Here is a 70,705-nt window from a genome sequence, read left to right as displayed (position 1 = left end):
CTTTTGGGGATAATGTAACAGGGGTATCTGTGGCCAAATCCAAAGCTGCACGTCCTTCCATAGCATGTGTAAGAGCAGAAATACTTGGGTTTGATTTTCTTGCCTGCAGAATGCTGCCTCCCTGACCAAAGGAAGACAGCTCATGTTGTTTGCTGCGGGTCCTCCAGCTGACAGGTCCCTCTGTTCATTTCCCGATGGCAACAGGTTACCTCATATGTCTCTCTTGGATTGACAATCCTTGGACCAATGTTTGTCCTTTCCACAGTGGCTACAAAACCCTGGAAGCCCTTTTGGATCACTGCAGTCAAAACCTGCTTGTTCTCTACAGTAAATGCCGCTTCTCCAGGCAAGGTGCCTGCAGCTTTCTTTTAAACTATATGAGTCATTATAATTAACAGCAAAATGCTGCTGTGCTTTGGTTTGGCAACAGTACGCTAATAGGCATTCTTGGATTCTAATAACTATGAGAAATCTAGACCATTGAAAGGGCGCACAGCTCAAGTTCGCTCTTAAGTACTACAATAAACTTAAAATTTATGAGACTTCATCCTTAAACCACAAGGGTAAAAAAACAACTCTTAGGCTAAACTGTAAATTGGTATTGAGTACCTGATTTTTCTATAGGCTAACATCCTTTAACTATCCAAAGAACATAAAAAATGTATATATCATGCTAAATAGAATTCCAGTAAGATCATGGTTTAATTCTTATAAAATTCCACTGGAGATATGTATTCTCAACTAAGAGACACCTGCCCTCAAGAAATGGTGGCTCGCTGTCTCACGTCACCGAGCTGCTAAGGCCAGGCACTTGGAACACTTATGAATCCTGGTACTTCCGACATGGAGAATGGATTTTCTTGCTGTCTGACAGCCCTGAAGAGTACCGTGCACAACATTGATGCTTCTGTGACTTACAGAGAGTGTGCCATGTGGCTCAGAGCCTACGGTCCTTATATACCTCCTGCTTGGATAGTGGTCTTTCTAAGAAAATTTTATTTATTTATTTTTATTGGATATATTTCTTTATTTACATTTTGAATGTTATTCCCTTTCTTGGTTTCCTGTCCATAAACCTCCTATCTCCTCCCCCTCCCCCATAAGGGTGTCCGACCCCCCCCTTTCCACCCCCCCCATTCCCATGTACTGGGGGTCCAACCTTGGCAGGACCAAGGGCTTCCCCTTCCACTGGTGCACCAACAAGGCTATTCTCTGCTACATATGCAGTTGGAGCCCTGGGTCAGTCCATGTATAGTCTTTAGATAGTGGTTTAGTCCCTGGAAGTTCTGGCTGGTTGGCATTGTTGTTCTTATGAGGTTGCAAGCCCCTTTAGCTCTTTCAATCCTTCCTCTAATTCCCCCAAATAAGGTCCCATTCTTAGTTCAGTGGTTTACTGCTTAGCATTCACCTCTGTATTGGACATGCTCTGGTTGTGTCTCTCAGAAGAGATCTATATCTGGTCCCTTTCAGCATGCACTTCTTAGCTTCATCAATCTTATCTAGTTATGGTGGCTGTATATATATGGGCAGCATGTGGGGCAGGCTCTGAATGGCTATTTCTTCAGTCTCTGCTCTAAACTTTGCTTCGATATCCCCTCCTATGGATATTTTTGTTCCTCCTTTTAAGCATCTGCATTTTGGTCATCCTTCTTCTTGAGCTTCCTGCGGTCTGTGAATTGCATCTTGGTAATTCGAGCTTTTGGGCTAACATCCACTTATCAATGAGTGCATACCATGTGTGTTTTTCTGTGATTGGGATCAGGATCATATTTTCTAGTTCATTCCATTTGTCTATGAATTTCATGAAGTCATTGTTTTTGATAGCTGAGTAGTACGACATTGTGTAGATGTACCACATTTTTTGAATCCATTCCTCTGTTGAAGGGCATCTGGGTTCTTTTCAGCTTCTGGCTATTATAAATAAGGCTGCTATGAACATAGTGGAGCATGTGTCTTTGTTGTATGTTAGAGCATCTTTTGGGTATATGCCCAGGAGAGGTATAGCTGGGTCCTCAAGTAGTGGAATGTCCAATTTTCTTTTTTCTTTTTTTTTTAATCTTTATTAACAAGTATTTCTTATTTACATTTCGATTGTTATTCCCTTTCCTGGTTTCTGGGCCAACATCCCCCTAACCCTTATATTGGTGTTTCCCTCCCCATCCTCCCCCCATTACCACCCTCCCCAGAACAATCAGGTTCACTGGGGGTTCAGTCTTGGCAGGACCAAGGGCTTCCCCTTCCACTGGTGCTCTTACTAGGCTATTCATTGCTACCTACGCAGTTGGAGCCCAGGGTCAGTCCTTTGGGTAGTGGCTCTGTGCCTGTTTCAATGTCTTCTCTCACCAAGAGCTAATCACATTGTAGAATATGGCCATCAAGAGTACCTGCATTCATGTGTGGCTATTCAGTCCTACTTTAGTAAAGTAACTCATTTTTCTCTCAGCCCCAAACCTAAGAGCCAGCTTAGTGATAGAAAATACAGTACCCTGAGATGTTGGCCAGTGGCGGCAAGTAGTAGAAGCTTTTAGGCAGCCTACCATCATGAGGGAAAGAAAAATCATTACCCTGTAGTGTACTGTGCTGTGAAGCTATGCTGTTCAGAAAGTTCTGTGTGCCCACTCCTTTTTCTGCCTAGATTACTTGCAGTTTACAGTGGGATAAAGGTAGTGACCTTACCATAACAGGGTGGCATCTGTGCACAAGGACTTAAAGCAATAGTAGACACTATTTCATCTTTCTGAGGAGAAGCCAGGGGAAAGCCACAGTGTTTCTTGTGACTTAGTCTAGAAGGCACACGCTTCTGCTTTGCCTTAACTAAGTACAGCGCACATTTAAGGTTCAGAGCCATCTTTCTACGGAAGGATCAAAATATTTCTGCATAGATTTAAATTTTTAAACTTATTCATGTGTGTATGTTTACTTGCTTGTCTGTACGTGTACCATGTACATGCAGGTACCTGTGGAGGCCAGGAAGTGTCAGAACCCCTGGAACTAGAGTTACAGATGTCATGAGCCCCTTGTGTGGAAATCAAACCTGGGTCCTTTGCCAGATCACCAAGTGTTCTTGGCCACCAAGTCATCTCTCCAGAAGTACCTACTTATGGGAGATGTTAAAGGCACTACTAGGCCGGGTGGTGGTCACCCACACTTTTAGTCCTTAGAACTTGGGAGGCAGAAGTAGGTGAATCTCTGTAGGCCAGTCTGGTCTACAGAGTAAGTTCCAGGACAGCCAGGACTGCACAGAGAAATTCTGTCTTGAAATTCACCTCCCTCCAAAAAGAGACTCATTATAAGAAACAAGAGTATGTGGCACTTATTGGATTCTGAGTTTTCTAAAGGTAGAAGAACTGCAAAGACAATTGACTTAGGAGTAAAATGTCATAACATCTACAATTTACATTCAAAAAGGTCAAGAAAAAAGGAAAAAAAAAAAAGGAAAGAGGAAAACTGCTAGCACTTCTGAAATTCCAACAGAGAATATACAAGTAAGGGAACAGTATCTGCTCAAGACCAAGTTCTCCACACAAAGATTTATTTGTCCCAGGGGGACAAAGATCAGAGAATAAGAATCAGAAATAGAAGATAAAGGATGAGGGAGAAGGGGAAGAGAGAGGGGGAGGCATTTGTCCTGTAGGGTACAAGGGACTGCCTCTTGATAGAGAGGAGATTGTAGTGCCGCCAATTTTAAGCTTATCCCCAACTAGCTTGTGGTTTTTTTATTTGGCTTTGATGACTACTGAGGGGTAACCTCTAATCTTCTCTTCTAACTGCTGGCCTGGCTAGCCCCACCCCCACCCCAGGCAGTGTACACCCCAGACACTTGCTGTTTCTCCTGGCCATGCACTCATTGTCCATCTCCCCTCATGGCATCTTCTTCTATTACCTTCTCCTCCTGGTGGTTCTCCTCTGATCCCAAACCCAGGATACTAAACCCTACCTATGCCTCTTCTTCTTAGCTATTGGCTGTCAGCATCTTTATTCACCAATCAGAAATAACTTGGGGACAAGGTGACATAGTTACTGGGCAACCAGGTGCTGAGGAGCCAGTATTAGCATTAAAATACAAGCAGCATTAGGGCAACCCATTACAGGAGACAGACATGGTCCAGAGGAAAATGGCTGTTTAGAAAGGTGAAAGAGGAAACTCTGTTAGGATGGGGTATCTAATTTTAATTGGGCATATTAATTAGGTGAGTCAAAGGGGACTTTTGATTGCTGGACTTCAATACATTGGTAGCTGGGCTCTCAGGAGGAAGAAGTGGCCAAATAAGGCAATAGACCTTGGGGGCTAGCTTTAGGAATGCAGTCTAATTGTTTTTAACTAGGCAGAGGGAATCAGAGAGAAGGGCAGGGCCTACCAGAACTGTGTCTGCTATGCTCGGGCTGACTAGAGACCCTTCAATACAGTTATTTATCATCCTAATTTTTGATTTTTTATATTTTTTAAGGTTTTCAAACCTAAGGGTAGTCAAATATAGGAAAATTTGGACTCACATTTGTGGTAGGCCTCTCAAATTCAAGGGTGAAGACTCAGGTAGCTGTCCTTGGATTGGCCATAACAGAGAGTGGTTTTTAAGATACTGCCCTGCTTCATCCACCACTCCTGACAAGTGCTCCTTGTGAACCTCTGGGAACTCCACTCCTGAAGAGAAATATGACTGGGTAACAAGGGCTTCTGTAGGGTGATGTCGTCTCATCCAGGTGGAAAAGACACTCACTGTAGACGTTGAAGACATTTGGGAAAAGCAGAACAAATCTGAAGTTGGTGTCAAGGGGAAAGACAAGCATCCCTTACAAAACCCATAAATTCCAGAACTTTCTAGCCTCCCTATCAACATTCCAAAGAAAACCCCACTGAGGTTCCTAGAAGGAAAGGAGGGAAGATTGTGTACAAGAGCAGCCATCATTTAAGACCTCAGTAGGGCTCCTCAGATATAATCCTGTTCTGCTTTATAGAACACTACAAGAGTCGTTGGGATTCCGAAGGAGGCTACATTGAACATATAGATTGCTTTTGGTAATACAGGCATTTTCATAATATTAATTCTTCTACTCCACTACAGTGTAACAGTTTCCCCCAAGATTAAGGAGCAGCAAAGTTCCTTAAACAAAAAGGAAATCCCAAAACTTGAGACTGGCAGGAGTGGGACTAGCTCTCACATTTCCCTGCCTGCCTGGGACATCTCCATGCTAATGAGGCATCTCAGTACCTTAGCTTTCAGCCAATGACCCTTTCCCACCCTGGATATTCTCACTCCATAACTCTTTGGTTCACCCTGAAAAAAGAGTATATGTTCAAACCCACCCCAAATAAAGAAATATGAACAAGGCTAAGATTGTCTCAGAGCTATTTCATTAAAGATTGTCAGAGAAAGCTTTTGCCTAAAAGAGCCAAAGTATTAAGATTCTTTGACAAGGTCTTCTCTTTCCCCACCTCCCCCGGCACTGGCTCCCAACCTGACCAGCTGGCAGCATCGACTGAGGGAGAGAGCAGAAGACTGAGAACCACAATATTCGTCCCTCCCCTTCACTCCATCCAAGCACGCAGTGTCCCTGGATGCCCTGGAGGGAAAAGGCAGACAGCAGAGCCCACCCATTCCAGACTTGACTTGTCCACGTACCAGACACCCTGGGAGACAGGTGGAACCCAGAACTACATTCAGGAAGTTCCTAAAACTGATCAGAATCTAGGCCCCTTTCTGCCAAAGTAAACAATAACAAGAGCTCAGCTGCCAAAAAGACTAACCCCAGAACAGCTGCAAAAAAAAAAAAAAAAAAAAAACCAGAAAGAAAAGTAAAAAGAAAAAGAAAGAAAGAATAGTCCAAGAGCTGCCTAAAAAATGATTAGATCAGAATCACTTGAAAAGGACACTCTCCAGATGTTGACCTGCCTGCAGGTTTTGAATGTTTCAGGTTCTCAGTTTTTGTGAGCTACCATTCATGCTGTGGTGGGCTTTAAGGATGCCACTGGCTTTGAGTCATTGCTGCTCCTTTAAGTAACAGGTCACTCATTCCTGTAAGTAACTCAGATAAAAGTCATTGGCTTACCAACTTAAACTTTTGTGGTAACCATACTTGTAGGAGGTTGGTCTGGTGCTGCCTGTGTTCAAATGCTACATTCTGTACCCCAAGATCTATTCTCTCCAAGATGAGCAGATCCTCACATATAGCAGCTTTGTGTGTGCGTGTGTGTGTGTGTGTGTGTGTGTGTGTGTGTGTGTGTGTGTGTGTAAACCTTGCTCCCCAAGTTCTCCATGATTGGTTAATAAAGATGCCTACAGTCTATAGCTGCTCAGAAGAGAGGTAGACGGAGCTGAAGTTTCCGGGGCTTGGGGTCTCTAAGAAGGGAAGAAGTTACCATGGCATAGGTGGATCATGAGTGAATGTCCGTGAGGGCCTGGCCTATTGGAGTAGGAGTGCCCCAGGTGGAAGTGGCAAGTGATATCTAGGGGTTATTGACAGGGAAGTAGACAAAATAGCATAGAGGGTTGATATCTGCCAATCTCTAGTGCTTTAAGGCTTATTATAATCTAGTAAGTTTGTGTCTTTTAACTGGAAACTAGATGATCTAAAGTGGGGTAGAAAAATAAATAGTACTTACCACAACACGTACTACTAACATGTACTTCGGTCTATGAAGGGCACCCTATGTCTGAGATGAATGATTATGTGTGTAGAAGCTCCTTTAAAAAGTTTTGTCACACAACACCCATGAACATGGAGGTATTTTCATCTCCTAGGATTTTCTTTGATTTCTTTCTTCAGTGTTTCCATTCTTCCACTGTAAAGATTGTTCATTTCCTGATTTAGGTGTATTTTGAAGTAGTTTTATTGTTATTTCTGAAATGATTGTGAATGGGGATGTTTTAATGATTTTACTGACTCATTTATTTTGAAGTTATACTTGACTATGTGTGTGCATGCACATGTGCGGGGATAACTCTCTAGAGTCAGTTCCATTCTCTTGTAACATTCGTCCTGGGGATTGAACTCAGACTTTCCGGCTTGGCAGTAACTGTGTTCACCTGCTGAACCATATCACTGGCCCTGATCCACTGACTATTTTCTTGGTATGTTTGCTACTGGTTGTGATGGTTTGAATATATTTGGCCCATGGAGTGGCACTATTAGCAGGTGTGGCCTTGTTGGAATAAGTATGTCACTGTGGGTGTGGGCTTTAAGACTCTCATCCTAGCTGCCCGGAAGTCAGTATTCAGTATTCAGAAGTCAGTATTCTGCTAGCAGCCTTCAGATGAAGCCTTTAGCTTCTGCACCATGCCTGCCTGTATGCTGCCATGTTCTTTCTTTGATGATAATGGACTGAACCTCTGAACCTGTAAGCCTCCGCCAATTAAATGTTGTCATTGTAAGATTTGCTTTGGTCATGGTACCTTCACAGCAGTAAAACCCTAACCAAGGCACTGGTATAGAGGAAGGCTACTGATTTTTGTGTCGTTTTTGTGTGCTTTGCTCAAAGTATTAGCCAGATCTAAGAATTTTCTATTGGGTCTTTAGTCTCTTACATCTCTCTCCTCTGCTCATAAAGATGTTTCCTTTCCATTTTGTCTTTGTCTCCCTTATGTTCCTTTCCAGTATTGTTGCTCTAGCAAAGACTTTCAAGAACTGTGTTGCATATGAGTGGAGAAGTGAACACATTGTCTGTTCCTGATTTTGGTGAAATCCTTTGATTTTTTTTCTATTTATATAATTGGGGTGTACGTTCATCATAATAAGCCACTATTATGTTGAGACATAGTCCTGTTCCTAGTTTTTTTTCTTTTTTTCGAGACTTTAGGTTAAGAGATTTTTGTTTTGTATTTTTTTTCCAAAAGTCCTTTTTGCATCATTGAGATAGTAGTGTGATTTGTGTCTTGAGCTTATCCAGAAATTTGTGCATTTTAAAGGCCTTTCCAATTTAGTAGAATCAGTTTATCTCACTGATTTCCTGAATATCCTTATCAAATAGAATGCCTCTTGTGAAAGCCTTTCTTGTACTTTCCACGGGAAGAAGAGGGCAAGGCAGGGTGGGATTGGACACTCAGGATAATGTCTGATAGTCCAGGAGAAAGGGCTATCTCTGGGTGTCTCACACCTGACCCTAGAGTGAAAAGTTGGTGCCAGTAGCCTGAGTGTGAGAGCCCAGAACCCTGAGCTCTGATTCAGGACTGGCTCATTTGCAGATGAAAGGAACATTATCTGTAGGAATCAGCCAGCACTGAAGGGGCACGTCCAGGTCAGAGCAGGCAGAAAGCATCAGAAACACCCAGACAAACACTGAGTGACTCAGAACACAGCCCACAGCCAGGTGTGATGTTCATGACTGTGCACAGCCCTCAGGACAATGCTGCAGGAAGGCTGCAGGTCTAACATCAGCATGGGCTGCTTAGAGACAGAGCTTGCTCTCAACAAACCCATGCTACTCACGCAACATTTAGAAATTCAGATACCTTCTGAGTGTTAGGCCTCTGAGCTTAGTGGCTCAGCAGCTCTTACTCGAGTCTCTGAGGAAGTTAATGTCAATACACATCCAGGGTCACAATCATCTGGCGCTTTACTGGGGTTCCAGCATCTGTGTCCCAAATGGACAACCATGTGGCCAACTGGAGAGAGCCCTTAATTCTGTGCTAGCGTTTTGCTAAGAGCCTCAGTTCTTCATGAGGCTTTTTGGTACTGGCCTCTCCTGGAGCCTCTGTGGATTGACAGAGGAGGGAAATTATGATGAAGGGAGGGAAAATGGGCAGCTTAGCATCAAGGTAGAAGCCATGTTTAGACAAATGAGTGATTGTTAGGAGTGCTGCCCACCTGCCTCACACATTTGGGTTGCAATTCTGGAGACAGTTTGTGTGCTAATCATCAGCCCTGAGAGCATGGTGAGGAGTTCCCTACCAAGGGCAAACTGCTTGGTCTGTGAGGTGTGTACTGTTAATCTTTGAAGGGCCACTTGTTTGAATAAGGTGGTCTGAGGTAACACCTGTGTTTCTGAAGTGTGTGTATCCTGTGCACATGTATGTACAGGTGTGCATGTAGGTATGTGCATATGCATGTGGAGGCTCAGAGTCAATGTTGGGTATCTTTCCTTGATCACTCTCCACCTTTATCTTTTGAGATAGGGTCTGTGGTGATTTGAATAAAAACGACCCCCATAGATCCATAGGGAGTGAGTGGCACTATTAGGAGGGTGTGGCCTCATTGGAGTGAGTGTGGCTTGGTTGGAAGAAGAGTGTCACTAGTGGGTGGACTTTGAGGACTCAGTATGTTTCGGTTCTCTTCCGGCTACCTCTCCGGCACCATGGCTGCCTGCATGCCAGGCTTCCCAGCATTATGATTTAAGTGTTGCCTTGGTCATGGTGTCCCTTCACAACAATAAAACCCTAACTAAGACAGGCCTTTCACAGAATCTGAAACCCATCAGTTCAGCTCTGCTGGCTCTGCCTGACTTTCCATAAGCCTGGAGTTACAGTCTGTCTCTTATGCCTAGATCTCTCTCTATGTGGGGTTTGCACATCCCGTCCTTGGTTTGCACAGCAGGCACTTTACTTACAGAGCTATCTCCCCTGCTCCTGAAATCTTAAAACTGCCTGTTTTCTGGTCATGCCTACAGATGTCTGGATGACAGCTTGCTTGGACTTCACACATGTACAGACTAGCTTGCTTCTGAGAAGGATGACAATTTCCACAGCCACCCAGCCCCAGCTCCTGATATGTAGCAGATTCCTTCGTTAAGACCCACCTGAGAACTTCTAAAGAAGGCTCTTTAGACTCTGAAGTAAACAATTCAAAACTGCAGGAAATCCCTGAAATGACCATATCACAAGACCCCTGACCCCAAGGTCAGATAAGCAGTAAGGACTGTTGAAGAGATTCAGATAAGATTAACTGCCTGTCAGAGACTTTCCAGCCAGTTGAGCTGTCTACAGTGAGCTCCGGAGTTCAGCTTTTATGAGCTGTTTGTTACTCATGGCTGGGTGGGCTTCGATGACACAGCTGCTTCGGGGTTATTTCCGACCCTATAAATAACCTCACCCAATAAACTCATTGCCAGAGGACTTTGGTGACATCCTATTTTGCTCTGTCATTGATTCTCTATCGTGAAGAGACACTTGTTCATGTCTCACCCAGGTATTGTGCCAGTGTCCCCACCAGCATTTTGGAGCAACGGGAGGAAATTGTCAAACCCCAACATTTTTATTTGAATGTGTCCTCACTAAGAACCTGGTACATCTGCTTTTCTCTCTGGGGCTGCAGCAGACAACACTACGTAGTGTCCTGGCAGACTTGAGAAGATCTGTGTTTTGCATTTCTAACAGCTTTGCCTTGGTTTCCAGCAAGCACCAGAAACCTGTTGAGGCTGTCCAAGGCTTTAAGCCACTCTCAACACAGTCTTTTTTCCGGTTCCAAAGCCTCTTCCACATGTGAGGTTTTGTAAAAGCAACACCTACTTCAGGTACCAATAGTCACAAAAATGTAGCCAAAAAAGATACACTTAGTTTATTGTTGCATAGTTTGTGAAACTGTCAGGTCTCGGGGAATGGCTTGGCTGGGTGATACTGACTCAGCATCTCTCCTGAAGGTGAGAGCTTGGGTTGCGGTTAGACACATTCCGTGTCGTATAAGGCCTTCCATGGGGCCACTCAGAGCATGGCAGCTACTTTCCTAGAGTAGATATGTGACCAATGGAGGTAGGGAGAAAAGAAGAGAGGTTGTCGGGTGGGCGCAATAAATGCCCACCTCCATGCCTGTCCTGCAGGCTGCAGGGCTTCCTGGTTGCCTCCCTGAAGCTTCTCCCTGTAAGTGGAAACAGAGGAGATGGGGATGCTTCCCTTCAGGCACTTTCCTGGGATACCCTGAAGCACTAAAGTGCGGCTTCTGATTTTGTTCCAGTTTCTCTGAAGAGGTCGTTCAGAGAAAATTTTTTTGCTAACCTTTGGATCAAGGGCGACGTTCTTCACAGCAGCCCGCAGTCAGCAGTTTGATTTAACTTTGCCCTCCCTCGTTTGTTAACTCAGCTTGGACTCATTGGCCCTTGGAATTTGGTTCCTTATTTCCTAGTGAAAAATCAAAACATCTTTGCAAGAGCAACTTGCAGCAGCTGCTGACTTGGTGCTCACCCGGCTGGGAGAGCGAGCTCATCAGGATGAAACTGGCATCTACTTTAAACAGTCTTTGTTAAATATTCCCTGTGGGATGGGTTTCCAGTGGAGTCTGAAGTGAAGTAGCTGATGCTGGGAAGTTGTTCTCCCATCTCCCTCTGTCTCTGTCTGTCTCTGTCTCTCTCTCTGTATCTGTCTGCCTGTCTGTATGTCTCTCCCTCTGGAAAGATTTTGTGACTATGGCTGGTCTTCAGTTCATTCTAGGTGGTAATACACTGGCGGCTTGTCCTTACTATTCAGATGTTTAAAAATAAGACATTGGGTCTATTTAGTAAGTTCCAGGACAGCCAGGTCTACACAGTGTCTCAAAAACACAAACACACAAGGCCCTGGGTTCAGTCCCCAGCTCCGAAAAACAAAAAAAACAAAAAAAACAAAACAAAAAGAAAACAAAAAACAAAATAAAAAACCACACACACAAACAACAAACCAACAAAACAAAGCAAACAACAACAACCAAAACAAAACCTAAAACATGCCTATTCTCTATTTGAGGCAAGTCTCAAGGCAGTATGTAACTCGGCTCCAGACGTTTCAAACTAGAATATGAACCACTCTGTTTGAAGGTGGTGAAGAGACACTTCTCCACACATAGACCCATACCCTAGGTTGGGTGAGTTACATGACAAACTCTTTGTAGGGCACTAACACACTCACACACTCAGAATGGAGATCCTCCCCAAGAGCTACCTCTCAGTCCCATCACAGTGAGAGTTAGGATCAGTATCTGAATGGGATGTGTAGAAGACACAGATGAGTAGAAATCCATTTGAAGGAAATGCATCCACCATGGTGGGACAGTTTGGCCATGTGTCCCCTGTTGTAGACTGAGCCATATTTTGTAGAATTTCCTTTGTTTGTGTGTTTCCAGTTTGAGGGAGGTGGAATGTGCTCTCCCAGTGATGGAGGGTAAAAGGCTGTATGTGGTTGGTCTGTAGAGCTCCCTGCTAGTGCTGTTTTGCTAACTCACTCTCCTAATATGAGAATCATCTCTGCATGAGTGTGTGAGGTTAATTTCATGAAGAACAGCTCTGGGTCTCTACAGGACATGCTCAGCACCACAGTGAGAAATAAGAAGGACAAATACAGGGTTCTGTCCATCAGGTTTCACTGACTCATGCTTCTCACCAACTCTCTGCTTTGTGTGTCAACCTTGGCCTTTAACATTGGATGTGGTTACCTAGCAACACTTCACAGCCAGCTGGTGTAACTAAGCTGAAACCCTGCAATGACAGTGTGTGCATATGCTCAGTTTCTCAGGTTCATCAGAGATGAGAAGCTCTTAGGGCTTCCCAGGGGAGAGCGTAAGGACCAAATCCTGTGTAATCCTCTCATTTTGCAGTTATGGGGACAAGTGCAAAGAAAGGGTCATTTTGTTAGGTTGCCTAGAGAGGGAGCAGGAGAATCCTCAGTGATGACTCATGTGAAGAGCAGACTTTCCTCAACCAGGAAAAGGTCCAGAAGCCCAGTTATAGGAGAGGGCTTCTCGCCATTACACTTTACTCATCCCTTCACCACAGACTAGCAAATTGTGGCAAGGCAGAGTCCTGAGAATATAACATCCCATCTATTAATAACAGTGTCATTAAATCAGAGACTAATACTGAGGCTTAAGGAACTAAATTTAGCAAATAGAGAAAAATGATATGTAATTAGTCATATCTATTATTTTCTCATCTACACAGTTTCAAAGATGTTGAACAATACTTAGAAAAAGTGTTACTTGTCTTTTATAATGCAACAGTGTCTCCTGTAACTCAGGCTGGCCTCAAAGGTGACAATGTAGCCAAGGAAGGTTTTGAACTTGTTCTTGGCCACCATCTCCTGAGTGCTGGGTCATGGGAGTAGACCAACATTCCTGATTTTGTTATGCAGAACTGGGAAGTCCATCCCAGGGTTTTGCCCATGTCAGGCAAGCACTCTACCAACTGAGTTACAGTCACAGTACTTGAAAACACTTAGAACGTTTGAGCATTCTATTCCCCGATTACTAGTCCACCTGCATCCTTGGGAGTGCTTTCTTCTTATTTTATTTATTTACTTACTTATTTTGAAACAGGGTGACATTAAATAGCTCTGGCTATCCTAGAGTTTACTATGTAGACCAGGACGGCCTCAGACTCACAGATGTCTGCCTGACTCTACCTCCCAGGTGCTGGGATTAAAGCTCTGAACCACTGCACCTGGTCTGCTCTCCTCCTCCTCCTCCCCTCCTCCTCCTCCTCCTTCTCCTCTTCTTTTTTTTCATTTATTTATTTATTCACTTTAAATCCTGATTGTGGCCCCCCTCCTAGTCTCTCCCAGCCCCTCCCCCACAAACCCCTCCTCAAAGAAGGGGGAGTCCCCCCTCCCATTATCATCCCACCCTGGTACATCTAGTCACTGTATCCTCTCTCACTGAGGCTAGACAGGCAGCCCAGTTAAGGAAACAGAGTCTACAGGCAGGCAGACAACAGAGTCAGAGATAGTCCCCACTCCAGTTTTAGGGGACCCACATGAAGACCAAGCTGAACATTTGTTACCTTTGTGTGGGTGCCTAGGCCCAGCCCATCCTTGCTCTTTGGTTGATGGTGGTCCAATCTCTGGGAACCCCCAAGGGTTGTCTAGGTTAGTTGACTCTGATGGTCTTCCCGTGGAGTCCCTATCCCCTCTGGGTTCCTCAATTAACGTTCTTCCTCCCCCTCCCCCTCCCCTCCCCCCTCTTCCTCCTCCTTCTTCTTCTTCATACACTGTATCTATTTCTGTTTCTTAAAAAAGAAAAATGAAGGACTGGAAAACAGCTCGGTGGTTAAGAGCACTTCCTCTTCCAGAGGTCCCAAGTTTGGTTCCCAAAACCCACATGGTAGCTCACAACTGGAGTCTGTAATTGCAGTCCAGGACATCTGACACCCTCTTCAGACCTTGAAGGGCATCAGACAACCACATGGTCCACATCACACATACATACATACATACATACATACATACATCATACATGTGTCAGGTCCCAAAGAAACTCAGGACAAATGGCTGGCTATTACTTCTGCCTCTTCTCGCCCCACCTACTACCTAAAGCTCTCCAGCATGGAGGCTGCTTCCCTCCCCAGCTTCCTTTTCCAGTGTAGCTCTACCATTACAGCCATGCACTCTCTTGGTTCTTTCCCTCTTCCCTTGGTTCTCTTGGCTTTTTCCTCTCTTGTCCCGCCCCTCCTTGCTCCTTCTCTTCTCTCCTCTCATGGCCCGGTCTTTTCTGCTAGCTATGGTCAGTCTGGATGATCGATCTATAACTCCAACCCCAGGGGTCACTGCCCTCTCTGGTTCTCAAAGGGGCACCAGGCATGCAGACATACATGTAGGCAAAAGACTGTACACATAAAATAAAATTTAAAAAGTAAAAAGTAGGGACTGGGGAGATGGCTCGGTGGTTAAGAGCATTGGCTCTTCTTCCAAAGTACCTGGATTCAATTCCCAGCACCCACATGGCATCTCACAACTGTCTACACTCGAACAAACATACATGCAGGCAGAACACCAATGTACGTAAATTAGAAATAAAAAAATTTTAAAAATTAAAAATAAATAAATGAAAACAAAAACACAACTAAACTTCCTTCAGACACACCAAAACAAATAAAAAACATTAAAAAAAAAAAACCCTCCATCTTAGAGAAACTGTTTTGTTTTGTTTTGTTTGCGTTTGTGGAACACTGAAGGGCACCCTCTTATTCCATTGTACACATCTTTTGACGGTTTCAGAAACAGGGAGAGCAATCCTGTCCACCAGAGACTTTCAAAGGAGCTCATGGGCTTTGGATTCCATCCATCTTTCTCAGCAGAGTCACGGTTTGTTTGTTTTTTTCCATTGGTTTGCCCTGAGGACAAACGCTGCCCAGAGCAAGGCCTCGAGCCAGCACCCACATCTTTAAGAGACAGAACAGGAAAATTAAGATGGTTTCACTGGCCTCGCCTGGGAGTGTTGGGGGAAGGTTGGGACAAAAGGAAGCTGTTGCCCTTCCGTCTTCTTTTCTCAAGGTTTTCTTTCACTACTTTCCTTCCTCGCAGACAAACAACCCGAGGCACATGAAGAGAATATGTAAGTGTGTGTGTGTCTGGGGGGTGGGGGGGGGGAGAGGTAAGCACACAAATATAGTAGCTTATTCCTTGAAATAGCCCGATTGCGACTGACCACAGAGAAGTACGTGTCCGGGTAGACAGGCCCAGGGCATTGTGCCAGGCTCCCTTTCTACCTCCTCAGGGCCTATGTTTCCCTCCTATCACCACTCTTCCCACCCTGCTCTCTTGCCTCCATCCCGGAGCCAGCCCCTTCTCGGTCCTTGCGGACCTGCCCCTCCCCCGGGTTTTCCCGGGAATTCAGGACACTGTCACAGCGTCCACTTCCCCTGCAGACCGAGACTCCTCCCTCCTTCTGCATGTCCCTCCCTACCGGGTCAGCTCCAGGGCGTTTGCCTCCTGCTGACTTGCTCTTCACCATTAGACAAGGTAGGTGCCGGTCGCTGGGGACGGACAAGCCTGCTGGACCTTGCTTGTGGGTTTGCAAGAAAGCAAAGGACTTTTGCAGGTGTAGACATGAGGCACTTCCAATTCCACTTTCCAAAATGAACTGCCATATATATTGTCCTGGCAAAAAGGCAAGGGCCACAGTGTGAGCCAGCCCTAGGCACCCACCTTTACTTCTGAGTATATTTTTCTGTAGGTATTCAGATGTTAGCTTTCTAAAACAGCGGAGAGCTTGTGGTCAAATAGTGTTCTTGAGAAGAACCGTTCTTCCCTGCCCTTAAATACTATTTTTAGGCTGGGCGTTTTGATTGTATTGGTTGGTTTGTTTGTTTGTGAACATGGAGCCGTGAACAAACAGAGCATATTTAGTATATTTGCATTAAATTCAGTAATGTCTGGCAGCAGCTCTTCTGGGTGCGTAGAAGCAGAGAGGTGCTATCATATAAGAATATGACATCCTAGATGGTGGGTCGATCTTGCCAAGACAGTGTGGTTTTATGCCCCATGGCCACTGGGTCTGGCCCAGGCCCTAAAGAGACTGGCCGAAGCAGTTTATATCCACTTGCTGACAGAAAAGGCCACCTGTTGTTTTCAGAGACCGTTTAAAACAAGGTGGTCAGAGTGGAGCCCTGTGCACACACAGGACAGCCTGTTGGGCCTGCAGCAGAGAGAACAGGCCAGAGGCATGGCAGTGATTGACATGTTTAAAGAGGTCTCTGTGCTTCTTAGGTTTAGCTTCCTACTTAATGCTGTGGAAATGCGGGCTAAACCATGGACCTTATGCAAACTGCACACAGGGTCAGGAAAACTAAGTAGCTGGAGGAGGGACAGCAGAATCACCCATGGCTAGGAGTTGGCTCTGCCTTCCCCAGGGCAGGACTCAAAATCAGGTGCAATGAAGTTTCTATAACCTTTAACCTGGCAAGCTGCCAGCCCCTCCCTCTCGAACACCAGTTTTCTACAGGATCAAACTTGCCCTTGCACTCTGAGCCCAGGTCTATGATTCCTATTTGCAGGTACTTCCTGCTGCAATCCTGTTTGTGCCCTGAGCTTGTTGAGGTTTTTTGGTTTTTTTTTTTCTTCTCTATTTCTTTTGGACAACTTCATTGTGTGATCGGACTTCTGAGCTACGCAAATCCTCAGAGCTTCAAATCAGGAAAACTGTACTTGGAGACATGCTCTATGACTGTGTCTGACTTCCAGGGGGCAGGGAAAGTGATAGAGTTCTGCTCCTGAAAGACTGTTTTCCACAAAAGATGAACATTCATCCAGGAGTAAACAACTGAGGGTGTGTGATAGTCATGACAGAGGGGACGGATGTCCTAGCTGACTCAAAAAAAGTTGTCAGAAAGTGCAGACCTATGTCCAGCAAGGGAAGACCCCAGGGAGATGCCTGTGACAAAGGAGTATGGGAAATCCTTGGAGAGGTTGAGGGAGCCCTTGAAATTTGCACATCACACCTACAATAGGAATCCTCGGAGTTTTATTTTGAAACACCTAGACTGTGCTCAAGCTCCCTGTGCAGCCAGGGGCAGCCTTGACCTTTTCACCCTTTATCTTCTCAGTGTTCAGATTACAGGTCTATGTCACCATGCCCTACTTGGGGGTCTGGAGATTGAGCCCAGGGTTTCACGAATACCAGATGAGCACTCCCTCCTCCAGCAGTGACCCCAGCCCTCCTGGTTCTTGGCCTTGTAATTTATAGGGATTTGCCTGTGAGAGGCAGGCTGGTAGGAGCAACAGATGTCCTACTACAGGAGAAAGCCTGTGATTTATATATTTGCAGTGTCTCCCATGAACGATTATGGGGGAAATCTAGCATTCTCTGTCAATAGCCATTACGCCCTTGCCAGAAGACATTATCATCAGGGTGTCCTTCTTAGGACAATGGTACCACAACGAACTCCCTGACTTTAGGAGGCTCTGCCAGTGGGGATTATGGACCTGCTCTAAGGGTGGATGTAGCCTCAAACACACAGTTAATGAGCCTGCCCCAACCTGAGAGGAACAGGAAGCCTGCCAGTCCTATGAAAGACCTGAGATTGTGCAGAAGAAACCACGCCTCAATGCAGAGTGCCCTTCCTCTGTGGCTCACTCTCCGGCCCTATTCTGTGTATTTGCATTTTGCAATTCTTTGTAGGTCATGGGCTACTGGTAGGCTGATAGATTTCCAAACAATGTCCTGCCTGTTATAATTAATCTCCTTCCTGCTTCCATTGAGAAGAAACTTTGTATCCATGTGAACTTCATCTCACCTTCTGGAGGGCTTGTATTCCAGCCAGTTGCAGCATCTCCCCCTTCCTCTCCTGTCACCCCAGGTGTGAACTTACTGGGAACTACGGCTATGGCAGAGTACGGAATGTTCTTCCCACAGGTGGACTTCTAGAAAGAACTCCATAAAGTATTCTAAGCAAATGTACCCCCAAAGCAAGGACATGAAGGGACGTCCTGGCATGTCCTCGTTATGTTTGTAGGAAAGGCAAAGAAAGGCCTGGGAGGAATATTCTAGGCTCTTTTTGCATGACTAAAGGTGGTAAGATATAGCACCAGAGGCCTTTCCTTGTCCTTTATTTGCTTAAGCTAACCATAAATGTCACCTCATGTTTTGTTTGCTTTAGTAATCTTGAGCGGCGCTTTGTACTCCTTTGAGCTTGGAGACCTGAAGTCCCATGATTTGTTCCCACTCAGATCATTTGATCCTGGAGACTTAGCCTCAGGGGCCCCAGGGCCCATGGATCATTTTTAGTCTGTATGGGAGTGAGGTCTTTGCTTTATCCTGAAGCTTGTCTTCTAGAAAATGTATCATGGGGAAAAGCAAAAATCCGGGAGGCAGACCCAGGAAACACGGGCTGCCAAGGGTCAAGCTTGTGTTCTTGATTCTTAGCCTGAACCCCCACAGGCCAGTCTGTGGGTAGAAACTGCCTGCCCTGTCCAGAGTACACTTGGCTCCTGCTTCTTAGCCTGGCTCAGCGGTTGAGACCATGTGAAAGAGCTGGGCAGGACTCCAGCCTTCCACACGTGGCGTTCTTGGGCCTATGTTGGCTCTACCCCATTCTGTGGGAGAAAATCCTTGGCTCTCCTGGATGTAAAAATTCCTTTTGTAGTTGGAGCTCGAGTCGGAAAAGCCTGTTGCCAGCACCTTCGAAGGGACTAGATTCCTTTGGGTCTTCCCAGCAGAGTCCAGGTAAGAGACTAGCTCATGGAACCACTCCGTTCTTTTTCTTCTTTTGTTTTGAGATAGGTTGCTCACGATCTCTTACCCAGGCTGGCTTCCAAGCCAACTTGTAATCTTTGTCCTAGTTTGCTTTCTATTGCTAGGTTAAAACACCAGGATCAAAAACTAGTTGGAGAGCAGAGGATTTATTTGGCTTATACTCTGATATCCTAATCTATCCCTGAGGAAGTCGGAGCAGGAAAGCAGGACCTGAAGCAGAAGTCACGGAGGAATGCTGTTCTGCTTGCTCTGCTTGCTTGCTTGTTTCTTTCTTGCAAGATTCACTTTCCTCCTCTGCCCAGAGCAGTGCACAGGTAGCCTTGGCCTGACTCCAGTTCATGTAAAGACCACCTCAAGTCTGGCCACTTCGGCTTCTGCCCATAGGACAGAGCAGGCTGGTCATCCTTGAAAGGTTATTCTAAGATATTTTCATGGGAACGTGGGGTCAAGGAGAAACATTAAACCCAAGAATGGAATCCAAGCCTTAGAGGAAAGGAAGCACACTAGACATCTTGAAGTGTCTAAGCTTAGGCCCTTTGCTTCTGTGGAAGACTAAAGCAGAGAAAGACTCAGCTGGGGACTGCAGAGGCCAGGTGGAAGCTTGTGAGTGGAAGATCAGCTTTCTTTACACCCCAGGATCCCGATTGTCTTAGGGTTTCTATTGCTACAACAAAACCCCCAGACAAAAAGGCAGGGAGGCTCCTGGAGGCTGAGCAGAAGCAGAAACCTTGGATGGGTGCTGCTGTTTGTTTCCTCTGGCTTGCTCAGTACTGGCTGGTTTTGTGTGTCAACTTGACCCAAGCTGGAGTTATCGGAGGGAAAGGAGGCTCCCTTGAGGAAATGCCTCCATGAGACCCAGCTGTAAGGCATTTTCTCAATTAGTGAACAAGGGAGGAGGACCCAGCCCGTCGTGGGTGGTGCCATCCCTGGGCTGGTAGTCCTGGGTTCTATAAGAAAGCAAGCTGAGCAAGCCAGGGGAAGCAAGCCAGTAAGAAACATCTCTCCATGGCCTCTGCATCAGCTCCTGCTTCCTGACCTGCTTGAGTTCCAGTCCTGACTTCCTTTGGTCATGAGCAGCATTGTGGAAGTGTAAGCTGAATAAACCCTTTCCTCCCCAACTTGCTTCTTGGTCATGATGTTTGTGCAGAAATAGAAACCCTGACTAAGACACTCAGCCTGCTTTCTTATAGAATCCACCCACTGGCCCAGGCCTGACAGCACCCACAATGGGCTCAGGTCTTGGCCCATTGATCACTAACTGAGAAAATGCCTCACAGCTGGATCTCATTTCCTCTCTGATGACTCTAGCTTGTGTTGTTGACTCAAAACCAGCCATTACACCTGCCCAGAGATGGCCCTCCATCCCCAATCAGTCAAGAAACTGTCTGGCACACTGGCCAGTCTGATGGGGGCATTTTCTCAACTGAAGTTCCCTCCTGTCAAACAACTTTGGCTTATATCAAGTTGACGAAAACCCTAAGGAGCATATCCTGTGTTGGCCTGCAGAAAGCTGATATAACAGCCATGCATGTGTGGTAGTGTGCACGCATTCCTGTGACTTTCTGTAGGACATACATCTAGTTTTTATGGAGCCTTTAAAGTTGTTTTCAGACACCATCTTACTATACAGCTCAGACTGGCCTGGGACTTGCTCTGTAGCCCAGGCTGGCCTCCAACTCAAGATACCTAGTTGATTGTGCCTCCCGAGTTATTCATTCTGATTAGTTTTTAGAAACTTTATTGTCTTCTTTATATTGAACACCTAAAACCTTGTGCACAAGCTCAAGATAGCCAAATAAGAGATTAGGACATCTGTGAACTCACTGAAGACTCTGATGAAACTTAGAACATCTCCCTGTCTCGCCCCACTACACTGGGTGATGAGTCCCAAACATCTGGTCACTTCATCTGTACAGATGTCCTTTGTCTATGAAAGACAGGACTCTGCCACATAGCAGCTTTCCCTCTCCCTGGCCCATCCTAATAGTAGTCTGCACATCTTTAAATATCCACTCAATTTTCGGATTTTCTGTAGTGTTCTCTCTCTCTCTCTCTCTCTCTCTCTCTCTCTCTCTCTCTCTCTCTCTCTCTCTCTCTCATTTAAGACAAGGTTTCTCTGTGTAGCATGAGCTGTCCTGGAACTTGTTCTGTAGACCAGGCTGGCCTGAACTCACAGAGATCTGCCTGCCTCTGTATCCCAAGTGCACGGATTAAAAATTAAAAGTGTGGAGCACCATTCCTTGGCTTTTTCCCCCCACTTAAAAATTATTCCTTATGGGGCTGGAGAGCCGGCTCCGTGGTTAAGAGCACTGATTGCTCTTCCAGAGACCTGAGTTCAAATCCCAGCAACCACATTATGGCTCACAACCATCTGTAATGAGATCTGATGCCCTCTTCTGGTGTGTCTGAAGACAGCTACAGTGTACTTATATATAAAATAAAGAAATAAATCTAAAACAAAATTATTCCTTATATCTGTGTGTGTGTGCGCACACACGCACGTGCACCTGCATAAGTTTATGTACACTGCATGTGTGTTGGTGTTCAGAGAGAACTTCAAATCCCCTGGAACTGGACCATCTAATAATGTAAGTGCCGGGAACTGAATTCAGGTCCTCTGCAAGAGCTTAACTGCTGAGTCATCCCTCTATCCCTGGCTTTTTGCTTTTTCCTTAACAATTGGTTAAAGTAAATTGAAATTTATGAATCTTTCCCTTGATGTTTTGATTTTGGAGACTCATTTAAGAGACCCCATTGTAGTTTAGCGTTAAAGGAAAGGTATTCTTCTGCATGTGTGTGGAACAGGCTAATTCTGTATTCTCCACTTGGGTTTCCAGGCTTGGGATATGATCTCTGCTTGGCTGGGAGGGGCTCTATGTGACTTGTTTTCTCAGCTGGGCTTCTCTGTGTGGATTCTGTTGCTCCTTCCTTGGGCAGTCTATTCTTCCCACGTGGGTCAACTAGTTAACTGTGTCCTGTCTTGTTGGCCTCTAGGATGACCTCACAGTACCCTGCTGTGCCTTTCTGCCCACCTGAAACCTGCTCCTGACTGCAGGACCTTGTTGGAAGCACAAGGCCCGGGGTTGTAGGACATCTTCCCTCCTGGTTTTAGGTTTCCCTGATACTCAGTTCTTAGTTCTATTAACAATGAAGAAACTCTAGTCCCTCACAGTCTGCCTTGGAACACAGTCCCTGTCTGTGTGATGGTTTTGTTTGCTTTCTGAAACAGGCTTTCTCTGTGTAACAACATTGCTTGTTCTGGAACTTGAACTGGAGCTCTGTAGACCAGGCTAGCCTAAAACTCACACAGATCCACCTGCCTCTATCTCTTGGACCACCAAATCTGGCTCTCTCCTGCCCCCCCCCCGCCACTTGGTTCCATAGAATTTCAGATATTTTATGTTTTTTTTTTACCTTATTTTTTTATTTCTTTGTGCATGTGTGTGTCTGTGGATGGGTGTACCTGTGTGAGGGGCACATGTACATATGTGTATACATGCATGGAGAGGCCAGAAGACAACCTTGTGTAGCATTCTTCAGGTGCTGGACACCTTTTAAATATTTTTTAAATCTACTTCTCTTCCTCCTCCATTGTTCTCCTTTGCACCCTTCTGTTTATTCTCCCTCTCCCTCTCCCCACCCCCTCTCTTTCTGTCACACCTTGGCTATATGTGAACCTAGTTTAGAATTCTTCCAGGAGTCAGAATTTAATGTCTTTAGTTTCTTTTGTTGTTCACCTCTTTGAAGGATTTTTTAGGTCTGAATGTACATGAGCTTCCAAAGTAACTTCACAGAACCAATCGTGGTTCTGAAACACGGGCGAACAGGAGGTGGTGCCTGTGGGGGGGAAAGCTCACAAGGGCCCAGCTCATCTTAGCATCTTATGAGAACGGTCTCTCTGATCCTACCACATGAGGGGACAGGGAGGAGGTGACATCTGTGGGTTAGAAAAAGAGTTCCTGGGGTTGGGGATTTAGCTCAGTGGTAGGCGCTTGCCTAGGAAGCGCAAGGCCCTGGGTTCGGTCCCCAGCTCCGAAAAAAAAAAAAAAAAAAAAAAAAAAAAAAAAAAGAGTTCCTGCTACAGACAGCAGTCAGTGGCTCTGCCACTCTCTGGGCCTCTCTGTCCGCCATCTTGGACGGTGTTCTGTGGTTGCTTTTGAGCTGTTGTCTTGCTACAGCAGTGTAAGTGGGCTCACAGGTCTGCTCCTTCTTGAGGCTGAGCTCCCTTTCACTCTGTCCTCCTGAATACACACAGTGTAGATGGAGAGCTCTCTGCCGTCCATTCTGCAGAGACTCACTGGCCTTTAAATGTACGGTCTCCCTGGTAACTGACTTGCAAAGCATTTGAGCGTTTATTAGTTAGCTTTGAGACAGGGTCTCTCTCACAGTCCAAGCTGTCCTCAGATTGTCTAGGTAACTGAAGGTAACCTTAAACTTCTCATCTTCCCGCCTCTATCTCACACCCAAATGCTGGCCAGGCCTGGCTTTTTTCAGGCTCTCTGTGTCTTATTCAAGACTCACACAGTTTCCAAGTGTCAAGGGAATGCTGTTTAAACAACACAAAGCAGCAGAATGGGTCAGATCCACCATCAAGCATGACAGTGGGGCATAGGGCTGAAAAGGGACCTCAGAGTTCTGATTACGGCTTGGGCCTTCTGTTTGTAGAGTTCGAGAAGAGGGGGGGTTTGGTTAATAGGGGAATGGTTTGGGTGGTTTTCATTTTGTGTTTTGTTTTGGAAACAGTTTTATCGCATTGCACTTGCTGTTTCTAGAACCTTGTAGATCAGGCTGGCCTCGAACTTGCAGAGATCTGCCTACCCTGCCTCCCAAGTGATAAGATTGTGCAACCGTGTTTTGTTTTTGTTTGTTTTGTTGTTGTTTCTCTATTAAGCTGTATAATCTTTTCTTTACTGTGCAAGTCCCTCCCCATAATGCTCCCAATTTAATTACATGTATGCTCAATCATGAATAGGCACAAGAGGTCAGAGAGAAGATTCTCTCTAAGTTCATTTAGAGGATACAGTTTTCCTTACTGCAAACGTCCCCCCACCCCCAAACCAGTTGAAACCAGGTCATCCCCTCCTACTGTAACACAACTGGAGCATGATTGACTAGACTCGAAGTTTGATGATTGTTAAGGAGAGGGGAAACATATTCCATTGTTCTGAGGAGTTGCATATATAGTTTGATGCCAAGGGAGTCCTAGGTGTTAACAGGTTGCTATGGGCATTGTTCAGAGAGGGTATGCATGCATAGTATCTACAGGTAAGGTTTCTAGGTATGTCATTAGAAGAGAAGTGTGGGATTGGAGAGATGGTTCAGTGGTTAAGAGCACTGGCTGCTCTTCCAGAGGTCCTGAGTTCAATTCCCAGCAACCACATGGCTCACAACATCTGTAATGGGATCAGATACCCTCTTCTGGTGTGTACTATTGTATTATTATTATACATAATAAGATAAATAAAAATCTTTTTAGAGAGAGAGAGAGAGAGAGAGAGAGAGAGAGAGAGAGAGAGAGAGAGAGGTATGTGCAGAGCTCAACCCAAGTGGAGTCCTAAGTTGCTAAACTATTCCCTATGCTTGCCTGACTTCATTGGTTTTACAGGTGTGCACCGCCACACCTGGTTTATGAAGTGCTAGGGATCTAATTCCAGGCTTCAGGCATACGAGGTGAGTGCTCTAGCAACAGAGCTACATTTCCAGTTTGACTGACCTTAGCCACCACACTACTGAGTTTATTTATAGTTTATTTAGCACAGATTATCCTTAGATATGAACCACTCAGCATGTGATGAATATTTCATTCCCTCTGTAGCCTGACGTCAAGACCCCAATGGCTAACGAAGCTAACCCTTGCCCATGTGACATTGGTCACAGGCTAGACTATGGTGGCATGGGCCAGGAAGTTCAGGTTGAGCACATCAAGGCATATGTCACCCGGTCCCCTGTGGATGCAGGCAAAGCTGTGATTGTTGTCCAGGATATATTTGGCTGGCAGCTGTCCAACACCAGGTATATGGCTGACATGATTGCCGGAAATGGATACACGTACGTATGAAGTTCTATTCTTTGTTTAAGTTCATGTGAATTTCTGTGGTCCGTTTTGTTCACTTCAGAAAGAAAACAAAAACAAACAAACAAAAAACCCCCCCCAAACCCAACGTGGCTTGAGTTACATTCTTATTTACATAATCTATCATAGCCTTGGTGATCAGTGATGGGAAGTGGGAACTGTCCTTTGAGATTTAACTCTAACCTTGTAGAGCCAACTCTTCCCAACAGAATCCCAGGACATCAAGTCCCCAGGGTACCCAGCCCTGCAGACATGCTGGACCGAGGGTCCTCTCCCCATGAAGGGCTCCATCCAGGCACAGGGCAGCACCCCTATGCACACTCACCTGTGGACCTTGAGGCATCCCAGCCTCGGGGTGATTTTTCACAGATCTGCTGGGACAGCGACTCAGAATGAAAGAAAGTCAGGTAGAGTAGATGAGTGTCAGTGAAACCTGCTGCTATAGGTGTCACGTGACAGCTGATGACAGTCTTAGCTCTTATGTTGGTGGATACTACTGCTCTGTTAGTGCATTCCAAAGGATTTAGGTGATAGCCAGGAGGCGTTAGGTAGGTCAAACACAGAGTGGTCATGAACAGATTATGAGGGATGAAGACACCCCAAGAGAACTGAGTCCTGGACCTGCAGCATTCCAAACTCTCCACAGTGATGACATCCCACTCAGTTCACTCGCCTAGCACTGACTTTTGCATGGGTGAGGCAGCTTATTATTATAGAAACTTGAGTTCCTAGTCCAAAGAAAGCTGGAAGTCTAGGGCAAGCCCATCTTCTTTCCCCCACTGAGACTAGAACCTATCAAAGCATGAGAAGACGTCTTTGGGGAGAGTGGGACATTTTCTGGGGAAACCTCTAAGTAAACCTATAATAGCTAACATGGACAGGGACCACACTCTTCCAGCAGCCCTGGGAGGGATGGATATTACTGTCCCCATATTGCAGATTGGGAAGTCAAGGCATGAAGCCAGAGGTTCTCAGTTGCTCTGGGTGAACGGTAAGCGGCTGCTTGAATGGGACAATGCCTGTTGTCGTAGGAGAGTCCTTAGGTACAGGGAGGATATATAGCACAAGCAGAGAACTAACTAGGCCTTCCAAGGCTCTGACCCATTCATGATACTCATTTACTTATCCTCAAGCCATCTGAGCCTGGACGGTCCACACTTCTGTCTGTCTGGTCAAGAATGGGAGCCCAGGGGCTGGAGAGATGGCTCAGTAGTTACAAATACTGCATGACTTGGCAGACAACCCAGGTTTGGTTCAGACAACACACATGGCAGCTCACAACCACATGTAACTAAGTACAGGGGATCTGACCCACCTTCTGGATTCAGCAGGCACCCGGTATGTACGTAGTACACACAATACATGCAGACAAACACTCATGAAAGTAAACACATATTTTAAAAGTGTGAGGGATAAAAGTGGCCAGTTACTTGTCAAGTTCTCTCTACAGTACAAGGCGGTACTAAGACTTCAGCTTGGCCTGTCAGACCCAGGCTGTGGTGCTCTGCCTACCTGTACAGCAGAGGGGCTTGTCTTGGGAGGAAAGAGGCAGGATTGCGAATTGGAGTCCATAGTTCTTCTAGAAGCCAACTCAGGATTGAGCTAGGGCCACAGTCTCCCAAGGTAGAGAGTTACCTGCAGCTGTGTTTCAGGGACCAGGCCCTCTGCTACACTGCCCGGTCTCAGATCGCTTGAGGGTATGTAAAGTAACTAGTATTAGTAATGTCCATGATTTCTCAACTCTGAGTTGCCTATGGCTGGGCGATGTATCACTTGATCCTTCATATGACTTGTATGTGTACACAATGATATATATGTGTGTGTCTGACTGAAGGTTCATGCTCACCACTGTGAGCGTTTAGAGGTCAGAGGACAGCCTCAGATGTTAGCCTTCACTTTGTTTACTCTTCTCATTGCCTGTTCTAGAACCTGCTGTGGACCTTACTCGTGGGGCAGGAGACTGTCTGGCAGCCTGTGCAGAGTCTGGGCAGTATGACTCTATCACAGTGACTGGCGATCACTGAGAGTCCTGGGCTGGCTGAGAGGATCAACTACCTCTATCGAGGCAGGAAGGACCTTGGGCAGGACACACCCTTTGCCCATAGGTCCAGTTTTCCTTCCTTCTGCACTGGAATAGCTCTTGAGAAGTGTCCCTGCTAATGGCCCTCTCACTTGCTAGAGCAGGGTCACACCAAAGCTTCTGGAAGCTGTGTACTTGTAGTTGTGGAATCTGAGGCAATCTGGCCCGCAGCAGATGATCTCTGTTGCAATAAAGGGTGGCCTTCGTGGCCAAGGATTTTCCTTCCCTCTGCCTAGAATTGGCAACCCAACGAGGCGTTTAATAAACCAGGACATTGAGTCCAGGTGACTCAAAGGTTGATTCACGCCCATATTTTACAGAACTATTGTCCCAGACTTCTTTGTGGGTCAAGAGCCATGGGACCCGGCTGGTGATTGGTCCACCTTCCCTGAGTGGTTGAAATCAAAAAATGCCAGAAAAATCAACCGGTAAGTTTTCAAGAGGCTTGGTTTTATATTTATTGTAGCCCAGGGAAGGGACAGACAAGCTGAGCTTCATTGGATTTCTTCCCTCCCTCCCCCCTCTCTCTCCCCCCTGCATGACTTCACTTGGCTCTAGACAGAGTCCTTCCAACAGCATTATGGGAAAGAGTTTTGGTCCAGCACACTATATGGGCTGAGGATAGAGGCTGACATGTATTCCTTGCCACACTGCCCCGGTGAGCATACCTGCTCACTTCCCTTAGAAATCATGAACTCAAAGTCCTGCCTGTATCCACCTAGGTGCTTGGTTGCAAGTGATAGATAGAACACTTATCCCAAGTGGATCAGCAGTTAAAAGAGCTATTGGTCTATAGACCCAAAGAAAGTAGTTTGGGGTTCAAGCAGGAATCGACCCTGCTCTTGTTTGTTCATCACAGCTTAGCTTCACTTCCTGTATGCTGGCTTCATGCTCAGGAAGGCCCATCGCCTCTCTCGGAGCAACCTGAAAGCATCACCCCCCGCCCCCATCCTCATTGACTCTGTAGTCCATCCTGAAAACCCATCATTCTGATGAGGAGACTGCTCTTCTCTGATTGGCCCGGTATAAGCCACAGAGATTTAGTTCACTCCAAATTCTACATTCCACTGTGAAAGCAGTATCATGAAGTTTTTTTTTTTTTTTTTTTTTGTTGTTGTTTGTTTTAATAGTAACAGAACAAAGGTAGATTCCAAATCAAGACACTTTCCAAATACATTGGTGGACACATTAATTAGGCAGTTATAGCATAGTAGAGAAATCTCAGCTGTAGGACCCAGATGCTATCTGGTAGCATTCTTAGCTCTTTGATTGGTGGAGTATGCGGTTTTGTTGAGTTGATATATTCCAAAGTTTTTCTTTCCTCTTATGTACTCAGGATGTTAGGTTCAACTTTATCTGCTAGTTACAGGAGTTAGAGTCAACACAGAGGTGGACAAAGAATGCCTCACTAATAGGCTAAAGGTAGCTCAGGATCGGGCTCTAGACCTGCAACTTCCCAAGCTTTTTACAGCCACTGAGTTTTAAGCAGTCAGTCAGCCTTCAAGTCTCAGCTTCTTTCTAGGATTTCTGGTTCTCACCACCAAAGAAATCTCAAACATTGAGTACTATTCACTGAGACATTGCAGTTTCAGCAACCCCGAGGGTCAGCCTTGTCAGCTCTGTCTGTGATGCCTTTTTTTTCTGTTCTAGAGAGATTGATGCTGTCTTGAGGTATCTGAAACAACAGTGTCATGCCCAGAAGATTGGCATTGTGGGCTTCTGCTGGGGGGGTATTGTGGTGCACCACGTGATGACGACATATCCAGAAGTCAGAGCGGGGGTGTCTGTCTATGGTAAGTGCCTAGCACGTTTTACTCAGGGAAAGCAGGAGGATGGTTGAGTGACAGGCTTCTCCCACGCGCTGCAATACAAAACCCGATGGCTTAGCATGGTTTTCAGAATCTAAAAATAGAGCTGGGGAAGATGGCTCTGTCAGTACAGTTCTTGTCTTGCAAGCATGAGATGCTGAATTTGGTCCCCAGAACTCATATTAAGGGAGAGACAGGTGTTATTTTTGGTTTTACTGGGTACTTTGCCTAGCCTACTTGATAAGTTCTAGATCCTGTCTCAAAAATCTAGGTGGAAAGGCTCCCCAGGAACACATCCAAGGTTGTCTTCTGACCTCTCATGTATCTATGTGCTTGTGCAACAGCAAATTTGTGCGCGCGCACACACACACACACACACACACACACACACACACACACACACGAGAAAGCAAACAGTACAAACAGCAACTTTAACTCTCTTTTAAATTAGCAGATTTTAAAAAATTGTATGGGCATGTTGCCTGCATGCATGTCTATGCCCACGTATGCCTAGTGGTTAGAGAGGCCAGAAGAGGTGGTCAGATTCCTTCTGTGGTTATGATTTTGAATCAGCATGTGGGTGCTGGGAACTGATCTGGGTCTTCTGGAAGAGGAGCCAGTACTCCTACCTCATAAGCCATCGCTTTAGCCCCAACATTTACATTTTAGCCAAAAGAAAACTTATTTGAACTATGAGATAAGAACCCTTTATCTGTTGACAGAAAGCACACTGAATATACAATTTAAAAGCATCCAGATTAAAATATGTCAAGAACAAATATAAGAAAGTTGACTGCTATTTCAAAGTTACACATTCACAAGCTGTTTTTAATCTGGTGCTTGAACTCCTTGAGATGGCATTTCATCTTCTATTAGCACTAAGGAAAAAAATAAAATATTTTCTTACACAAAAGGAAATAAAAGTGAGGAATGTACACTCTTGAATCCCCAGTATTTGGGAGGCTGAAGCAGGAAGATTGAAATTTTCTGGCTAGCATGAGCTACATAATGAGAGCTAGTCTCATACAGCCAAACAAATGCAATAAATCACTAGTATGAGGCTAGCCAATTGTCAGGCCAACAGTGTCTCTGGGTGAATTAAAAGTTGGTCCAGACGCATGCCTTTTGGCGCCACCTGCTGGCTGCTGTTGTATAGCACGTGAGTGGCAGGTTATGGCAGGAACTGGGTAAGAGACATCAGAGTTGTACAGGGAGCACTGCCATCCTGCCTGTGGCTTGCTGTTTTCTGAAGAGGAGAAACAGGGTGGAGACACACTGTGTATTACCTAGCTTTGCTCTCACAGTGGCAGGAAGCAGGGAAAAGGTTGTTTTTCCTTTCATCTTTTAAAAAATCCCTGTGTATGCATGCATGATGTGTGCATGTGCACAATGCCTGTGTGGAAGTCAGAGAACAACTTGATGTGGATTCTGGGATCAATCTCAGGTTCCTAGGCTTGTGTGGCAAGTGAGCTATCTCACTAGACATTTCCTGTTCATTCTCCCAACCTGGACTTGCTTTTTTTCCAACCAAGCGCACCAGTGGGTTGTCCTGAGCCTGGCAGAGCAATATTTTGCACAAATTAACCTTTAGGATGTCCAGTTCATGAAGAATAAAATTTATACAATAACCTGTAGAGCAGACCTTCCCTGTGTCTCTGGGGTCTTGTTTGAATAACTTGGTCCAATGGCTGTTGTTCGTGTAACTGTCCAGTTCATTGAACATGTGGGACCTGTGTAGGAAATTCTAGAGTGGTGGTTTGAAAATTATGATCTGATGTATAAGCCATCTCAAGAGAGAACAGCACCAAGTTAATTGGTCTGGTTCCTGCTGAACAGGATGCAGAGTAGAAAGACCTGGCTAAATCAGTTGCACTTTTACAGAATCCATAAGCCAGGCTTCTGTGGGATTGCTAAAAATAAAAACAGCTGGGGAGATAGTTAAGGCAATAAAGTGTTGGCCACATATCCATGGAGACCTGAGTTGTGATCCCTAGCATCTGCATAAAAACCTGCTTGGGGGATGGGTTGTGGGTTTTGCACATGTCTGCCACCTCAGGACTGGGCAGGTGGAGACAGACGGGTTCTTAAAGCTCACTGGTCTATAGAAATCCCCGAGCTCTGGGCTCAGTGAGACCCTATGGCAAAATGAAGAATTAAGAATACCTGGCCTCCACACTTACATACACGTGCACAGGACCCCAAGCAGACACCCCCATGAAAGCATGCATACCATCTCCACCCCCAGCACATGAAAGCAGTCTAACCACATGGTTCATGTTGCAAAACCACACCAAATCCAGGCAGAAGTCAACCTCCCTCAACTCTTTCCAGGTATCATCAGAGATTCTGAAGATGTTTATAATTTGAAGAACCCAACGTTGTTTATCTTTGCAGAAAATGATGCTGTGATTCCACTTGAGCAGGTGAGTAGGCAGCCTTCCACTTGCATATCTAATCGAATGTCATGACATTTTTTTTGGAGAAAGTTTCAAACTGATTTATCAGTTAGTTTCCCAATGGTGACAATTTACTAATGAACTTAAGCCCAGAATGGACCTGTTTAGAATGACAGCTGAAGGATGTGTTCCTGATACAGCCTGTTCACTGGGAATGGTTTCCATGGTACTCTGTCCACCAGTTCCTATGCATAGCCTGAGATGGATTTATTTATTAAGCACAGAGAGTTGGTTAGGAAAAAGTTAACTCTTAACTTAAGGTCTCAATACAAATATTTTATAGCAGTCCTCAACTTAAAATCATTTGGTTTGCTTCTTTTACTATGTGCAATAGTTAACACACAGCAGGCCAACTTTGAATTTGGATCTTTTTCTGGTCTAGTGACCCATGTGTGTGGTTTCATGTTGATAGCTGGGGCAATGTCCATTTCCCCAATAGCCCCCATAGTCATTAGGGAAACAAGCAATGGTTTTAACACCCTTGGCTAAGCTAGGATGGCCAGGAGGGCAGTTATATCGAATGCCCACCCTGCCCCGTGCAGTTGTGGATTGAACCCAGCAAGGATGTACCCTATCACTTCAAGTTTTTTCAGATCTCTTTACATAGACCATACTGGCCTCAGGGATCTGCCTTTTTCTCTGCTGCTGGGATTAAGAATCTGCACCCACCATGACTGGTGCAGTTGTGACCTACAGCACCAACTCACAGTGGGCACTGGGTCTCAGCTCCAGTGTAAATGCGGGAGCTCCTAGAACTGGTATGGAGGCAATGTTATGCTGCCTCGAAACTCCTCAGTGGCCAGGACTGTTTAAGACAACTCAATAGCTATGGAACCGGCTCACTGTGTGACCAATAGATTCTAGCTGGCTGTGGTGGTGCATGCCACTAATCCCAGCACTTGGGAGGAAAGGTTGGAAGCCAGCCTGATTTACATGTTGAGTAAGTTCCGGGACAGCCAGGGCTTGGTAGAGACCCTGTCTCAAAATAGAACCAAAAATCCCAAAAGGATTAGAAGGTGCTACTGAAGGGTTAAGGTCACACCATTCTCACATATATACATGTATTTCCCCCTTCCTGGTGTATTAGGTTTCTATACTGATCCAGAAGCTTAAAGAACACTGCATAGTTAATTACCAAGTTAAAACATTTTCTGGGCAAACTCATGGCTTTGTGCATCGGAAGAGAGAAGACTGCTCCCCTGCAGACAAACCCTACATTGAGGAAGCGAGGAGGAATCTCATCGAATGGCTGAACAAGTATATTTAACAGCACAAGCACAAATTTTGAATAATTAAATTGATCCGAATAATTAACCGTCTCCTAAAATTCTCCTGAAACATACAGTAGGAACTAAATGATCAATATCTGTAAGATTTAAATGATAGCATAACTAATTATTAGGGGAACCTGTGGCCATTCAGGGACCAGCTAGATTCTCAGATATGGCCTTACCTTGGTAATTTGTTAACATGTACAAACCCAGGAAGATCTTGAGTTGTCTCTATGTGTATTCAATCTCCCCTAGTGAAGTTCAATTCTGCACTTTAGTGTAAGCAGTGTTGACATTCAGTTCTCACCACTCTAACTATTCAACCTAATAAAGTGATTTTTAAAACTTGTGAATTTGTAGCTTCACTTTTAAACAAACACTTGTTTCTATATGCCTTAAATGTGGAAGTCAGAGTTTTTCACCACATGGGTCTTTTCACCATCATGGGTCATTGGGCTTGGTGGCAACCCCACTCTGAAGTACCTTGCAGAACAGAAAATGTAAGACTATCATCCTGCTGGGTCCCAGACTAGGCTCTCCAAGTCCTTCAAGCTGGTGGAGGTGGAGGAGACTGCACCGGCAAGGAAGGGCCTCCAGATTTCATCAGGGATGCTTTGCTTTTCACAGGATATCAAGACAGGCAACTGCTAGATTGCATGGGCTTTGACCTCCAAGGTTCAAATTATGACGCCTAGCCAAAACTGCCCTCTGAGCATATGCCAGAGGCATAGAACTGTCTAAGCCAGTTCCAACTGGTGCCTGAACTAACTGGCCATTGTCCAGCAACTCAGAAGGAACAGTCTCTAGCTCTAGTTTATCAGCCATGCAGGTGCTGGTATAACCCAGGAATACCATCATGGACATCTACAGTCAGGATTGCTACCCCTCGGCTCTCTTACCTTCCTGTCAACTGTGAAGTAAAACCGGACAACAGGACACCTGAGCTGCTAAAAAATTATCTGTAGAGTTGTTCTGCTTTATTATAGCTCTGCAGATGAAGGATGCTTAGAGACATCCAATGAATGCAGAAACTGAAGTCATATCCTCCTCCAAGCTCTGAGTAAGTGGAACCAGTTACCAAACAGCTGCTTTTATTCCAGCATCTACAGGCTGTGAGAGGATGAGCAGTAACTGCAGACGCAGTACGACACACCCTTTATTTAATCACAGTGGTAAATGGTACAGTTTATTCTTCAGATTCTCCAGGCTTACGGATGTCATCAATCTTCAGAATCATCCTAACCATCTGTGTGGCAAGAGAGATCTGCTGCTTTTTACCAATCAAGGTTTCTATGACATGCTGATACTGCATATCTGAAAAACAAAACACAGCAATCAGTGGTCCAAGAGCATACAAATGTACTTATCAACAAGCAGCTTCAATCTAGTAGTCACAACAAAGCTTAGGAAACACAGCCGCTGCAGTACACAAGTCTGCTCTCAGTTACTGGGGAGGTTAAGGTGGAGCTGAGGCCACCTGGGAAATATAGTGAAATTTCATTTCGAAAACAAAAATGGTTTAAGTCTGTGCCATTAGCCATGGGTGGAGAGTGACTCATGGGGCCCCACTTCTCCCTGCTAAACTACTCGCCCCTGGTGGGCTATAGGTCATCTGTCTTCAATTGTGTATACAGTTGAGCCCACCAGGCTCCAACAGGCAGTTTTACAAACCCATGTTCAGAGGTATTCCTGGTTAACCCAGCAGTTCATCATGCAGAACAAAATACAAGAATGTGGGAGAGAACCTATAGGGAGGTAACAGAATGCGAGGCAAGAATACTCACAATACATCATATATATCGAAGTGTCAAACAATGAAGTTAAAAATATACTTATCTATAAAAGAGGGGCTGGAGATGACTCACTGATTGAGAGCACCAAGTGCTCTCACAGAGGACCTGAGCTCCTAACATCTACATGGCAGCTTATATCTATCCAGCTAAATCACTGAATCCACCACACGATTCTGGCTACCAAAGGTACAAGACACACACACATACACAAAAAATCTTAGCAAATAAACCCTAAACTAAAATCCCGAAGCTGTAGCAGTAAACTGGCCACAATGCCCTACATCACATTCAGATGGATTTCCTAAGTACTGATGATGTGTTACTGGGAACATGGTAGAGCTCATGGTAGCTCATGACTAAAAGGAGGCTAGATAGCGATAGGACATCTTCCTTAAAGCACCCAGAGGAACAGTAGTGAAACACAGTTCTCTGCAATACTAAATCAGTAGACAGTTTGTGTCAGACAGCAACATAGACCACTTAAGGGTTGCTATTTTGTTTTGGATGCTTGTGTAGACAGAATCCTGGTTTTGTGCTGGGTGCTGGAGCAGCTATTCATCACAGGATTTCAGGTAAGGCCAGTCCGTCAGTGCAGAAATGCAGCAAATTTTCAAAGCTGCCACCTTTTCAAGAGCAGGACTGCCAAGCTGCTACAGAGTTAACGTTTTTCAAACACCCCATAGCCATGGGACAACAGCCAGGCCGCAAGCTGTGAACACATCAACAGGCACTTGGACTGTGGTTAAAATGAGTTGTGTTACTAATACTAAGTCCTACAGCAGTCAATTAAGACACTAAATTGAAACTCAGAACGTAACTGTCCCAAGTGCACTAAAGAGCTCACATAGGACAGTTCTGTAGCATGCACACTCTGCCTGGCAAGGGCACCTCCTCCTCCAAGTCGACAGAAGCTTGTTCCACTCAGAGAGCCCCCCAACAAGCAACTCACCATTACTGCCCTTGTGCAGACAGTCAATCCCCAGGGCAGGGTTAGACTCCTTCACTTGTCTGGCTCGGACTTCAGTCATGGTCTGGATGGGATTCATGCCACTGTTTTCTGAAAGGGCCATGGGGATGACCTCCAAGGCGTCTGCGAAAGCTCTCATGGCATACTGTTCCAGAGTGGGGCACTGGAAAGACACAGGGGCAGACAGTGCACTCGGCAGCAATAGCCAAGCCAACGGCTGTACATGGAAAACTCACCAGGGCAAGCTCAATAAACTTCATCTATAGAATGAAGCTGGGAGGACATAAACACACAAGACCTCAGACAGCAGTTCTCACTCTGTCCCTTACCTTGTCTGCCTCTTGGCTGACTGCCAGGGCGCAGGATATTTCAGCTGCCCCTCCTCCATACACAACACGGTTATCACGGATGAGGTTCCGGATGACACACAGGGCATCATGGAGAGATCGTTTTGCTTCTTCAATGATCTGGGGAGGCCATCATGTCTCAGTTCTTGCTGGCAGAACAAACAAGTGCCCAGACCCACTGTACTATCTCCCCAACTCAAGGACAGGAATTCTTACCATCTTGTTTCCTCCTCTGATGAAAATGGTCACAGCTCTAGAGTTCTTACACTGCTCAATAACCAGCATTTTGTCTTTTGTAGTGCCAAATGAGATCTCCCGCACCACACCGGCAAAGCCCAGCTTCTCAGAGGTAAGCTCTGAGAACCTTGGGACAATCCGGCCTCCTGTTGCAATGGCGATCAGCTATCAGGATGCATCAGAGAGGACAGATAGATGTGGTCAATACCAGTGAACTTCCAAAATGGAACCATGAATGAACTACATTTACATTTCATCTAGGATCACTTGGTTTACCAGACAGGCAAAGTTTTCAAGTTTCTGGCAAAGTATCTTGTTAGAAGACAGGCTCTGAGGACATGGGACCTTAGGTGGTGGTGGCTGGTGCTACCCAGTTCTATTACTATCAACTCACAACTCAGTCTTTCACTGGCTGGGCAGCCCTGTCTGCCATCCAGCTCACATGTCCTACACAATGGATTGTATCAGGAAAAGGGAGGAACAGTTTGTCCAGAGCAGTGTTTAGTAGAATTGGTCCTATTCTGAAGCCACAGGAGGACAAAGCTTTCTTGCCTCTGAAAGCCAATGGGGAAGCCCAGAGAGTTGACTACAATAGCAGAAATACAAAGCACACTTACTCTAACAAAGATGATTCTAGAATGTTCTACAGTTCCTTTCTTTAAGCTGTTGCATTTTGGTGTGATGTGACTGTTTCAGGCAAGGGCTCTTAAAGTGATACTGAAGACATGTATCGCAGGCTCACCCCACACCTAGGCAGGGGTCTACGTGTGTGCTGGCCTCCTACCTCAATCTCAGGTCCTCCTACCCAGCGAACTGCAGGCAGGCCGTTCTGAAGAAGTAAATGATTAGCTTCATCATCAAAGCCCCACTGGCAAATAGCTAGGTTAGCACCAGTTTCTTTTATCTGGGAAAAGAAATGTTACAATTTTAGCAATAATAAGTAGGTGTTTATCTGTGTTACACGACCAAAAAAAAGGGGGAGATGCACAGCTGTGTGACATCAGTGCAATGAAAGGGACAGGAAGGCCAGAGAAGGCCTTTATCCACTCCTTCCGAGTCTAAGACGTGCCAATGGGAACCACCTTGCTTTCCAAACCATGCTTTAATTTCTATTACTTCACAGCTCGTTTGTTCCACTCAAGGCCAGGATAATGTAATGAAAGGCACAGCAAAACCCTCAGGGTAGCCCAGAATAGAATCAACTCTTTGCTCATATGCCATTTGGGTTTTTGTGCTGTGGTCGTTTTTGATTGACACTAAACCCAGGTTGTACTGCCATCTAGGGACCCAAGGAGTTGACTCAGCTCAGGATGCACTCCAGGTCTCACCTGCGCAATCATCTCTTCAAACTTTTCCTTTTCGTACTTCTGCAGGGCTTTGTAGTCCTCCACAGACGTGACATCCAACTTGTGCTTTGTCTTTGGTTTAGGTGGTTCAAATGGACATGTGAGAATTGCAATCTTAGCATTCACCACTTCCTATGGGGAGAGGAAGATCATCTTAAATGGTGGGTTTAGGTTAAAAGCAGTGTATAAGCGTATAAGAGCACTTACTCACTTTCTGCATCTGTGGGTGACTGAAGTCCTTATCAACAATCACACCCTTTATAAGTTTGGTGTCCTCCAGCCGCCCACCTACTTTGCCTTCCACTTTGATGAGCTCAAAGTCAACATCTCTCCGCTCCATATCAGCCACTGTGAGGACAGCATTGACGGCAATCTCAGCCATTTGTCGGTGACAGCTGTTAACCCTGATGGAAACACACAACTTTTACATTCTTCATATGACTGCAGCACCCTAGCCATATCATGCACCCCAACAGCACCTCTACAAAGACCAGTGCTACTTTCAATGTAGACTGGGGTCAATAATGGTCTAGGCAAAGCAGTAAATCTGAGCTGTGCAAACCCTTTATGATTTAAACTTGCAAGTCTTGAAACCCAAGTGTATATTGATTTCCCCTTAAAAATGCACGAATCCCCAGGTGGTGGCAGATCTTCAGTTACCTATTCAACTATACTTTAGCCTCATCTCTCTCAGACACTGAATGAGCAGTCCTCACGTGCCTCTCGGCTCACTCACTGTATTTCCCTGTGTGGAGACTATTCCTTTCTGCTAAAACTGCCAGCTAACATGTTAAACATTCAACAGCTCACAGGACTAAACGATTTAACAAAGGGCCATAAGGCTGGTAAGTTGGATCAGTAGGTAAAAGTGCTAGCTGCCAAACCTAGTGATCTGAATTTGATTCCCAAACCCACATGATGGGAAAGAGCTGACTTTCACAAGTTGTATATGCACAGAGAAAATAAATGTAAGCAGAATAACAAGGGAGAACTGAAATGGCAAAAAGGAAATGACAACATCCTCATTTCTCTCATATGTAGAATATTTACATTAAAAAATTTAAAGAGTGGTATATCAAGCAGGAGCAACATACAAGGAAACACTTAGAACCCTACTATGTAGGATTAAAAGGAGCTCATGTGTATATAGCATCGGACTGGAAGAGAGGAGTATGCTACTGTAGAGAGGAGCATTTTTGGCTTGAGGTTGCTAGTCTTCAGGGGCGAGAGCAGACAGTAGGAAATGTTGACAGCAATTTTAAGACAGGAAGGTCAATTTTAAGACCATCCTTCTAATTACATTAAATCTTCAGATCAGTACATTTGCTTACTGAATAAAAAAACAAACGTTTCCCCAAAATGACTTCCTAGTGCCGAGGTAAAGGGAAGAAGGGTGAGTTACAAGAATCTTACAAGTCAGGTGATCCAATAACCTAACTGGCAAATCCAGCCTCCAACTAGAACACAGGGAAACAAGCAAAACCAACAGAAACTTGAACAAATTACACTGCTGCATTTTAGGACAGGCTAACAGCCCTCTGAAGGGAAGGCTTGCAACCCACAGTACACTACAGATAGGACACGCACACTTTGGAGCCCAGTGTGGTTTTTGCAGTCTGAATCAGAGGTTCGGGGTTGTTTATGTCAACAAGCACATTATCGCTGATCTTGTCCAGGTGCTGAATAGCAATTCGGGCGGCCTGTTCGTAGCCATCAGCAATTCTGATAGGATGGATGCCTCGGTCCAGCAGCTGCTCAGCTTCTTCCAACAGGGCACCAGCCAAGACTGCAACAGAGTAGACCCATCAATTTAAGATTCACCTTTTAGTACATCTTTACATGTTACCCTGAAAATCACAACATTCTAAAATTGGGCTGGATGCAATCCAAGGCTATTATTGGAGGGAGACCCCACCCTCTCAGTTTTGACCATAGTCAAGGTCCAACAGGCTGCCCTTTAAAGATGACTTAGATAACAAGAACTTAAGACTGTGTGTGTGTGTGTGTGTGTGTGTGTGTGTGTGTGTGTGTGTGTGTGTGTGTGTGTGTGTGTGTGTGCACGCACAATGGTTAAAGCACTTACTGCCAACATCGACAGCCCTGGAATTCACAAGAGGAAAACTGCCTCCCAAAAGCTGTATTCTGATCTCTGTATGACCTCCCCATAAATGTAAAAACAGAAAGATGTAGGCCTGCAGCCGATCTTTGCTACTTTGTGGGTTCTTTTTCCCATCCTTTATGCATTCCCTTCCACCCCCTATCACCAGATGGAGAGAAATAGATTCTTGAAACAAACTTTGTTTCTTTTTTGATCAAGGCTACTAATAAACTGCAAACAACCCTCCTAAATGACCATCTACTACTCCTCCCCAAACCCCGCCCAAAGTCAGAGCTCTGGTATTTATATACCCCTTGAAAAGTTACCAGCATTTCAAACATCACACAATTGGGGAAACTATCTGAAGATGGCAAAACCACGTCTCTGTTAGAGGAGGCAAATCAGTCAGCTGCTATCAATAGTATGAAGCTACCCCATATCCCCACACCTGGTGATTAAAATGAAAACACTTTCTCTAAAGTAACTAAAATTCCCAAACTGCTACTACATAGGCCATAATGCAAGAACATTTTAAATGGAAAACAGCAAACTGGGTTTCTGTGGCCAGGGACCTCTGCTCAGTGAAGAAAGCCTGGCTTTTGGAGAGCTAATGAGTTGTCTGTTCCCACCACCAACCCTTTCCCTTTCCCTCTTTGAGACAGAACTGAGTTTAGTTCTGCTAATTTAAAACCACTGTGCTCCAAGTATATACTAGAGCAGTGCTTGGGAAATTATGGCAACTCTAAAAGAATGTTGAATAAATGATTTTAAATTAGCTGCAGCAAATGTAACCATGCATAAATTAATATATCTTCATTTCCTTTCATTTGTAAAACAGTTAAAAATTAGGCCCTCTTTGTACCTATGCACAAGCAAGCACACATGGTTGAGAGTTAGTTGGAGAAGTTAAGGCATACCCCACTTGTATATTTTGGTATGAGAACCAGGGCATTCTCCCAGTGCAATCCACAATCTAAAATATGCCACCGTACAGTTATCTCAATGTTTGCAACTTAAACAGATCGGAAGCACACATTACAGCTGGCTGTCCCATCTCAATGGCAACCCTCCCAGCCTCCTGTTTCTGTTCAGTATTCACTTTTTAAAGTCTGGCCCACTTGTACTACTATAATGTGTCACCCAACTTCAGTCTGTTCCCCACTCACTGTCTTCATGATGCTGCAATGCAGAAACATTAGCTCTTGTGATACTTTTAAACAATCTCTTAAGTTAGAAAGGCTGTTTCGTTTCTTACCAACCACTCCTGTGGTCCCATCTCCAATTTCATCATCCTGGGATTTGGACAGTTCAACCATCAGCTTGGCAATCTGATGATCAACATCCATCATGCTTAGAATGGTGGCACCATCGTTGGTCACGGTCACATCACCATCCTTATCAACCATCATCTTATCCAGCCCTAAAAGACAAGAAGGAAAATTGAGCAAAATAAAGTGTACCCAGTACCAGGAATTGACAGGCAAAAAATAATCCAACATACATGAACTAAATATCCACTAGATAACCCAAACTCCACATGGGAAACAGTCTAACTCCAGACATACAGGCTCGCTCTGGAACACAGTAATGAAGTGAGGAAAAGCCTCTAACCAAAACTGTGAGCACACGGTAACAGAAGAGCCTGACATTCAGCATCTTGGCTGGACCGAGTGGACCATCCACTGCATTTCTAAAGAGGCACTGTGACTTCAAGCCTTTAGTAAAACTAACAAAGGTTCTCTCTCACCGTTTGGTCCCAGTGACGTCCGCATTGTGTTTGCTACAGCTTTGGCAGCCATGATGTGAGACTAAATGGAACAAAAAAGCAAAGACACGGTTACATGTCTTTCCAACAGCTGAAGGCACATAGCTCATATTTGCAGGAAAAAAAAAGATTTGGGGTATAATTTCTAAAATCTAGAAAGGTCTTCATCAACAGGGTGGGCTGACTAGAGCAGTAACATTCACAACTACAAGCTTTAGGATCAAGCAAATTATGTCTCTCACTTCTCAGCAAGGGAAGGAGGTGTAGGTTCTCACCATTTTGAACTCCGAGAACACAAAATCCAACTACAAATTCTTAACACCTTCAGTTTTACCAAGGCTTACTGTAGAGAAATGTCAAACCACATTAACCCACCTTGTTAACATTTTTAGCAAACACTATTTTCAAAAGGAAAGTTTTGAAAGATGGCTAAGAATTTAGTAATCGAGGTGTGGAACTGGGAGACCACTCTTTTACACTGTTCTAAAATTTATCTTGTACTTGTCAGAAATCCTAGTAACAATGACAGACCAAAATTAGCTGTGAGAGATACTAGAATAAAGGGATAGTGATTGCCTAGCATGCACACGAGGTGGGCGGATCATTAGTAACATTTTCGGTTCTTGAAGATACAGGTTCAGTTTCCAGCACCCACAACGAAGCTTTCAATGGTTTATACCCTAGTTCCAAGGGATCTAATGCCCCTTTTTGGCCTTCACTGGCACCACAATGCACGCATACGGATGAAGGTACTCACATTCACACATAAAATAAATCTAAGAAACCCCCTCCAAACCAAAAAGAACACACACATCTCATTATTATGCAAACCTGACTTCATGTTTAATAAATAGCAAAGATTCAGGTATGACAAATGTTGTTTAGAAGTAATGTTCTTTATGATTTATTCTCAGTAAAGGTTTGCTGTTTACCTATTTTTATTTAGGTCTAGACCCTCAGTCATGTAAAACTTGACAGGAGAAAAGTGTGAACTTTAACCATAAGCACTATGGTCATGTGACCTTCCCATGGCAAGCATATGGTCACGACACCTTTACCAGCGGTTTTTTTTTTCTTTTTGGGTTATCTTGGCTCTCTCAGACCTAGAAGCTCGCTAAGACTGGGGTCAACTACATGCCCCTAAACAGAAGAACCTCGATATTCAAAGGGTCTGATCGAGAGCATGTGATACTTAACAATACTCATGCTACTTACTAGCCTAGTAGTCCCATGACCTTGACCCCACTCTGGGAATGTAACTCACAGCTTCACTGCACACTGCTCAGGCTCATCAGCTTTTATGACATCCTTGGGAACCTCCCCACAGACTTCACTTATTATCAAGATAGTAGAGGTCCAGGCCTGAAAGGACCCTCCTTGCTCCTCCTGGTTCACTTCCTTCAACGCTGTGTTCTTTTGCCATCACCATCTTAACTCAGGTCAAAATCATCCAACAAGATTCCAAAACCAGATGCTCTCTTCTATTTGCTCCTATTTTCTAGCGACTCTAACAACTCTAAAGAGTTAAAGCCACTTTTGTGCTTTAATACCAGATCAAACCCTTTCTGCAGAGCACTCCAGGCTTTCCCTGAGTCTCCAACTCATCTTCTCACCCCCAAGATGCAGATGGATAAACTTTTATAAGCACAGAAACATTGGGTGGTTTCAGAGCAGTGCAAGTACACATTCATTAACTTTGTCACCAAGACAGGCTACAAATCAAGTTCATTTGGCCTTTGCAAACTCCGTTTCTCTTAAGATGCAACCTGAAAGTACTCATTCTCAACGGAGTTTCTCAATAGCCACCCGAGGGACATGTCTCTTGGGGTGCCCAAAGACAGTGGATACTCAGACTTATTTTTGGTTGTCTAAACTGGTATGTACTAGCAGAGGCCAAAGAAACAGCTCAACACTACACACAGAACAGGCCTCCAACCACACATGATCTGGTCTGAATGCCAACGCTAACTTCACTGCCTGCACTGCTAGCTTTGACTTGATTGGAGGTGGAACTAAATCACGACCCTTCTCTAGGGTAGCTGTGATATCTTTGGCAATTTCTTTATGACACTGTCGCTCAAGTACCTAATTTTGTAAACAGGACCCACCCCAAGTGAGGACCACATGCAAAAGTCCATGTAGTTAGTTAACACAAATGGCAGACACATCAGAACTGTTAAATGAATTACACTGGTCTGTCTATTGGAATTTACTTTATTTGCAAGTCTCCTGAAATAGAAAAAAAAAAGGTGGAATTGGATATATAATGTGCATAACCCGAGAGCAAAGAGAGCCAAGCATCTACCACGCCTCAATTGCTATGTCCACTCCCTCAGTCACTCCAAAACACTTGTTAAGTCTTTGGTATGACAGGAAACCCACCCAGAAACCTCATTCTGAGATGACGAATAACTGGAGTCAGTGAGATTTCCCTAACATCAGGTTAACAAGGGTACCTCAAACCTGGAGACACGACTGGCACAATACAACCTAAAATGGGGCTCCCTTTCTTTGTGCGTTTCATGGCAACACCTGTGACTGTCATCCCTTTATTACCTGGGATCTAGCACTGGGTCTTGCCTTTTATTTCTTTCCTTCTGTTAAAGACATTCCTTCCTACTTAACATTTCGGCTCTGCTTTCCCTCATGGTAACTTCTTTGCTTCCCTTTTGGGAACCATCCTAATTTGCAGCCAACTGTGCTCCACCGAAACTGTCTCCTTCAATTTCAAAGATTATCACGCGTTTTCTGGACTAAGGGAATTTACGGTCTCCTCTGAGTACACTGCTCTAGACCTTTCAAGTGTGTGTGTATCTGGTAGTTCCTCCTATCCCAAGTTGGAAGAGCTTCCTTCACCGTCATTTCTCATCCTTCCTACAAGTAGCCATTCGGTCTGTCCTGTGCACGTTTTTCACACTTCTCGCTAATTTTCTTCCTTTACGGGACAGCATCGTGTCTAAGGGACAAGCCATTTACAAATACAACGGCCCAGGCCTGCTCCTCTGGTGAGCTGAGGGATGCGACTCCACCCAGCTCGGAAGAGTCGGACCGCTCTCTCTACCCCACCTTGGGACTAAGGCTTCTATGCCCTCTTCCACACCCAGAGGGCGGGTGTGAACCGAGAGCCCATAGGGACTCCCCGGAACCGGAGATTCTAGACCTTTCGGGCCAGCACATGGCCGAACTGCTCCCACGCCAGCGCAGGCGCAGCAGCGCTCTGGCCGCCTCCCTTCATCCCGCTACCTCTCGTTCCGGGCCGTTACCTTGAGGGCCTCAAGCCCCATGAGACGGGACTTGCGATCTTGGTCCTTGATAATGAGAAAGGGGCGCCCATACTCATCGAAGGCGAGGGTCCCCACGGACGCCATGGTGGACGAACTGGAACAAGCGCTCTCCAATAACCGGCGGGGACCACTTGGGAAGAGAAAGGAAGCACCTCCTTCTCGCGAGAGGACGCAAAATCCCACGCGTGCGCAGTGCGGACCGCGAGATTTACTTTTCAACAGCGACTTTTTTTACGCCACAGAGTACCTTCTGGAAGCCGCCGCTATTGGAAACGTCTGTCCTCCTTGAACCGAGGGGGTGTTCCAAACTTAGAAGGCAGCGTCTAGAACACAAATGCTACTAGACCTAATCCAGTCACCGATTCAAGGATTTGGGTTTTGAATTTTTCTGAATGCAGAGTTGCAGCGGGGAGCTAATTTCCTTAAGACATTTTTCTTTTCCTTTATTGCCACCCCGCCTCTGAGACGTTGGTAGATTCCACTTCCGGTCTCCCCGGAAATTTCGCGCGATGGAAAGAGGAGGTGAGGTTTGACCGGCATGAAGGCGGGCGGCTGAGTTGTCTGTGGCGCGCATGAAGCACGGCCGGCTGGTATGGCCGCGGGCGCGCGTGGCTGCCGAGCTCTCCGCCCCTCGCCGGCCCGTGTTTTCTTGGCTGGGTCGAGGCTACCGCAGTGCATGCTGGGGGCTGCTTTCCGCCCCTCCGTGCATACGATCCTAGGCCTGTTAGAATTCGCCGTGTCGCGAACTAGCTGCTGCTTTGAGTTATTGAGTTACTGCAAAGATAGCAGTAATAAGAATAATACCTACTTCACAAGGTTGCTGGACGTCAGGGAGAACATCCTTGGTCGTCGGCACGCAGTATTTGTTCATAACTTCCCAGGTTACACAGATCATGTGACTTGCCCACGAGTGTCCTGCTTGGTGGAGACAAAGTAGCACGGCCTGGTGCTCAGAGTCTCTTCCCCTAGCGTTTTGCTGTTAGAAAGATACCCCATAAGGGTAATTGCTCTGTACATCTGCCAGAAATCACGATTCATTTATAAGCTGAGGTTTATTTGTTGCGAGTTTCCACTGTCTCCACCCGTACCCCACAGAATAGAAGCTGTCCCTGAAGTATTGTCGGTTTTTATTAGGTACTCAAAATTAGAATGCATGTAACAGCGCAGACCTGAAAGCCAACCTACTGTCATACAGGTGGTGATTTGCTAATCTTGCCTTAATGTCTAACTTTCTGTCTTTTAGACTCAGTGATGCTTTTTTGGGCTTTAAGAAGTTCAGATGGTGGATTCTGCAATCCATTTTGCTTGTTAATTTGAGAAGAATAGAAAATCTCTTAACGGTGTCCTCTGCATCTTATTTTTTTGTCTGAATGCTAAGATAACTCCTAGTATCAATCGTGGATATGTAGCAAAAGGACACAGATTGACATTTCAGGACAAGTTTTTTTTTTTTTAAAGTTTCATTATGACATTTTCATATATATAGTTCTTAGTCGTGTGTGTGTGTGTGTGTGTGTGTGTGTGAATGAATCATTATGTTGTACCTTGCCATGACATATAAGTAACTGTCCCCATTATCCTCTCCACTCTTCCCACTTGGTCCTCATTGTTCCCCAACTAGTTATTTATCACATAGATGCATATACTATATCATAAAGTCTAGGTTCCACATTAGAAAACATGTAGTATTTTGTCTCCTGCCCTCACTTATTTCCCCTTCCACCTTCGGACCTCTTCCTCCTCTGACACACACACAACACAACACAACACACACACACTCAGATACAAACAGGATTCTACCTCAGAGAAAACATGGTAGTTCTGAGCCATTAGTTTAAAACTGAATAAAGCTCCATGTATATACATACATACACTGTATCCATTCCTCTGTTGGAATCCAGCTGGGGTCAGGAAGGACTTGATGGATGGCACAGGCAAGCAAAGGCACTTGTTGCTGAACCTGACTTGTACTTAGTTTCTGGGTCCCATGTGGTGACGGAGCAAGCAGACTCCCACTTGGATCACAGACTGCCTTCCTGTTTGGCTTCTGCTCTACTCCCACTCTGTTCTTCATGGACTGGTCCAGTGGCTCGATGCTTTTGCCCTCAGTTCAGATCCTCTGCTTAGGTTCCCTATGTTTCCTTTGTATTCCTTCAGGTGCTCATACACAGTCTGACACTTCCTGCATCCTTTGCCTCAGTTGGTTCCTACAACTCAGAGGCCAGCTCGGAGCCCCTGGAGACCAGGGCCTCATTGTCTACCTTCTGGCTTTGTGAGATGGTACGTGTGTCTACAGGTGAGGCACACCCTGGGCCATCTGACACGTGTTTAACTGTCATCGCCCAAATAGATACAGTGTGATCTGCCTGTATGATAGAAATACTTCTTATTTAAATAATAATACTTATGTTCAGTTGTAAACATGAATCAGGTACTGATAAGGAGCAACATGAATGAATCCAGAAGACATCATTTTAAATGTAAGTTTGTGAGAGACCAAATACTGTGTGTGTGTGTGTGTGTGTGTGTGTGTGTGTGTGTGCGTGTGTGTGTGTGTGTGCGCGCGCGCACGCGTGCATGGTCATGTGTGTGCAGGAGTTCCATATATGTAACCACGTAGGCCATAGTTTAAAGTAGATATTTCTGTTGTATTCCACTCACTGAACTTGCCTGTTTTTGCTAGGCTGGCTCGATGCCTGTCACTGGGGTCTGTCTTCACTTTCCAGTGCTGTGTTTGTACCTGTCTTTTGCATGGGTTCTGGGAATCTGCTTGAAAAGCAAACACTTTACCCACTGAGCCATCTCCCTGGCCTTTGCAAGCTGGTTGATATAAGTCACCTTTGAAGCTACTTCTGTAAATCCAAAGTTGAGGAAGTAGAGGCTAAAGTAGTGGTTACTTAGGGTGGGTGGGGAGATGACAGCTGAAGGATAAAGGGTTCTTGGGCAATAAAAATCTTCTCTAATTGACTGGTGAGGGTTTCACACACCTATACTAAAACCTGTTGAATTGTACACATTAAATGGACAAACTGTATTTGTATTAATTCTGTCCTAGTAAAGTCTAAAAACGCTGGGTTTCTAAGCTGAGGCTTTCTTTGTTCAGACTATTAAATGTGAAGTTTTATGATTAAAACTTGCAGTAATGGATACTGAGATAATGCATTAATTACTAGAGTCCCAGACACACTAAATCAGTACATTAGATAGAAGATGTTAATTTTCTTTAATATTGAAGAAATTTACCAAATTAATTTTGACAGTGGGATTTAGAAGTCATTTAGAATTTTATACAGTATTCAATGAATTTGTCCTTTAAAAGAGATTAGTGGTGCTGGAAAGGTTGCTCAGGTGTTAAGAGTACTTGCTGCTCTTACAGAGGACCCAAGGTTGGTTCCCATCACCCATGTCAGGAAGCCACAACCACCTGAAACTCCAGCTCCAGAGAATCTGATACCCTCTTCTGGCCTCTTCGGGAAGACAGACAGACAGACACACACAGACACACAGACACACAAAGCATGAATCGGTGTCAGAAGAGTTGTTGAGAAGATGTAGCCTTTGTTTTCTAGTGTGTGCTCCATGTGTTTCTGATCTCTCTCGATGGCTCAACCTAGAAACGCCTGAGGAAGAAAGGCAGTCGGGATGTGTTCTTCCTACAAGTCCGGAATCTGACAGTTTGAAGACAAGCAATTGGGGGTTCTTGATTACTGGGGTCATTGGTGGTGCCCTGGTGACAGTGTATGCTGTGACTACGCCATTTATCGCTCCAGCCCTCCGGAAAGTTTGTTTACCATTTGTACCTGCAACTTCGAGGCAGGTTGAAAATGTTGTCAAGATGTTGCAACACAGAAGAGGACCTCTGGTGGACATTGGCAGTGGTGATGGACGGATTGTGAGTTATCCTAAAACATTTTAAGGTTTGGAGCCAGAGTTGTTAAATTTCCTGCTTTATTTTTATTATGAGGCTTCTGCAAAGATTTGCCAAATATGACAGTTTTAAAAGTGTGTTCTATTTTGTGTTTGGCTAAACTCTTGTACCACCAGCATGTGCTCAGAGTTCATTTTACTGTGATTGATTTTTTTTTTTTCTCCCCTGGAGGAAAAGAGCTCTGTAAGCATGCCAGAGAGAAAGGAGCAGTTAATTGCTAATTATAAAATAGTCTATCAGAATTTTTGGTCCAGTAAAGGTGGCATAATCACAAGAAACGTGCTGACCATGGTGTTTAATTGTCTTTACTCTTGGAGCTTAGATGCTTGCTTTACATTTTTCTATATTGATACATGGGTAAGGAGTGTTTCCTAGGAGTTGATAAGAGAGTTAAATAAGAGAAGTGAAGCTCTTCACTTTTGGTGAGTCCCTACTTGATTAAAGACAGGATTTCAAGATAGGACTAACTGCATGTAGCTGTGGTCCTAGTACTTGGGGGATGGAGGCAGGAGGATTTTGACTTCAAGGCTAACCTCTTCTATATACAGAATTTGGGCTACATGATGCCTTGTCTAAAAAAGAAATTCCGAATTTTAGTGGCTTCAACTTATGATCCCAGCCTGAATCTCTCTAAGAAAAGGTCACTCACTGACTGGCGGGTGAGCTGAGGCAGGTGGCCGGTCAGCTGAGGCAGGTGGCCGGTCCTGATGAGCAGGAGTGGAGACAATGGGAAAGGCTTGTATTCTGGCAGCATGTGTGCACAGACCAGCCAGACTGCACTACCTTCTTAGTCCCGTGGACATTGGCTTTGTTGGGGAGACCTGAAATCATGACAGAGACAGTAAAGGCTCTCTATATAGCTTTAAAAAGATTTCTTATACTGTGGCAAAATCTGAACTTTAATATTTCCCACCTTAGCAATTTTTAGTTCTGTTCTATTAAGTAATTCCTGTGGTTCAGTTGTCCATCCCCGAGATGCTTTCATCTGGCTTGGGATGGGGCTTGTGAGCACCCTTCCTTCTAAGCTACAAGGCTGCCTGGCTTTATCTTGTGCAGGCAGCCACAGCTGCTGGGAGCTCATGAAGCTGTGGTCATGGGGAGGTTATTTTTACTGCTTATTATCTGTCATGCATTTTCATTTTTCCCTCTGCTCTGCCAGCCACTGGTGCAGAGGCATGCAGATTTTCAGTTTGTAGCCTCCTAGGGTTAGCTGAGCCAGAATCAGGGATACATTTGTCCAAAACAACCCTGAGTATCTCTTTCCCGATACTCAAGGTGAAATCTTTGACAAAATGGAGAAAACTTTGAGTTGGCCATTGTCTTGTTTATGAATGATAGAACTTCAGATATAAGATTTTTACATGGCATCTTCATCAAAGGGGCAGTAGCCATTTTAAAGCCTATATTATTTACATGAAATAATGAGTTTCATTGTGAGATTTTGTCCGTGTACACCATGAACTTTGGTCCTGTCACCCCACCCCTTCTTGTAGCTCCTGTCTTAGTTACTGTTCCATTGCTGTGATAAGACACCATGACCAAAGCAACTTGAAGAAGAGTTTTGGTGGGCTTACAGTTACAGAGGGCCATCATGGTGGGTAGCACAGCAGCAGTAGGGTATCGGAACAATAGCTGAAAGCTCACATCTTATTGATTGCAAAAGGCAGAGAAGGAACCTCAAAGCCTGCCCCCAGTGATACACTTCCTTGAGTAAGGCCACTCCTACTAATTCTCCACCAATTGGAGACCAAGTATTAAACTATGGCCTACAGTGAGGGAGGGGGGCCTTCTCAATAAATCTACCATATTTCTCCTCTCCCTGATCACTGCCTCTTTCCCAATAGCCCTAAAGGAGTATCTTTTAATAGGATGGCTTAGGGTTATAAATCACAGATAGGGAACTCTCATACAAGATAACTTCTTTTTTTTGCTAACCTCTTGCCTCTGTTAGGTGATTGCAGCTGCAAAGGCAGGCTTCCCAGCCGTCGGGTATGAACTGAATCCGTGGCTGGTTTGGTACTCCAGATACCGTGCTTGGAGGGAAGGCGTGCATGGCTCTGCCAAGTTTTACATTTCAGATCTATGGAAGGTATGGACAACCCTGGGGGATGGGGCTGCAGAAGTTAGTGGACCTTATTCATTCATAATTACCATGACTGATAGAGTGTGTCAAGAGAAATACAGTCCACACGAATATTTTGGCATAACAAATGTATATGCATTTTAAACTGATAGATTTTACAATAGGCCGTCCTTTAGTGTAGAAGCTTCAAGTTTTGATAAAAGTCATATGAATGCTAAGAATTTATTGACCAAATTAAAGCATTTTCATTTTTTCTTATGAAATGATGAAATATTTCATTTTACTTGGAAATCATAGTTTATTCTTGGTAAGTATTTGGCTTTGCTCTGTGTGTTTGCATGTTAAGAGACAGACAAAGATGGAGGATAGAGCCAAGAGTCTATGAACTACGCTATGGTAATTCCTTCTTGTCCTGATAAGTATGAGGGTTTTCTAAATACATTTATGTCTTCTTTTTTTCTCAATATTTTTATTATTTGGGAATTTCACATCATGCACACCATCACACCTCCCAGTCCTCCCAGGTCTGCCCTCCCCTCTTATAACTTACCCCTCCATCCCCCAAAAAAAGAAAAGAAAAGAAAAAAAAACCCCATGAGTCCATTTTGTGTTGCGTATATATTCACTGGAGCATGGTCAAACCACCAGTGGTCGGCCTCTTTAAAAAAACTGAGTCTTTTCTCACCCGCACCTCCACCAGAGCCCCTCAATTGTGGAGAACTACACTTTCATATCCTTTTATCTGTACTCTTAATAAAACCACAAACTATCTATTGTGTTAGGAAAGCTTCACAAAGTGCTTTTTCTTAACTAAGAATTTACCACTTGTAACACTGTCCTCGACAGCTATGACACTGCACTTGGACTTTGTATCGTTTTCAGGCTCTGTATAGCTGAGTGGTCTCCACAGAGTAAATAGGACTTTTATTGGGCAATAAGAATTTTGGCTGGCAAAGCACTTTTAACCCATTTTTTTCAACTGCTGTAAAAACTATTTTATTGTACTTTAAATGTACTGTTTTAGGGAAGAGGAAGATGATTAGAAAGGTGAAGATGCCACAGTGTGAAACAGGTGGCTCTAGGTGATGACCAGGAGCAGGGCAGAGTCCTGCCCTGAAGGAGGCCCAGTGAGGATGAGAGGATGAGTCCCAGGATGCATTTGAAGAGCTGATGCATTTGACTGGTGTGCGTCAATGTGCGTGTGGCAATGTGTTCTTTTTGCTTGGCCTCTTGAGGCTGTTCTGGCAGTGTGGGCTCCTGTGAAACAAGATTCATGACTTAGAATAGAATTAACCCACCTTTGTTTTCCATCTTGTTCAGGTCACCTTTGCACAGTACTCGAATGTCGTTATTTTTGGTGTGCCCCAGATGGTGAGTCTGCACCCATTCCCTGTGACCTGCTTGTTGCTGGCACTACCAGCTATATGCAACACATCACCTGTCACACACAGGCAGTGATAGCTTCCTGGTGACTTTGAGGGAACATTGGATTTCAGTTCTTTGGTTTAATAAAATACTTACAGATCTTCAAAGTTTAATCTTTAAGAATTCAGCCACATTTAAAAACTTTAGTTAAAGAGAAAAAAATCTCAATGATCTCCCAAAGCCTTAACAACCGCAGTTTGAAAACTGCTTCATGAGGTTCCAGCAGTGAGTGTAGTCGGTGATTTTCATGACTGCTCACTCACACCCTGCTGCAATCACTTGGGGAAGTTAATGGGATGTTCCCTTTGAATTGATCATTCCTTCAATTTTTCTGGAAGATAATTTTCAGGGTGGATGAGCATTGACTGGTTTCAATTTTCTCCACTTCGCAGATTTGCCAAAGAACTGAATATTGAACTTTGATTAGGTATGTTCAAAGTGAGAATACCCCACTATTGTACTGAAAATGGGCTTTTCAGAGACGTTCAGGGTAGGATGCTTTATGTCATTCTTGGCTTAGAGACCAGAGATAGCAACCCTCTTTTATTTCTCAAAGTTGTAATTGTAGTCATAATAATCTTGGCAGAATTAGATGTTTGCTAAGTGGCGGATCCAGTTTTTAATTAAAGAAAAGGAAATTTAGTTTTTGTTGTTTTGTTTTCATATTTATGCCTTAGATTTTTGTTGTTGCTTTTTGAGCTAGAGTATCTCTGGGTAGTCAGAGTTTAAGTGCTTGAGAAGTTTATCCCCACATTGGAACTTTCAGTGTAATGGTGCAGTCTTTGCTTTTTACAAACCAGCAACGACACTATTACAGAAGTGGCTGTTTATATGTCTGTTACGGTACCCGAGAGTACTTCTGTTCTAAAAGTGAAGGCAGGTGTGAAGACTTGCTCCCTGATCATTTAAAAACTTTCTTGGGTCAGGCCTGGGCTCACACCTGCAATCCCAGCACTCAGCAGGCCAAGGGAGGAAGGGCTATGGTGAGTTTGAGGCCAGCCTAGGCTACAGAGTGAGACCCCGTCTCAACTCTTCCACCCCACAAATAAACATAATTTTTGATCATAGACTAGATAGGGATTTGTCATGGTGATTTACTACTTATAATGCTCAGCCTTTTCCTTCTAAGATGTAATAGTTAGCATATTGGATGTAGGAGTGTAGAGAGTAGATTTACTGGGAATCCTATACTGGAGAGGTGCTAGGCTGACATGTAGGCTCTGAAGCCCTGCTGCCTTGTCCCAGCTGGGGGCAGCAGTGGCCTTTATGATGCTGGGTTGAGGCTGCTCTGCTGCCTGAGTCAGGGCTGGTTTGCACATTATGTCAGGGGCTGTTTTCCTCAGGAGCAGTGTGAGTCTTGTTATTTTGAAAAATACATTTGCAATTATTGCTTATTCCCCTACATACAGACAGCTTTCAACCAAGTAATTTGAGTATTTCGCTGTTCCCAGGGAAAGAGAGGAGCAGTGGGAATTCACAGAGCAGTTGTGTTCCTTAAAAAGAGATTGGGCTAGCTTGTGTTCTCCATGTGGTGGGTTGGTGAGGGGCACAGAATGCTCATTTGGCTTTTGTTGAGCTGGAAGGCTGAGTCTCATGTATGGAACCCCCACTTTCATCCCACATCAAACTTTACTCAAGTGGAAGTAGTGAGGGGCAGGAGACAGTGCTGGCTGGGAAGTTGGAGACCAGCTTTGCCCTCTCATAGTTGTGTGGCCCTGAAAAAGTCCTTGCTTGTCTGTGTGAGGATGCTGTTAAACTGCATCCTATTCTCTTGGGCACCAGTCAGTAGTACTCCTGCCACGGAAAGTAAACGCAGCATGCCATGGAAAGTGTTTCAGGGCAGCCGATGCACTGACAGGCACGTGGAGATACGGCGGATCCTTAGGGAAGTGCAGAGGAGGACAGCTGGCGTTGTAAATCCTCATCCATGCCTTTGATGCTAACTGGATTATTCCTAATGGCACAGGGCACTTATAAGTGGAAATTAGTGCTAACACTTCAATATGTAGCATGTATCAAAGTAGCATGACAAATGCCATTTGGACCTGCTAAATACTACGAAGCTTGCAAATACCATAGCATAAGCTTATGAAACAAGAGCTTCTTTTCAAAACATGGAACAAGTTGATTGGGCCTTTGTTTAAAACTCTCTGTGAGACTGGAGATGTAGTTCAGGTGGTAGAGTGTGTGCCTAGCGTGCATGAAGCCTTGGGTTTAGCCCCCAGTACTACAGAAAACAGTTGTGCTGGCACATGCCTGTAAACCCAGCACATGGGAGGTAGAGGCATAGGACTAGAAAGAAGTTCAAGGTCATCTCTGGCTCCATCGTGTGTTTGAGGTTAGCATGGATTACATAAGACCTTCTCTCAAATAAACACCCCAAAGCAAAACCCCAAACAACAACCCCTGTGATTTCCTGTTCTCTTAGAGACAAGTCCAAACCTGCTGAGGGACTCTGAGACTGGTGTGGAGTGGCCCTGCCCACTTGTGACTTTGTCTTAGCCATTTCTCTATTAGTTGTTCATGGACTTGGCTGCGCTCTCTTCCAGAGTCTGGGGCCATCCATTCTTGTTGACCTCAGGCCCACTCTGCTCTGGGCCTAGTTAGTGACTGTCTGCCCCTTCTTCTGTGAAGCTGTCCATAGTGGTCCCTTGAAGTGGGTCTTAATGCTCCTGACTTTCTACTGTGCAGCACCTTGATCCTGTCCTTCAGTGAATATTGTACACTGGGCCCCTCTGTGCCTGAAGGCTTTGCTCATATAATAAGGAGCAAATAATAAGGCTGCTGCACAGGAGACAGGGTCTCCTTATCACTTGACTACCTCAGTGAGTAACAAAATACACACACCCTGAGGTACCTTGTCACTGCTATAGAGGCAGTGGGACCTGGCAGAACAGAGCCAACAGATGAGGCGAACTGAAGTCTCATGCAGTGGTCAACTTTATCCAGAGCCCCAGACAGTTTACACGCTGAAGGGTTAAGAAGGGCCACATGAGCAAAGTGCCCATGAGTTCACACTACATGCAGTCACAAGACCCAGTCACACATAGCAAAAACATGTGAGGACCATGTTCTTTGTGACAGCTCCTCTATGTTGCAGTATAATTGAAAAAAGCACATGACCTGGTTCCCGCGAGTTCCCACTCTGAGAGGATCCACTGTTTCTCACCCCCCTTGGTGGGTTGTTATGCCTGACACATGACATTGTGTTCCGAGGGCCGTGCTAACATGGCCCTGCGACATGCTAGCCCTAAGCATTCTATAGCCTAGCACGGCTTCCTGCCATGGACTCTGCTCACACTCCCAACAACCCAGTGAAGTCATGACTCAACAAACTATAACCCAAAAACCAGATTTATATGTTAATTACTCAATGTACAATACATCCATATAATTAACTTACAACCAAATGATAAGGATATAAATCGACCACCTAGAGAAGATATAGTTTTCTCATTTAGAAACACAAAATCCAGTACACATTCATCCTGTAACAATAGTCATAAGAATCTATAAATGTGCAGAGAGAAATCTTAACATTCACCTCCATGTTCTCTTGACTGCTCCTCTCTTTGCTCCGTTCTCCTCTCCTCTCTAAAACTTTTCTCCCATCCATCCTTCCTTCTTGTCCAATGACAGACAGGCCTTGTTCTATCCTGTACCTGCCTTCACCTGCATAACGACATCAACCTATACCTCTACACTAGCAGAAAGATTATATGTCGAATGAGACACCCATGTAGAATACACCATATACTCGAGGAGAAAAATGTTCTGAGGGGTTATTGGAGGCAGGGAAGGGGTTTGGCAAGGTCAATATCTCTGGAAGGATACTATCTGTGAGTTGTCATCCAGGCTAAGGACCTGCAGTGACAGTGCTGAATGGTGTGTGCTGGTTCGTTAGCTGGAATGGTGAATGGTTGGTTGGAGAACAGTAAGTAAGGATAGGTGATAAGGGTGATGTAGATTTGAGATGAGTCAGGGAACAGAGCTGGTACATGAAGGATGCTTGTCCTTTTATGGGAAGGAGTTGTTGAGGGTAAGCAGAAGGCAGAGGAACTGGTTAGGGTAGAAAAGACCATCACAACTTCATGGAGGTCAGACCCACGAAATTGGGAGACACATTATGTGCTCTTTTGGGTATCCAGGTGACAGAACTGAGGCTCAGTCTTGTGTAGGTTAGCTGGTGAGAAGATGTCAAATTCCAGCTGCTCTACAAAGAGGAAACTCAGCAGCAGTAGTGGGCATGTCCAGCATTGGTGAGACAGAAGAGTCAAGGCCAGTTACTTTTTGTCTTCTGCTTCCTGGGTGTTTGAGTCATCAGGAACTGAGCTGGGGAAGAGAGGTATAGGACGAGCCCTCTGTCAGCTCAGTGTGGGCTCCTGAAGTCACATTGGAAGTGTTGGGTAAAGCAGAGTCTAGACCTCAGGTGCAGGGACAGGCAGACCTTAGGGAGGAGCCACCCGAGGTCGAAGATTTGTCTTAGAAGTAGGCATACCCAGCCAAGGCTTCCGGAGATCCTCCTGGTAAAGATGTCCTCACTCTCGGAGCCAAGTGGAAGAAGAAGGAAGCTGCCAGGTCTCAGGTCACATTGTCAGCCATAGGCCTGTCTTATGCCTTTAGCTAAAGAATGATTAGGGTATGATGAGTTTGTGTCACTTTGAAACCCATAATTGTATGAATAATTTTGAATTCTATTAGGCAGGCATAACACATCACTGCTTCTCTTCGTGTGTGATATCGGGACAGATTGATGCATATTTATGTGTAATTTAGTCAGTTAATTTCTTATGATTGAAATAGCTTCTTTCATTTTTAGGTTTATCTTGACTTAGCATATGACAGTCACCCTGAAATAAAAGAAACTATAAAAGAGAAAAGAATAGTAATGTGAATACGCTTACAATTATCTTTTTATGAACAAAATTACCATAAGAAACCTGATATTTTGAAAAATGCATGTTGTCTTATTTTTTGTGTATTTAATTTTCCCTCAAGGAATAATTCCTTTTTAAAATCTTTGCTGGCCACTGGAAGAATAGAAATCTCCTCTCCTTAAGGGGACTTTTTCTCTTGTTACCAAGTCTAACGATGCATTAGCATTTGGGTTTGTTCCGTCCATATCATGGAGGTTTTTCCAAGCCATTTTTGTAAGATGCTAGTCAAGAATAAAACCTTCACAAGAGCCCTGTTGGTTTCTCTGTCTGGCTGTAGTTACTTTCAGAGGGAGTGGTTTTTGCTTAGATCTTCATTTCGAAGTATCATTTTTCATTACAGGAATCCTTGAGAATTGCTGATCTAGGGTTTCAGAAAGGAAGGTACAAAAGCTTGAAACCTTTTGTTGAACCAAAACATAAGGAAGTACTCAGAATTTTTTTTTTTTTCTTTTTTTTTCGGAGCTGGGGACCGAACCCAGGGCCTTGCGCTTGCTAGGCAAGCGCTCTACCACTGAGCTAAATCCCCAACCCCTGTACTCAGAATTTTTAATGGGACTATTTCCAAAGGATGAAGAAGCTGGGTATAGGAGATGCTCCTTGGGCAGATTTGGACATTTTGAACATTAGTGTAGGAAGACCAGCAGTGAATTCTGAGTCGTTGGGAGGGCCATTAGAACATGGACATTCCTACTTGCCATAGATAGATGTTACAGGCATGGAGACGGGGACACAAGAAGGGAAAGCTCCTCCTCGCAACAAAATATGACCTCCATCTAGAGGACAGAAGGAGGATTACTGTCCTACCATCACTTTGAGTCTTTATGGTAAAAGTTGAGTTCAGTCAGAATCCTCAGTGCATGCTGCTTCTAGGGCAGAGGTGACCTGTGAGTAAAGGTGCTTACAGTACTCTACAGCAGGTCGCTAAGGGTAAAGGGAAGACCGTGAGTACATTACAGAGATACAGGGTTCACCCTGAACAGATGCCTGATGGAGCCATCCGGGCAGAAGGGCCGCCTGGGCTTCTGGAGCTCTGGTCAGTTCATAGGCTTGCAGCAAGGCCATTGCCAGAGACCCACACTCCAAGCACTGAGCCATCAGGAGTAAATATCAGAAGAACCTGAGGTGAGCGTCATTTGGTCCATTGCCATGAAAGACTAAGAAAGATAGGAACTGTTCCATGTCAGAAGGGACTGAAGTGGGCATATAGCTGAGTGGTAAACACCCCCTGTCCGGCATGTACAAGACCGTAGGTTCATCTCCTAGTTCCACAAGACAAAACAAAATCAAAAGTAAAATTAGGAGACTACAAACCCATATGGCCAAGCAAGAGCATTCCTCACTGCTGGCTCCTTGGGTGGTGCCGTCATCACTGAATTGTTATGGGCTTACTGTGGGTAGAGTGACATGCTTCCTGAGGTGAGCCTCATGGGGAGCATGAAAGGAACAGGATTGCTGTGTGCAGCTTCTCCTCAGAAGGCACAGAGGCAGAGTTCAGGGAGGAAGAGCCTGTGGTGAACAATGAACCTGCCCTGGGTAGAACTCTGCCCGCGGTGGACTGCTTATGGGTCCCTTTTCAGTTCTTGCAGCTTGTCTACGATTTTACACCATCTCAGAATCAGTTAAAAGTAGAAAGTGAAACAAACAACGTTAGAATATGAAGGTGTTAGTACACTTTTACAAATACAGGTAATTTTAAATAGTTGCTAATGTGATGTAATTAAAATGTCAATACTTTCAGCAAATATTAAAAGCACTTTATTGGTAGGTTGGGTAATAAAATTAATTCAAAATTGATATAATCTATATTGTTCAGAAATTCACTCTTATGGGTGTAGAGTTAGCTTAGTGGGAAGGGGGTGCCTAGCATATGTGAGGTTCTGGCTGCACTTTGTAGAACTAAAAACCCCTAAGGGAAGACATGCATCATTAGTGTGTTATAAACATTCTAACATTATTTCTAATGATAGAATGTGTATACTTTCTCATGGTCTAATTAAACAATATTTCACAGACTCTAAATGTTGGTGCTATGATGTACTGTTAATAGTTGAGGGAAAACCCCAGCTCTGGTAATTCTAGGGTAATGTCAGTTTAGAGATGGTAAAAGTGTAGACAAATGTGTCTTAACTACCCGGCACATGCTGTATTGCAGTAGGTAAGTAGGTAAGCCATTTAAAATAGTATTCTAATTATTGCCATGTCATGATTTTTGTCAGAAAAGCAAAATTTATGATACGTATTTGCTGAAATAGGTTATTTTATGATTGTACTAGAAAATGTCCCTGTTACTGCTGGTAATATGTCTTCTTGTGTTAATGGATTGCTTGATAAGTGTTTGTGCCTGAGGTGATGTGTTTTGTCATATTTTCAGGGCCTTTGAAGTGCAGAAAGGCATTTTGAAGTCTTCTCTGTCAGTGTTCAGGGAACCTAATGGCTGTTATTTTCCACAGATGCCACAGCTGGAGAAGAAACTTGAGTTTGAACTTGAAGATGGTGCTAGAGTTATTGCCTGTCGGTTCCCTTTCCCACACTGGACTCCAGACCACACCACTGGAGAGGGTATTGACACTGTGTGGGCCTACGACATGAGTGCTTGTAGAACACAAGGAAAGAGGGCCTGATTGTGATCAGCTCGGCCAGTAGAACTCGGCAGAGACAGTGGACTGTGGGCTTCCTCATCTGAGACGCAGAGCCAGCTCCTTGACACTGAATGACAAGTCACTGCTGCTCTCCTTGAGAAAATGAACAGAATCTCAGAGAAACATTTAAGTTTAAACTCTGCTGCTTTTTAAAGGGCAGTTTCACACAGCCTGGGTTGGCCTTGAGTTTGCTGATGACCTTGAACTTCTGATCCTTCCACTTTTACCTCCCCAGTAAAATGTGCTTTTAGTGGAACATTCTGGATGGGCTCACTACCTTTGCATATACTAGGGTGCATGAACATAAAAGTAAGTGACGGTCTGTGGGTAAGAAGGCTGTCATCTCAGCAGCATGGTTTGATGGCTTGGGTGAAGAGGACAGGGCACTTATGCAAACATCTGCATTTCCTGTAGTTTTGTTCATGACTGAGATTTATCTCCTTTGTGTAGTTTGCAGTTAAATTAATTTTCTGAAAGATTCAGAGAGTGACATTTAGATTTTATAATACTTACAAGGAATGTTTTACCCTAAGGCTGGTGGTGTACTATACTCCATTGATTGAATATGTACCTGTACAACTGTGTGTAAATGTAAATGGACTATGTAACACGCATATGTTTCAACATTGGGGTTGTGATAAATTGCACATGGCTTTAATTGGCAGTGCTGGCAGTTTTAGTGTCATTGTGTTACTATAATCTAAGTGGTACTATCTTAGATTTGATGAGGCTTTTTGAGAACATCCTTGGTTCAGGGAGCAGAGAGTAAGGTTTAACAGTGAGTGACTGTGGCTCTGGCTGGGATCTGTGTAGCAGTTAGTAAGGGTAAGTAGTGAGTGAGCTTTTGGATGTGAGCTGAGTTCCTGTTCCCCGAGGAGGCCTGGGACAGTGACTTACCTACTGTGTCTGAGCCTTAGTGTCTGGCACCAGGACAGTGACATACTAGACATGGGTTTGGGGATCAGTTTTTGAACCTAACCACACATTCTTTGGTCTGCCAACACTCTGGGAACGTTATGCAGGGAAGTCACAAATTATTTCTGCTATTCACTTCTCTTATTTTATGAGAACAGCCATTTATTTAGCATTTCTCACTTATGAGAAAAGACTGATTTAGATAGAAGACAAGTTAAGGAAAATCTTTGCATGTGAGTAGACAGGCTTCATAGATCTGAAAAATGAATATTGAATGGCGGCAGCTCAACTCATCTGCTCTTGTCAGAGAAAAAATGGAGCTCCACTCTTACATCTGGGACCTAAATCCCACATGTCCTAATGGGACTTTAATTTTAAAAGATGGCTGAATATTTCGCTAAACCGATGAAAACAGGAACATTTGATATTTTCCTTGTAAGCGAGGACCAACCGGGAATACATTCATTTCATCAGTCATTCATGACGTGTGATGTCTGTTGAGGCTACTGGTTCATGATGAGAAACCATGTACCCCGGCACTTGTGTAGAATATAAAACACACAGCAGTTTTTAGTGTGTGCGAGGCTCTCTGAAGAAATAGAAGCTTTGAATGTTTGTGAGGAGCACATGGAAGGCGTGGGCATTAAATCATTTGTTGACTACTGCTCCCCTTAGCTCTCCTGGCCTTGGGTTTTCCTGGGAGGTCAGTTCTGTGTGGATGGGCAGTCTGGGTGGGAGCACAGACTTTGTTGTCCAACTCTTGCTCTCATCTCCTGCTCCAGCCACTGCTGTAATAATCCAGACACACTGAGAGGGGCCAGTCCTGCTCCTTGCCACACATATGTGGTGAGGAGATGTAGGGTCTTTGGGACCTTGGAGGTATTTCACAGGTTTCTATGTATGTGTCCGATGGGTTTGTAAAAGGCATCAAACTGCAGTCATTTATAACTTCCCCTTCCCCCTTTACTATGGTGAGAATCACTGGGTGCTAGGTCCTGTGACCTCAGAGATCCATAGAAGTGTACTGCCCAGCTTCCTCGAGGTTGTGAACTAGTCTTTAAGATGGTGCTTTGTTAAGTAAACAGTGCAACAAGGAGCTTCCGTACTAGGAGGCATGGCTTCTCTCTCTTTATCAGTTGCTAGGTTAAGGACACTGATTGATTTTGTTCATGAGAGCTAGCTACTATGGTAAATGTCAGAAATATGGTTCATGTCTAAAACAGATTGGGATCAGGGACCAGTGACAACTTGATAAAATTCAAAGCTAAAGAAACTAAAAGCTCTTGGGAGAGCCCTGGCCTGGCATGTGCAAGGCCCAGTGTCACCCCCCACTCGTACACGTTTTGGGACAAGGGGTCCTTGCTAATGAGCCTGAGCTCCTCCACTGCCCCTGGAGTTAGGTTATACTGATTGGCTTTGGAGAGTGACGAGGATCCTGGGGCAGATGTAGACAAGGAGGCTGTACTGGCTGGTTTTGTGTGTCATTTTGACACAAGCTGAAATGCTGCCATGAGACCCAGCTGTAAGGCATTTTCTCAATTAGGGATCAAGTGGGTAGGGCCCATTGTGGGTGGTGTGGTCCCTGGGCTTGTAGTCTTGAGCTCTATAAGAGATCAAGCTGAGCAAGCCAGGGGAAACAAGCCAATAAGCAGCATCCCTCCATGGCCTCTGCATCAGCTCCTGCTTCCTGACCTGCTTGAGTTCCAGTCCTGACTTCTTTTGGTGATGAATAGCAAGTCTAAGCTGAATAAACCCTTTCCTTCCCAATTTGCTTCTTGGTCATGATGTTTGTACAGTATAGAAACCCTGACTAAGATAGAGGCCAGACCCAAAAAGAAATGCGCTCTGTGAAGTCACCTCAAGTTAGACTTCAAAATTCTTCCTGTAGACAGAAAGCAGAAGCTGGACAGCCACTTGGTGGGGATGTTGCAGAAGCAATCTTTGCAGCATATATGAGTCACAAGATGAACTGAAATGATGGTTTTTCCCACTCTTCATAGGGCCTCCTGAATCATTTGAACAAACCTCTAGGTCAGTATAAGGTAGAGTGTAATTCTGACCAAACCTTCCATCCCCACAAATGCAAGTTTCTCAAGACCATTTTTCTTTTTCTTTTTTACTAAATTTTTTGTAAAGCACAGTGATCACAATGTTGGGATGCTGACGAATGAGGTTAAATTATACCAGAACAGCCATGAACTGTGAAGCTCGGGAATGTTGGGCTCTAAACTTTGGGAAGTGGTTTAACTACAATGGATAAAGCTCACTTAGAAAATACCTTTTACATTAGTGTGTGTGTGTGTGTGTGTGTGTGTGTGTGTGTGTGTGTGTGTGTGTGCATGCACATCAGGGGAATCGGGAATTACACACACGAGGCAGACAGAGGACAATTTGTAGGAGTCAGTTCTCTCCTACCATGTGGGTCCTGGGATCAAACTCAGATCATTAGGCTGGGTGACAAGGGCCTTTACTCACTGAGCCTGTTGCTGGCCCATAGACACAGCTTTTGAATCCTCTTGTCAGTATAGTTCACTAATGGTTCCCTTTCCTCCCTTAAGGAATGGTGTCCATTCCCAGCCTTGTGAAGAGAATAATCTTATAGAGACCGAACATCCTCACAAACCTCTGTCGATGGGAACAAGACTTGAGTATCTGAATCTGTGCATACTGTTGGCTGATGGACTGGCTAACAGAAAGGGGCGAGGAGCTACTTGGACTCCATGTTAGCTTAGGGAACATGAAGACTGGGCACAGACATCAGAGTTAAGGGCTAGAGGTCAAGGTCAGAGGGAATTCAGTGCTCATTGGAAGGACAAGTTAACAGACTTCTGAGTATGTCATGGTCCCAAGTAGGAGGAGCCAGCCCACAGGACCAGAGGCCCTTGGGAACAGAGCCCAGTCTGCCCTTACTTGCTAAGACTAAGTGAACTCTTCCTGGAAGGACACAATTTATAAAGTAGGTAATTTTTAGAACCAATGAAAATAGCACTTGCCCAAACAGGTATTAAGCACAGGGAACCTATTATTCCTAAAGACAGGGTGGACCATATACTTAAATAGGAAGGCGGATATTTGTACAAAGGAAAGGGCAGCTGCATCTAAATAACGCAACAATGTCTCTCAGCTTAGAAACCTCTGGTGGTTTGAGAGTCCTCTTAGGCAGAACCCCTTCCTTTAGATTGAAGTGCTCTGTAATAATGACACATTATGAGTCTCCTGGAAGCGGCACACTTGTGACTCAATGAACTGATGCAAATTGAACATGAGCAAAAGGACCATATAACTTTTATAGGTGGGGAAATTAGATGTCTTATTTTTCTAATTTAATATTATGGTGTGAACATTATCCGGGAAGGATTGATCAAACAGTGGCTCATTGATCTCCGGGTTTAATCCAAGGGTGGAAGGGAGACGTTGAGTTAGTTCTCTTCTTTCATACTGCAGGATAGAAAACAAGCAGCAGGTCCAAGTTGTTATGAAACACCAAGCTCCAGAACAGCCTCAGAAAACCGCACACATCTCTGTAATTTTGCTGGATACGTTAGGTAGTGGGGTCTTGTGGGGTTTGCTTTAAATTCAGCTCTGTAGCGTGTGTACACACATTTGAGTGTGAATGTGAGTGTGCTTGTGTGTGTGATGTGACAGTTAACAGAACGACAGTGTGGCAGAAGGCTTAGACTAAATCCCTGTAAGTAGCAGTTGGCAAATTCACAAGGCAGGCAAAGCTCGCTTGTTTGTCATCTTGCCTCTGTCCCCTGCCTCTGCCTGGTCCCTAGTGTGCTACAGATCATTTTATCACATGGCTTCTTGTTCACATATCCACTTAAGTGTTAGATTACTTACTGCTGTCTTCTAAGGTGTTTGCATCTTGTCAAAGAATCTCTTTAACATAGATTTGATCTTGGTAAGACTGAACAAAGTTAATTTGTAATGGAGAAATGTTACATTCTTCTGCAATCCCTGCTTACCACACTGCGTACCCATGGCAGCTTAGAAGGGCAAAGAAGGCCCATGTGGGGTTTCTCTTCCTGAACATGTTAGTGATGAGAAATCTGTAGCTGAGAGACTGGCAGTGATTGCTGACATATGCCAACTGTCCACCACAGGCCTTACACACAGGGGGATTTCACAGATGTAGTGGTACACAGCTGTAATTCCACACTCAGGAGATAGAGGTAGAAGGTCAGGAGTTCAAGGTCATACTCAACTACATAGTAAATTCAAGGATAGCCTATATTACATGAGACCTTGTTTCAGAAATACAGGGAAAGAATTATGTGAAATCTGCAGTGTAGACATGACATTTCTCTTTTGGATAAACTAAGTCATGAAGTCAGTGACACATTTGGCAAGGCACATGCAGTACTTAATCTCTTGATGCTGGCCGACAGTAAAGACACACATGTTTTCCTAATTTGCACTTCTGGGCCAGGCCATGGGGCTGCTATGAGCCCATGCCTTTGACTGCATGAGCTCAGATATTAACAGCGTCTGAGTAGCTCCGAAGTTTGGGTTCTAAGCCTCTTTGAATCAGCCTTCTCTTTGGTAGGCAAAGGGTGGTCCTTGATTGAAGGCGTATGCCTGAAGGATAAGGCTGCAGATCTAACAGATTTCTTCTCCCCACTTTAAAGAAGGTTAGCGGAGCGGTGTCTTCTAAGAACAGAACTGCTTTAGAGTTTTCCCTCGCTCTCAGACACCCCGGTGCAAACACACCACCCATATTAGAAAATCAGCATCGTGTCTCTGTGAGCTGGAGCTGCCATGACAATATACACAGACTGGGGGTTAAACAACAGAGACGTACTCCTCGCCTCTGGAGGCTGGAGCCGGAAGTCCAAGCACGGACAGGATTGGTCTCTCCAGAGGCTTCTCTCCTTGGCTATGATAATTACCTTTGGGTCCTCACCCAAGTCTGCTCTCATAAGCCAGACAGATTGGATTAGGAAGCACTCTAATAACCCCATTTAAATTTACTCCTGTGTGTGTGTGTGTGTGTGTGTGTGTGTGTGTGTGTGTGTGTGTGTCCCTGTCTGTCTGCGTGTCCAGGTTATGTACATGTTGGGGTATGCATGCCTATGACTGGTAGGTGCATGTTTCTGTAGAAGTCAGAGGACATATTGAGTGTGTTCCTCTATGGCTGTCTTCCAGCTTATTTCTTGAGACAAGGTTTCTCCCTGAACCTAAGTTACAGATTTGGCTAGATTTGGCAGCAAGTCCCAGGTGTCCTGTCTCTGGCCTCCCCATGCTCCCTGGGACTAATACTATAGCTGTTAGCTTTCATGTCTAGTCTTTGGCTGGATGTTAGGAGTCCAAACTCATGTCCCAGTGCTTGCCTAGCAACACTGTACCTTGAGCATGTTAAGCATTTCCCAGTCCTTATTCACCTTTAACTTATGTGGTGGTCTGAATATACTTGACCCACAGGGAGTGGTACTGTTAGAAGGTGTGGCGTTGTTGGAAGAAGTGTGTCACTGTGGGGGTGGGCTTTGGAATGACAAGCCATTTGTGCTCTGTTCCAACAAAGAACCTGGCTAAATGCTGCCCATGTCTCAAGAAACCGACTAAGGCTAAATTAAAAAGCAACGGACTAGTTCTTTCAGCAGAGGAAATCTCGGGGCAGGAGAGCATCCAGGCTCCGGAGTGACTTGCTCACTTCTTTATCCAGGTTGACAGAGAAGGAGCAACAAGTGGAGCTGAAAATGAGAGATGTGTAAGTTGGTGAGGAAGGAGTTTGAGTAAGCTTACAGTTGTGGACAAGGTAAATAGGAAGTCAGCTGCTATTGTTGGAGAGACTAGCACCACAATGAATGAGAATGTCCCCCACACTATTGGACATTTGGACACTTAGCCCCTAGTTGGTGGCACTGTCTTGAGAGGTTTGCAAGGTGACCTAGATGGGAGAAGCACGTCGTTGGAGTGCTTTGAGAATTTAGACTCAACATTCCAAGTTTGCCCTCTGCGTCCTGCTTGCCATTCAAGATGTTGGTGCTCAGAATCCTGTGCCAACTTCCTTCCATGCCTGCCACTTCTCTACCATGAACTCATTCTTATGGCACACATAAGAATGGACCCTTACCCTTCTGTAACCATAAACCCCTTTGCAGCCTCCCTTCCATAACTTACCTTGGTCATGATTTTATCACAACAATAGAAAAACGGTAAGCTTGTGCACCGTTAATGAGAAACAGTAAAGCGCCATTAATGAGAAAACGTTAATTCACTTTGCACTGGGCCAATAGGAGAAATCTCTTGTTGTCAAGAATCCGCCCTTCAGAGCCTAGAACTTGGGAGGATACAAATTCATTTGAATGGAGAGAACCTGAGCTGAGAATGGCACCGCAGAGGATCCTTGCTCAAACACAATTGCCTAGGGTAGTGTTGCCCCAGGTTAACTCTCCAAGACAGGCAGATGCAGCTCAGAGGATCAGGGTACATCTCAAGCTGTGGGCAGAACTTGGGAGCCCTTATCCACATGGCCAGGTAACAGCAGCGCTGTCCCTCTGTGGGTTAAGAATCCCTAGTTGGAATACATTTTACTACTTGTTTGGCTTTTTAAATGTTTCTTTTACCATGGAGTTTGTGATGGTTTGTATATGATTGGCCCAGGGAGTGGCACTATTAGGAGGTGTGGCCTTGTTGGAATAGGTTTATCATTTTGGGCATGGGCTTTATTTAATACCCTCATCCTGACTGCCTGGAAGTCAGTCTTCTTCCAGTGTCCTTCAGGTGAAGATGTAGAACTCTCAGCTCCTACTGCACCATGCCTGCCTGGATGCTGCCATGATCCTGCCTTGGTGATAATGGACTGAACCTGTAAGCCAGCCCCAATTAAATGCTGTCTATATTGTAGGAGTTGCCTTGGTCATGGTGTCTGTTCACAGCAATAAAACCCTAACTGAGACAGAGTTTTAGCAGCATTAGCTTCTTCCTGAGATAATGGACTCGAATTAGGAATGTATAATTTATTTATTTAACATATGTGAGTACACTGCTGCTGTCTTTAGACACACCAGAAGAGGGCGCCAAGATCCCATTACAAATGGTTGTGAGCCACCATGTAGTGGCTGGGATTTGAACTCAGGACCTCTGGAAAAGCAGCCAGTGTTCTTAACTGCTGAGCCATCTCTCCAGCCCCAGGATGTATAATTGTTACATTCCGTTAATTAGTTCATTATGTGTTGTGTACATGTCAGCACGTGGAGGCCAGAGGACAACTTACAGGAGCCGGTTCTCACCTTTCATTGTGTAGATCCCAGTCACATTCAGGCTGGCAGCTTGAGCAGCATGCTGACCTGAGATTTGTAATTTTTATATTAAAATTTACTTTTAGCAAATGATTAGCTAGGAGAATTTTTTCTACTAACCATTTTTCCTTTGTCTTGTTAATTAAAATATGCACTCTGGGGTAGTATATTCCAAAAGAGGTATGAGTTTTATATTTGCTGTGTTCCTGCTTCTATTTACACGTAACTAATTCTCTTCTACTTAACAGTTTTTCAGCTCGTGGAAAGCGGGGCTGCTTTGATCTTCCTCTCCCTGACATTCATCCTGGTGTTGCTTCAGTGTGTGTGTGTGTGTGTGTGTGTGTGTGTGTGTGTGTGTGTGTGTGTGTGTGTGTTAGACCTCTGGTCCTCTGTCTGTCTGCACACTCTTTCTGTCCTCGAGGGAGGCCCTTTCCTCCCACAGTTTACTTTTTCAGGATTCAACTTCAGATTGCAAAAATCAGGCCCTAAGGAAACCTCTTTGTTTTGCTCACGATGTGCTAGGCAGCATCTTGGTTTTTTTTTTTTTTTTTTTTTTTTTTTTTGGTGTGTGTTTTTGTGTGGTGGCCTGTCTGCTGATACAGCATCTCCGTTGTTTGCAGTAAATGAAAGGAAAACATTTCCCCATTAGTGCTCAGAAGCAAAGGGGAGTGGCTCGGGCGCTCAGCGCTTCTTCAGATGAGATAAGTGTGCAGTAGATTGATGTGTTACTCCGCTCGGCCAGTCGGCTCATGTGTGGGGATGTTGTGCTTTGTTCGATTGTTTGCTGTTTACTTCTTCGTGTAATTCTTTTTTCTTTTTAAAAATTTGGTGCCACTTAAGACACGAAATTTGATCCTGCACAGGGAGTGTTTCTGGGAAAACAGATGGCTCTGCTTTTTTATTTCGCGAAGAAAGCATCGCTCTGCTATCAAACACAGTAGATTGTGTCCAGACTGATATCAATCCATAGAGACTTCACGTCGTCCATATGACTACTGGCCAGATCCTGCAAACTGCCAGGAAGCACAAAACAAGTCAGATGAACTAGGAGAAAGCAAATGAACTATCGCCAGAACACAAACAAGAAAGGTTTTATGCCCGGCTTGCATGTGAAGGGAGAGGGGGGACAGTGATTTGCAATTTTGGAACATTCTTTCTTCTCACAGCAAGAGGAGGTTTCAGAGTAAGCTTGATATTTTCCTGTCAGTCTTCAGTCCTTTATACAGAAAAACTAATAGTCTGTTCTAAGAAATTGGAATATCTTCTGTGCATGGCCCGATAGTGGTAACACACACAAGCACTACAGAAATGTAACCCCGTGTGAAGGCGTTTGTGGTAAAATATAAAAGCCATACACTTTAACATTGCAGCTGTAACCAGTGTGGAAAAATTCACACCGTTTAGTTCACAGCACTGTGAGTTTTGACAATTCAGAGTCATGTGATCAGCACCCCAATTAAGACACAGAACGGATCCATTATTCACAAAATCCCTTTATATCCTTTTGAAGATGGCTCCTGTCCCCAGGTCCTGCCTGGCAATCACTGGTCCACTTTCTGTGCCCGTGCTTTGCCTTGTCCGAGTTGCCTGTGAGTGATGTCACGGAGATGAGCTCTTTGAACTGGCTCCTTCTGAGGCTCATACATCTGAGATTCCTTCATGCTACCTAGGAGGGTCCACTGTGGATGTGCTCCTTTTGCTGACCTATTTATTCATCAGTAGAAAGAGATTCACTTTTCCTTCCTTTTGCTTTTTTTGATGATTACAAATAAAAGGACTGGGAGCAAGGTCGCTCGGGACACGCCAGCTTTAGAGGAAAGCAGCAGACTATGTCTAGCAGCTTGGGAAAGTGGCCGGTGCTCCCGCCTCAGCCCTCCTGACTCGTCCTTCTAGTGTATTCTACTGCCTCCTCGTGATGCAAGCCAGGGGACATCTTCTCAGCCATACACTATAGAACACCTCATGATGTGACATACACGGTCAAAGATCTCAAATGCTTTTGCAGCCCTGAGTGAAATAGCTGTGCAAAGCTTTTGCATCTTTAAATCTTTGGATTATTTATTTCTAATTGAGCTTTGATAGGTCTTTAATTAGAAGAGAAACTCTTTACCAGGCTTGTGTTTTGCCAATATTTCTCCCCATTGTGTTTTGCCATATTTCTCTTTGTCATTTAACACCGTCTTTTGGTAGAGCAGGAGTTTTAAATTTTGATAGTTAAATTTAATTAAATCTTTGAAATAATTGAACTGAGGTTTGTTATGTCTAAGAAAACTTTGTCAAGGTCATGGCTTCTGGTATATTTAATTTGAGAAGTTTTATACCTTTAGTTTTGCATTTATGTCTGTAATCTACTTTGGGTTAATTTTTGTTTATAGAATAAAGTGTGGAGTAAGTGTGTGTGTGTGTGTGTGTGTGTGTGTGTGTGTGTGTGTGTGTTTCCCCCTTCTGTCTCTATGCTGTATTACTTTGGGAGTTCTTCATGTGTTGAATCAGTCTTGTGCTCTTAGGATAGATGCTGCTTGGTTATGGTGAGCGGTTTTGCGTGTTTCTGTATTCTAGTGCTTAGTTGAGGATTTGTGATTGTAGTCATAAAGGATGTTGCTATGTAGTTTTCTGGTCTCAGAATGACTCTCCTTTTGGCATTAGGGTAGTGCTGGACTCAGAATGAGCTTGGAAAGGGTTCCTCTTCCTTGATAGACTTGTGTTTTGTTTAATGAAACATATGCTTTCCCATGCTTTCCCGGAACTCAGTATGTTGTCAGTTTTGCAGCCTTTAGCCTCCCCAGGATTGGGGTTACAGGGATAAGCCACCCTACCTGGCCTTTGTGATACTCTTGGTGTTTATTTTGTAGAAATTTTAGGGCATTCAAGTGAATGAATCCTTAAGCATTTTGTAAAGTCCACTGGTGAGGCTCTGCGGTTATATGTACTTTTGAAGATGTTAATAATCCTGTTTTAATTTGTTTCTCATTTTAATACTTTCCTTACTCACCTTTAGGGATAACTCGGATCCTGGAAGATAAACTTCGTTAATAATTGACTGCCTGAAAAACTTTTAGCTTTGTCAGACCAAGGAGTTATTTTTGATGGGCTCAGTTCCTTTATCTGATTAAATCCATTAATTGAACAAACCCACTCATTTGGTAGA

At 44.5% G+C, this 70,705-nt stretch overlaps 3 protein-coding genes across 4 annotated transcripts; 2 read left to right on the top strand and 1 right to left on the bottom strand.

The window, feature by feature from the left end:
- Positions 1-15,522: 15,522 nt before the first annotated feature.
- Positions 15,523-32,898, top strand: Cmbl (carboxymethylenebutenolidase homolog). 2 transcript variants are annotated; one of them, XM_032898667.1, is made up of 6 exons: positions 15,523-15,629; positions 24,677-24,909; positions 27,335-27,442; positions 28,665-28,807; positions 31,154-31,245; positions 32,366-32,898. In XM_032898667.1, exons 2-6 carry the CDS (start codon positions 24,695-24,697, stop codon positions 32,543-32,545), a joined length of 738 nt encoding a protein of 245 aa, XP_032754558.1. In that variant the 5' UTR covers positions 15,523-15,629; positions 24,677-24,694; the 3' UTR covers positions 32,546-32,898. The 2 variants fall into 2 exon arrangements, with proteins under 2 accessions (XP_032754558.1, XP_032754559.1); XM_032898668.1 differs by lacking the exon at positions 15,523-15,629 and adding an exon at positions 18,298-18,831.
- A 596-nt stretch (positions 32,899-33,494) lies between these two features.
- Cct5 (chaperonin containing TCP1 subunit 5) lies at positions 33,495-44,555 on the bottom strand. Its single transcript, XM_032898671.1, has 11 exons — positions 44,366-44,555; positions 41,085-41,145; positions 40,593-40,757; positions 38,827-39,025; positions 37,451-37,643; positions 37,222-37,371; positions 36,678-36,797; positions 35,873-36,058; positions 35,639-35,776; positions 35,292-35,472; positions 33,495-33,863 (listed from the first exon to the last, which is right to left on the bottom strand). The coding sequence occupies exons 1-11, from the start codon at positions 44,468-44,470 to the stop codon at positions 33,736-33,738; spliced, it is 1,626 nt and encodes a 541-aa protein (XP_032754562.1). The 5' UTR covers positions 44,471-44,555; the 3' UTR covers positions 33,495-33,735.
- Positions 44,556-44,620: 65 nt separating this feature from the next.
- On the top strand, positions 44,621-60,062 carry Atpsckmt (ATP synthase c subunit lysine N-methyltransferase). The gene is made up of 5 exons (XM_032898670.1): positions 44,621-44,908; positions 48,001-48,278; positions 50,266-50,403; positions 51,718-51,768; positions 59,210-60,062. Exons 1-5 carry the CDS (start codon positions 44,896-44,898, stop codon positions 59,378-59,380), a joined length of 651 nt encoding a protein of 216 aa, XP_032754561.1. The 5' UTR covers positions 44,621-44,895; the 3' UTR covers positions 59,381-60,062.
- The last annotated feature ends 10,643 nt before the right edge of the window (positions 60,063-70,705 follow it).

Source organism: Rattus rattus, chromosome 3 (genome assembly GCF_011064425.1).
Source record: "Rattus rattus isolate New Zealand chromosome 3, Rrattus_CSIRO_v1, whole genome shotgun sequence".
NCBI classification, from domain to species: Eukaryota; Metazoa; Chordata; class Mammalia; order Rodentia; family Muridae; genus Rattus; species Rattus rattus.
Note: the sequence above shows the minus strand (reverse complement) of the source record. Positions and strands in the feature narration are given on the sequence as shown.

What these genes read in the sequence shown, in the direction of transcription:
- Cct5 (XM_032898671.1), bottom strand. Translation starts at nt 44,470, where the DNA reads ATGGCGTCCGTGGGGACCCTCGCCTTCGATGAGTATGGGCGCCCCTTT. An exon ending in TGGGGCTTGAGGCCCTCAAG is followed by an intron (nt 41,146 to 44,365) that starts GTAACGGCCCGG and finishes TGTTCCATTTAG; the next exon opens with TCTCACATCATGGCTGCCAA. An exon ending in GTCACCCACAGATGCAGAAA is followed by an intron (nt 37,372 to 37,450) that starts GTGAGTAAGTGC and finishes CTCTCCCCATAG; the next exon opens with GAAGTGGTGAATGCTAAGAT.
- Atpsckmt (XM_032898670.1), top strand. An exon ending in GCAGTGGTGATGGACGGATT is followed by an intron (nt 48,279 to 50,265) that starts GTGAGTTATCCT and finishes TGCCTCTGTTAG; the next exon opens with GTGATTGCAGCTGCAAAGGC. An exon ending in ACATTTCAGATCTATGGAAG is followed by an intron (nt 50,404 to 51,717) that starts GTATGGACAACC and finishes CATCTTGTTCAG; the next exon opens with GTCACCTTTGCACAGTACTC.
- Cmbl (XM_032898667.1), top strand. Translation starts at nt 24,695, where the DNA reads ATGGCTAACGAAGCTAACCCTTGCCCATGTGACATTGGTCACAGGCTA. An exon ending in AATGCCAGAAAAATCAACCG is followed by an intron (nt 27,443 to 28,664) that starts GTAAGTTTTCAA and finishes TTTCTGTTCTAG; the next exon opens with AGAGATTGATGCTGTCTTGA. An exon ending in CTGTGATTCCACTTGAGCAG is followed by an intron (nt 31,246 to 32,365) that starts GTGAGTAGGCAG and finishes CTGGTGTATTAG; the next exon opens with GTTTCTATACTGATCCAGAA.